The following is a 71860-nucleotide window of genomic DNA, read 5'->3' as shown; positions in this document are numbered from 1 at the left end:
GATCTCCTTAGGAAGGGGAAATAGAATTTAGTGGTGGCCTGTGCTAGGGGAGGGGGAAATACTGAGGGAAATGAATTGAGGGAACACATTTTGGGGGTGAGATGGAGACCTAGTGCAATGGAAACTTCATGGAAATGAGAATAACCCTAGCCAAGACTCCTAATAATAGGTCAGGGAGCCTGAACAGTCATCTTGTGTAACCAGCAAGGCCCCAAGGGGAGGGATTGGACACCACCCAGCCACAAAACCTTTGACCCACAGTTTTTCTTGCCCTGAAGAGTGTCCTAGGACTGGAGTCTAGCAGAATGATCCTCAAAGAGACCCAAGAGACTTCGTCCAGAAACTGATGGGTGCAGATGCAGAGTCCCACAAGCAAACGTAGCCAGAGCAGGGGAGTCCTGCAGAGGGAGAAGGGGAGGAAGTCTGGAGGAAACAGAGGGGTCCAGGGACACCAGGAGCGATGGCACACAAAGCTCACAGAATCAGCTGACGAGAACTCACTGGGGCTCGCAGAGATCAGGGAGTCTGTATGAGTCTGACCTGGATCCTCTGCACACTCATTCTTGTTGTTATTGGGGGATTCCTAACAGCAGAAGCAGGGGCTGTCTCTGATTCTCGTCTGCTTGTGGGACCCTCTTTCCTCCTATTAGGTTGCCTTGTCCAGCCTGTGTGGTGGTATGTGCCTGGTCTTATTGTAGCTTGTTATAGTGTGTTGGTTAATGTCTCTGGGAGGTCTGCTGTTTTCTGAGGGGGAGGCAAAGAGGGGGGGGATGGGGAGAGAGCTGGGGGAGGAGAGGGAGGGGAACCGGCAGTGGGGATGTAATATGAGAGAAAAAGGAGGAGGGAAGGGAGGGAGGGAGGAAGGAAGGAAGAACAAGCTAGCTAGGAAAAAAATTATCTCAACAACAACAAATCAAGCCAGGCAGGGGGGAGACACATCGTTAATCCAGCACTTGGGAGGCAGAGGCAGGGGGATCTCTATGAGTTCGAAGCCAATCTGGTCTACAAAGCAAGTTCGAGGATAGCCATGACCACACAGAGAGTCTCTCTCTCCCTCCCTCTCTCTCTGTATGTTTTCTCATTTTTGTTCAGTTTTGTTTCACACACACACACACACACACACACACACACACACACACACACACCATCTATCAATAGATGTGTAAGTGTCAGGGCAAAGTACACGGACACTAGAGCAGCAGTAGGAAGAGGAGGGACAGCGTGGGCGCTGTGAAGAGGAAGGGCACATCCTGTGTGACGAGGAGCGTGGGAAGCAAGGCTAACACAGGAGGTAGGGGCTGCCTGGAGAGAAGAAGAAAGGATCGGTGAAAGACCTGGACGCTATTCTCTTAGCCATGTAGTTTTTGCAGACATTCTTGCCTTTGGGAGGGAGTATCGTGGGAAGTACCCAAGGCACGAGGCAGGCAGTCAAGGCCTTAGCCGCCCACCTCAGCTGGCTCTCTGCCCACGATTCTCCTCTTGCTGTCCCCTTTCACAAGCTTGAATATTGATTAGTAGCCAGAGGTTTGGAGCTTTTCCAGAACAGATTATTTTGGTCTCGGGCTATATTTAAATACTATTTTTCTGTCTGCCACCTACAGACATTGCTTGCCTGGATATGGAAAGTGGCAGCCCTCCAAGGGGGTCCTGCGGGGTTTGTCCAGCAGGGGGCAGCAGCCAACACACTTCCAAGATGGAGTAGGTTGGGGTGCCAGGGGTAATCGCCAGGGAAAGCTTGCAGGAGGGAAGCACACGAAGTGGAGAAAACTGACTGTTCCCCAGTTCACTTGCCAGTCAACCCCACACCCTGTGGTGAGGTCTGCCACCATGTTTTCTGGAAAGCTGGGGAATCTTCTGGAGGAGGATTGGCTGGATCCTCTTGAGGACCCAGCTTTTTGTTCTTGAGTTTTTACCTAATGCATGCGTTATCATCTGCTTCAGCCCGAAAGTTCTAATTTCTCTCTCACTGCTCCTCGTCCCTTCTATGTGCTTCTTTTCCTCTTGCTATAAGATGACCTGGCAAGAGCAACTTAAGGAGAGGGGTTCACAGTACGGATTTCAAACCTCAGGAGCTTGGGGTGGTGATCACATTCTTCTCAGTCAGGCGGGGGGGGGGGGGGGACAAGGAAGGCACACGTGCTGGTGATTGCCTTACTGGGGAATCCAGTGGGCAGGATTTCCCCCTTCCATGAACTCAATCAAGATATTTCCTCCAGAGTCACGCTCAGAGACCCATTTCCCAAGAGAATTCTGGGTTCTGTTAAGGTGACATGACTAACCACGACATCTTTGGTTTCGACTTCCCCCCCATTTTTCTGTCACTGTCAGGACTGTGGGTCAATCCATGGAACTCAGGGACACAGCAGGAAGTAGAAGGCTGCTAGCCCTGACCCATCACATTGACCTCCAAGGTTACAACCATCCAGAAGGCAAGGGCCCCTCCGTTTACTCATGTCTGTGTTCCTCTCTCATTTGCTGACTCTTCTCATGACAGGAGGGCATGGGGCTCTGCCTGCCATCGGGCATGCAGCTTGGCACACACAAAAGGGAAGGAGCCAGGAACAGGACATGCATGATTTGGGTAACGAAGAGCTCTGGGAAGACTTCCAGACAATCTGGTCCTAGGCCCTTCTGTTTTCTCCAGAACCCACAGGCACAACACACTAAATAACCTCATCACAGCAATGTCACAGTAGAGGCAGTGTGGAGAATACTATCTCTCAACCGGCTGCCTGACTTTACCTGCAGGATTTCAGGCAAGTCACTGGTCCTTTCTGAACCTCCACTCTCTGGTCTATGAACGGCTAGTAATAACACCACACATGATTAATGTACTAAAGTAAGATGATGATGGGAAATGTGTCACTATAATGGCGTGATTTAAAACATTTTCTAAAGGTTCATGTAGTGTGTGTGTGTTCATGAATGCATGTACATGTGTGTATTGAAAGGGAATAGTATCAGATCAGGACACCCCAAGACCAAGTTCTCAGTACAAAGGAGATTTATTTATCCCAGAGGGACAGAGAGCAGAGAATAAGGGACAAAGACAGGAGACAGAGAGAGGATGAGGGAGAAGAGAAGGGAATAACGGGGAGGGGGGGGGGATTTGTCCTGTGGGGGGACAGCAATGGTAAGGACTGCCTCTGGATAGGAGACAGTTGTGGCCCATCAGGAAATGGCATTTTATAAAGGTACAAGGGGAACCCCCGTGTTAGTGTGAGCTGTTTAATTTTAACTGGGCATGTTAACTAGAGCAGCCAAAGGGGGCTTTTGATAGCTGACAGAGGCAGTCAGCTTCAGGAGGAGGAAGTAGCCAAATAAGGGAATAGACCTTGTGGCTAGCTTTAGAGATGTAATCTAACAGTGTTTTAGTAAGGCAGAGTAAATGGGGGAGAAGGGCAAGGCCTGCCTCAGCCATGTTCGCCATGCTCGGGCTGGCTAGAGTCCCTTCAGGTATGTGAGGCACAAAAGTCATCTCTAGGGTGTTGGCCCCTAGGGAGCAGCGTTACAGGTATTTGTGGGACAGTCTCTAGGCCTGTTACATGGGTGCTGAGATCTAAACTCCCATCCTTACAATTTCCGAGCAAGTGCTCTTATCACTGAGCCATCTCTATGAACTTAAAATAGTCCTTTACCCCAGTGCTCTTTAAGAGCCCACTGGCTCTTGTTTCACAGGTCCATTGAACCAAGTGAAATCATGGTAGGAAAAATTGGATCCTTGCTACAAGGGGATCTACGAAAGGCAAGACAGGACAGACAGGGTAGGGTTATTCCAAGGGATCTGGCTCCTAGCTCTTTTCTTTTTTTAGGAGGCCAAAAGCAGACTAATAAGACAATCTACTTTTAAAATTGGATCTGGATGGGACCAAAAGAGACATTGATTTTAGACCATTTCCAATGGCTCTCTGTGGCTACATCTAAACTACCCATGGCAGCTAAGACAGATATGGGATATAGTCTACTTGCTTGCAGTTTCCAGGAAGATTCTACATCATCTCTGGCACAGCAGGATGGAGCATGCTTTACAGTGGGTTTTTCTTTATTTGATGTTTAGCTTTCTGGGGTGCAATTGAAGGCTGGGGGTGTTTTGAGGGTAAGAAAACAGCTATTCATCTTTATATCCTGTCCAGCACAAAGTGGCCCTAGGGTCCCTTTTGTTGACCCGACTGCATTGTGCTTTCCTCTCTAGAACTCGGAAATATGCTGGCCATGGTTTTTTGTCTGATTCACAGGCAGCATTCACAGAGTTCAAAACAACCCCTTGCTTTAATTAGGCTTGTCATTGCTCTCCTGTTAAGTCTCCCTGCTGCCTGTGTGGACAGGGATAGGGCAGGAAGTTGACATGGAGCACCTGTTTCTGCTTCAGGGCCATCGCTGTTCCCTGGGGTGCTTGGTGGGGCCTTCCCCTCCCCCTCCTTATCAAGTGAAATCAGACACTGAAGGAAATCCGAAGGAAGCAGGCTAGGGGCTGGGGCCCATCAGGGAAACTCAGAAGCACAGAATGAACTCCAGGCCCAGCTGGGTCAGCAGTCACCTCCCTTTGACTCCACCGTCCCAGCCTGGGGGCGGGGATCTGGGTCTGGCAAAGTGGTCTTCAAGGCTCCTCCTTGCTCCAGATCACTCCCTGACCACACTTTTTGCTGCAGTTGAGATTTCCAGAGGTGGGATTTTGCTGCTTCCCCAGATCAACATTTGGCTTTGTGTTGGCCCACAGTCTGCCTCCATCGGTCCAGGTGGACCCCCTGCCCCCTGGGACAGCCCTGGAGACTCTTGTTTCTAGATCACCCCTGGGAGCATCCCCTGGAAGGCAGGAGTTTCCCAGAAACTTACAAACCCAAAAGGGAGTCAGGAAGCAGATCTAAGCAGGAAGGAAGAGAGAACAAAGCAGGGATGGACATTCCTCCTTGGGGTCTGAGTGCTAATTTAAACTTGGCATTTAGCACAACTGTAACTTCCCTGATGCTTTCTCCTATGTGTTGACCTAGAAGCCACCATGTAGCCCAGATGGGCTAGAACTCCCCAATCAGATCCTCCTGCCTCAGCCTCCAGAGTGCTGAGAATAACAGGTGTGCGCCATCACACCCCCCGTTCATTTTCTTGCTTTTTGTTGAAACTTTAAGTCAGTTTAAAGGCATGGTGATAAACCAATCCACTCTTAAATATTTCAGTATAAGCGTGTAAAGCATAAGGTTGTCATATCATCTCAAACAAAAGAATATAAGTAAACAAGATTAACTATACTTTTCTAACACAAACGGTACTTAATCTATATTCAGACATTCCAAAAATCTTCTCTGCTACTATTTTGTCCCAAGCCAGGGAGTGACAGGGATCAAAATATCAGGCCCCCCTACAGACGGGGGGGGGGGGGGAAGCTGTGTCATACAAGGAGTGATACAAGCTTTATTAAGTTTCCATTTAGGTATGGGCTACATGAACACAAGGCTTATGGTTCCTGGAATTGAGTTTCCTCTAGTTTTGAACATTACCACGTCTACCTCCAGACCTCTGTCGGCTCCTTAGACAATGCCTGAGGACCATGCAACACCCCTCCATCCCTCCATCCCTCCATCCCTCCATCCCTCCACCCCTCCACCCCTCCATCCCTCCATCCCCCTACACTCTGAACAGTAATTTACTTGACCTAAAGAGTGGCCCCACAGCAGTGTGCTGCAGTCCTTTTTCCCATCTTGGGTTGGCTTCTCCTCTGGGGGACTCAGTTCTCAGAACATTCATTCACTTTGACAGAGAAAATGGAAGCAAAGCACACATCTTGTGGGGTTCTGCTTTCTGTCGACGCCATCAGGACAGCGCCAACCACAAGCAGCCTGTCCCTTTCTTGCCTTACAAAGCCCCTCACAGGCCTCCTTCCTGTGTGGCTTTCACTTTCCCAGAGGACTAGTTCAGTCCTTCCTCTGTGGTTGCTCTCCCTTGTCCAGCTTGGCCTCACTTTCTCCACAGTCGGAGAAATGGCTGAGCCAGGAGGCCTCTTCAAACCCCTCCCTTTGGAAACTGAACTCAAATCTCACAGGTCAAGGGGATGTTCTTTAGCTGTTCCAGGGACTGGGGTGTAGCTCAGTGGTGAACTACTTGCTTAGATTGTGCAAGGCCCTGGGGTTTGGTCCCTAGTGGTCTGACACCCCACCCCCCACCCCCAGCAAACTTTATGAAAATCTTCAGCTTTTCTCCCAACATGGTATTTCCTCAAGCTGTAGTATATTCTTCTAATTTTAAAAAATGATTCATTTATTTATTTCATGTGTGTGCCCAAGTTGCACATGGAACCCTTGCATGCAGAGACATTAACTGAATTTACAGATGGTTGTGAGCCGCCATGTGGGTGCTAGGAACTGAATCCAGGTTCTCTACAAGAACAGAAAGTGCTCTGAACTGTGAAGCCGTTCTCTGTCCCCTAATTTAATTTTCTCTGTTTCCTGAGACAGGATCTCGTATGGCAGTTTGGGCACACCATGGAGCCAACGATAGATTGAACCTTCTTGCCTCCTTTGTCAAAGCTCTAGCAAATGCATCTAACTGTCACACATTCGACAGCACGCAGCTTTCTCCCAAACAGTCTCTTCCACTGTGCCACCCAACTCCTCCTTCTGGCCAAATCTAGGTGCAGAGTACACTTCCCATTTGTCACTTCCTTTGGCTCTCTGGAAGATGAACTTGTCAATCAGCATTAGTAACAGCTGAGACCTCCTGAGCCCTTCGTGTGTGAGAGGCACCTTTCCCACAGGATATGTAGGCAGGCAGAAGCAGAGCCTTGCTCCAGTTCATCCGTGACAGGTAGTGGAGCCTGGCATCACAGCCAAGCTCAGACTCCAGAGCCCAAACACAGGCTCCTATGCCGACTACCTACCAGAGTCCGGGTAGACTGGGGAGTGGGGTGGGGTGGGGTGGGGGCCAGCAGACCCCGGGGTCCAGCAGAGTGCCATCCATGGAGGCAAGAAGAAAATCTGGTGCAACACCACTCAGAAGCTGGTGGGGGTTCAAACTCGTAGAGTCTGAACCCCGCAGTTTACTTTCGGCATAGCACAATTTGGGAAAAGGTTTCCTGGTGTAATGAACTCAGTCTCATGTGTGCAACAAAGCTGAAGGCGTGATTAGATTGAAACTCTTTTCAAAGTACATGTGGCATCTTCCATGCAGATGGGTTCAGATGACTGAGAAGCAACGTTCAAAGGTGTAGGGAGGAAGAGTCTGGGACTGACATGAAAATCTGCGTGAGTCAGGTGTAGCCTGGCCCTACAGATAGCACAGGTCACCAGGCTCCTAACTACATCCGTTCCCAGCCTTCTGGGAGGGAAAACAGGTATACATCTCTCCCTTGAAGAGACAGCCCTGTGTGTTTAACATTCCTGGTTTCTCTAGTGCTTCTCTGTGAGCACAAGGCCCTGGTGGCCTCTACGGTGAACCTGCAGCAGTTTGAGGACATCAAGGTCTGCCCTGAGCACCTCCCTGCCAAGGCTACTCTCGCCATGGGGAGGTAGTGGGTTTGTAGCATATCCCTAACTCTGGTTCTGGGATCTCTATTACTCCTTCCCGAATGTCTATAATACCTCCTTTCTGGAATCCCTCCTTCCACTCTTGGCTTTCTTTTTTTCTCTTCCTTCTCCTCTTCCTCCTCATCTTTTGTCAAGCTTCATTTTGACTCAACGTTTATTGTCTTTGACAAAATTTCAAAGTTCTTTTGTTTAGAAACTGCTTATAATTAACTTTCCAACAACAACTCAAAAATATATTCTCTGTATAAACACCCAGCAACCTGCCTCCCCCCATCTGCCAGCCAGTTTCTCTACTAGAAAGGGAGGTTGGGGGCAGCCTTGAGGGGCACGCAGATGCTCTACTGTGGCGGTGGGCAGACTACCTGCAGTGCTCCAGCTTTGGGCACAGAGAACCGTGGCCCAGCTCACTGCATGGTCTTCCCTCTGCTGCCCAAGTGCTGGCACCACAGGCTTGTACCACATTGCTCAGCACCTTGTGACCCAGGCTCCACTCTGTTCCTCACATGAATTCCTCCATCACTCTCCAGGAGTCCTCAACCTGACAGTTCTCACTGAGGCCCCAGAGTTCGAGGCCTCTATATGGGGACTATATCAGTGGTATATTCAAAACAAACAGTCTGAGCTGTGCTTCCTCTTCTGAAAGGTTGTGTATTTTTTTTTTCTCCACAAATGTAGGTGTTTGTGCAATGCCACACCACCAGGGTTCTTTTTTTTTTTTTTTTTTACTTTGGTGTTTGGTTTGTTTCTTTGTGTAGCCCTGGCTGTCCTGAAATTCACCCTGTAGACCAGGCTGGCCTGGAACTCAGAGATCCTCCTGCCTCTGCCTCCTGAGTGCTGGGATTAAAGATGTGCACTTGTGACTTTATTTTTAAATTGTGTGCGTGCGTGCATGCGTGTGTGTGCTTCTGCTTCTGTAGCAACTCAGAGTACTCTGAATTTCAGGTCAAGTAACCAAAACCCCAATGGTCATGATGCAAACAGCTAATGGTCACTGAATTACAAGGGCTGACAGAGGCAACATTTCATTTTTTTGATGAGTCTGGAATTATGTTCTCCTACCAAATTCCTTATAAATGTAGATTGAAGCACAGGGAGGCTGACAGGGACAGAGCCAGGCAGTTCTGAGGGTAGCCATCCAGTCTATACAAACCTGTCAGTTCCCCCAACAAACTTTCTATTATTTTCAAATAGTCCATGTGATTGATGCATTTAGGTAGAAAATACTATTTCACTAAAATAGCCTGAACTTTACTGTTATTAAATTGAATCTGCAAGCTATCATGAAGTCAATACTGTTTTCTTAATAATTCCAATGATCACTTCAGAGTTACATGATACAGAATTGTAATTTCAGAATGGTTTCAATAGTAATTGTAACCCAAACTACAAATCAAATGTGCCTGTCTATGGTCATAATCAATTATTTATTCTTAGTTTTGAGTCTGCTCTGTGACTATTTCCCTTACAATAGCATTTATTGTCTACTGATATTTCTGCTTACATTTTGGGCATGCGCCTAATATGTCATTTCTTCCTATATTATTATTATTATTATTCAGGCTGAGATAACACTGAACTTCTAGGTGTGCCCATACGTACTTGCCCTATCCTATTCCCTAGGGAAACATCTAAGCACATCAGATGTGACTCTCTTGGAGGGGAATTCTCTCATCCTCTCAAGAGATTTGGTTTCCTCTGGAGCGAGCTGACAGTCATTTTCAATGTTTGCTATATTGGACCACAGCATTGGTTTCCCTGGGGGTCCCAGGGCACCCACAGAGTTGCAGGCAATGCAATTTTGCTCCTGGGAGACTGGTAGCTATCACTACTTCCTGGTTACTTCAGGAGGGAGTTTATTTTAGCTTCTAGATCCCTGTGCTACCTCCTTCCCATCTCTCTTCTGAGCCATCTTTCTGGCTTCAAGCAGTTTGTAGTTAGTTGTTCCACATGAGTCAGGGTTCCTGATTCCAAGCAGTGGAAGATGATTGGCTACAACAGCAGGAGCGGAATTTACTGGAAGGACCCGTGGGTAGGCACCAGTATGAAGGCTGGAAATCCAGATGAGGAAGCAGGCAGCATCAGGCAGAGGAGGTCAGATGTGAGCACACCCTAGTCATCACACCCACGCAGCAGCTGGCTGGAAGCCTTTGTTACTGTGGCTGCTGAACTTTGCCTCTGGCTCTGCTGTCACTTAGGGAGACGTCAGAGGTCTCTGCAGCATCCTTACACTGAGTTCCAGACCAGTAGGCTTTGCATGGCTCACAGTCAGGAACAGAGCCTGGATTATACAACCAGAGAATTAGTCTGTTTCTTGAGACTATATAATGAAATGTTTACCTGAATAATAAGAGTCTGGGTGTTGCCAGACTATTATAGACCCCAACTCTGGGAACATAACCCTCTCTTCTCAAAGGGAAGAAGGGAGTAGCTTTAGAGGGACCCTAATAAAATTGGGATAATAGTCAAGTCCTGGGAAAGCTAGCTGTATCATTTGTTGTCCAGTCTGTGTGTGATGGGAAAGTGCAGGGCTTATCTGAAATCAGGGCTGGAGTAGTGCCAAGGCTGGACCATCTTCGATAACCTCTTTGAGGTTGTCCTAAGCAGTTTGTAGTCCAGAACTGATCTTTGGGTGGTGTTTCTTGGCCTTACCACAATCCAGGTGGATTTGTCATTGCAGGGCCCCATCATTTCTTGGAGACCTCAAAGGTCACTGCTAGGAATGGTCACATTTTTATGGCAACAAACTTCAACATTTCCAATGCCAAATCAGAAGATATCTGAGAGGTTAAAGGACCAACCACAATCTCTTAAATATATCGGGGACAAACTTAGTTCCTAGTTACCTGCTTCAGACTCAAACCTGAAAACACATACAGGATGATAGATGAAGCTTATTTCTAGAAATAATACTCTATTTGACCACTAATGTCATGACAGAAAATTTATATATATAATAATTTTATATATTTTATTTTTATTTATTTATTTATTTATTTTTAGGTTTTCAAGAAAGGGTTTCTCTGTGGCTTTGAAGGTTGTTCTGGAACTAGCTCTTGTAGACCAGGCTGGCCTCGAACTCACAAAGATTTGCCTGCCTCTGCCTCCAGAGTGCTGGGATTAAAGGTGTGCACTACTATCGCCCGGCAATTAAATTTTTTTAAACTGTAAAAAATAGATTCTCTTGAGAACTGGCAAGTATCAATTTAACTGTTAACTTTTCATTAAGATTTTTTAAAAAATCTTTAGACATGGGTTAGAAACATTGTTCAGAAGTTAAGAGCACTGGCTGCTCTTCCAAAGAACCTGGGTTCAATTCCCAACACCCACATGGTTGCTCACAAATATCTGTTTTTCCAGGTCCAGGGGACCCAACACTTTTACACAGACATGCATGCAGGCAAAACATGAATGTAAGGATCCAGGCATTATGCTGGCTTGCCCTATCACCTGGCAGAACACACTCAGGCAGTACCCTGGTCAGTCCAGGGTTCCATGATTGCTTAGTCTGCATACAGGTGCAAGGATGGTTTAAAAGAAAGACCCCGCCCACTTATGCTCTCTTTCCTGCTCCCTTTCCCGCGGTTCCCCTGGGCAGACAGGACTCTGTCTCCCGTCTCTTTTGTCCTCTCTGTCTCTGTGTCTCTATGTCTCTTTACCTCTTTTCTCTTTCCTCCCCCCTCTTCCCTTTCTAATAAGCTCTATCTGCCTGGCATGTTTGTCCTTCTGCCTCAGTCTCCCTTGCCTGCCATGGAATCCACCAAGGTCCCCCACACAAGGTTCACCTCGAGCTTTATCATAACAATGATTTCACATGAAATAAAAATAAATTATTTTTGAAAAAAAATTTTTTAACATGTCTTATAATCAAGACAGGAGCATGTGGAATTTGGTTCTTGCTTTGTGATTATTACTTTTGGTTACTTTTGGTGTTTTTTTTTTATGTTTTAATGTATTGTAGTTCACATATGACAGAAGTCATGAATTTAAGGTGCCTGAGGCAGTGTTCTTCTCAGTGGATTCACAACATGGTAACACCATCACTACTTGAGAACATCTCCATCATCCCCCAAAGAAAGCCCTGTGCTCAGCAGCAGCTACTCCTGTTTTCACCACACTAAATCTAGGTGACCACAGAGCTTTCTGTTTCTGTTCGCCTATTCTGGGTTTTTCATACACAAAACAGAACCAGAGAACGTGCAGCCTTTTGTCACTGCCCCTCTCACTAGAGATAGTCTTTCCGGTATGCATCAGCGTGCCATTTTCTACGTGCATGGTGTATGTGTTTGTGGATGTGGATCTGTATGCACAGAGGTCAGGAGATGATGCTTAGTGTCTTCCTCAGCGACTTTCCACTTCATGTTTTGAGATGGCCAAATGACCTCTCACTGAATCTGAATCTCACTAATTCAGCCAGGCTAGCCAGTGAGCCAGGCACCTTCTGTTTCCAACTCCCTGCCATTGGAATCACAGCTGTGCTTCCCAGTGCCCTGCCTTCACCTGGGTGCCAGCGACATGACCAGAGGTCTCATGCCTGCACAGCAAGCACTCTTACCCACTGAGCCACAATGCCAACCCTCACTCTATCCTTTTAATGATAAGCTGTCGCCCCATCAAATGAATATACCATTGGCCCTGTGTGTATAAGGAGTCTACATCATTCATAGATTCAACTACTCATGGATAGAAAGTATATTTTTATGATTTTTACAAACATTTAGTTATGAGGCCAGGGAGATGTCTCACTGGGTCAAATATTTACTGCACAATCCTGATGACCTGAGTTTGGTCCCTGGGACCCATGAAAAGTTGGAAGGAAAGAGCAGACTTCACATAGACCTCTGACTTCTATACCCACACTATGGCATACATACTGCCCCTATCATACACACATACACATGCATGTGTACACACGCACACACACAATAAACAAAAGCACAGACACACAGTCCCCACCAAAAAACTAAAAATTTTAGATAGTATACAAAGTAATGGGTGCCACTGTGGCAGTGTGTGTGTGTGTGTGTGTGTGTGTGTGTGTGTGTGTGTGTGTATGTATTGTATTTTGTTCTTATTCACCCCAGCCCCTTCTTGCTAGTCCTTGTCCTCCTCCCCAACAGTCCCTTCTGCTTTCATGTCACATGTTTTCTATCCCCCCTTTGTTCCCTGCCCCCTTTAGACCTCATCCTTCCCCTCACAGTCCCTTTTATATGATTTCAGGCCACACACAACACACACACACACACACACACACCTATAGTTCACATATGAGTGACTATGTGTTATTTGTCTTTTTGAGTCTGAATTATTTTGCCTAACATAATGATCTCCCACTCTATCTGTTTCTTGTAAATGTTATACTTTCTTTCTTTATTGCTCAGTAGACTTCCATTGCGTGTATATCACTTAAAAACTCTACTCATCTATTGATGAGTCTCGAGTTGATTCCATATCTTGGCTATTGTTAATAGGCAGCAGGATGCACGGATAGGCAAGTATCTCTTGGGTGGACTTAGATTCCTTTGAGAGTATACCCAGAAGTGGTGTATCTGGGTAGCGGTAAGGCTGGTGGTTCTATTTTTAGTTTTTTGAGGAACCTCCACACTGATTTCCATAGTGGCTGTGCCAGTTTACATCCCAACCAGCCGTGGGTAAAGGTTCCTCTTTCCCCATGTCCTCACTAGCATGAGTACTTGCCTACAATCCTGGCACTTGGGAGGTGCGGCCGGAGGACTAGAAGTTCAAGGTCATGCTCAGCTGCACCGAAAGTGTGAGCTAGCTTGGGCTATAGTGTCTAAAGCAAAACAAAATAAGGAAGAAACCATGCCTGACAAAGGATAATGATACATATGTACGAAAATGCCTTTATGAAACCCATCGTGGTATATACTAATCTAAAAATAAATTTAAGAATAAATTAAACGTCTATTATGTAAGGTTAGATTTTTTTTCCTGCCATGTCCATAACAACCATCTACACACCATTTTACACAACCGTCACAGCATTTTAGGTATAGAGGACATATTAGGGAAATGATTAGGGATGTACATGGGAGGAGCTGGTGAGTCAGTGTAGTGGGTAAAGTGCTTGCTGCCAAGTCTGACAACCTGAGTTTGATCCCCAGGGCCCAAGTAGTAGGCAATAACTGATTTTGCAAGTAGTCTTCCAACCTACAAACATGCACAAACACATGTGTGCACACATAAATAATAAATGTACAAGTGATGATGTTCATAGGTTATCCGTAAAATTTTTAAATTGCATTTGTTTATTGTATATTTGATGCACAGAGATCAAAGGTCAACTTGTGGGAGTTGGTTCTTCCCCTCTACCATGCTGGCCACTACGGAACCATTTTACACAAGGAGCTAGAGCTTGCAAGGCTGCTGACGCCTACGCCTTAGAGTCAGCCCTCCGACTGTGCCATGTTTCATCTACTGATCAGCGATGGCCATTTGTTCCCATTTTCATGAATGTTGCAATGAGCGTGCATATATTTTGATCACCCAAGAACAGAACAGGCAAGCACTGGTAAGTCTCAGGCAGTTTCCCAAAGCTTCTGCACCGTCACACATTCCCACCAGCAGCGTGTCAGGGACCCGATCTCTCCATGTCTTATAGATACTGTGAATTTCCCACTTTATCCCCCTCAGAGGTTAGTTATCAAGGCAAGTCTCAATTTGTATTTCCCTGGTGAATGTGAACATCACTTTCGTGCTTATTGGCCTTTGGCAGATCTCTGAAAAAAATGTGTCTTCGGATCCTTTGCCTGTGTTTAGATCGCTCTTCCTTCCTCCCTCCCACCCGTTGCCTTGTGAATACTGAAATGAGGGTCTGGTGCACATGGTAGGCAATTACTCCATCACTGATCTACACCTCCAACCTAGGAATTCCTTACATAAGTGATGTTGCTATATCTAAAGGAACTGTCTTTTGAGGAACATCTCTTAAGCTCCTGATGATGCAGAGGCCTGACTTTGGGACACAGTGCTATCAAGAACAAGAAAGCAAGTTGATAAGTTGCAGAGACTGCTTATTGGTTAAGAGTGTGTACTGCTCTTCCAGAAGACCTGAGCTGGTTCCCAGCACCTATGTCCACAGCTCACAACCACCTGTAAACTGGGGCCCTTTCGGTTTCTGGAGGCATCTGCACTCGAATGTGCATGACCCCTTCCTATACACAATTAAAAACAATAAAGTCTTTCAAAAGTAGAGAGAAGACTACATCATCACATCTCTGTGTGTTCTTTTCCTTGGCTCCTGACCCGTGTCCTCACAATTCTAAATAGACATTACTACTCTAGAGCTGTGGAACCATAAAATTACTTCATTGCTACTTCATAGCTGTAATTTTGCTACTGTTATGAATTGTAATGTAAATATCTGATGTGCAAGATATCCGATATGCTACCCCTGTGAGTCATGCCACTCCCCAAAGGGGTTGTGACCCATAGGTTGAGAACCACTGCTCTAGAGACGATGTGGGTGGGGGGGAACACTCGGCTTCTCCCAAGCACAAGGGATCTTATTTTGAGAGTTCTCTGGTAGAATTTGGGCAACTGTAGTTGTCAGAAATCTGAAGTTCTGGGAGAATTCAGAGCTTTTATGCAAGTAGAGAGGCAAGTGTTGGGGAGGCATGTGTGCAATCCTCAAGAAAGCAATGGGGAGGACTGATAGAAAAGACTCAGACTGGGAGAGCAACAGGGGAGCTTGGGAAGGAGGAGAGGGGTGGGGCTGGAGTGAGGGTGCTTGTAAATACTGTGTGAAGCTTGGAAAGGAAAAGCGGTTGAGGGTCTGAATTTAGCGTTTGAGCTCAGAGCTAAGCTGGTAAATGCTTCTGGGGTTCATCTTCCTCTGGTTTGTTGGTGTGAGAAAAAAAAAGGTTCCTCGTTTCCGCCTCAGCGGCCCCTCTTCTCTACCGACCCCACCCTGCTCCCTGCTTGTGGCTAAACTGCCCAACTGCCAATTAAAACCCACATTTCCCAGCATGCCTTGCACCACTCAGAAGTCTCAGTTCCTTCCATTCAGCCTGCACTTCAGCTGAAAGGGGCTTTAGTCAATCGCTTTTGTTCACCGCCGGCTAATGCTCTTTTTCAGGCCTTCTGCCTCCACCTGCCCCTGTTGAGGGAGAATATGCTAGCATTCCACAGTAAGCCACATTTGAGCAGGAAGAGCCTGCTCACTGCACTGCCCCGGGCCCACATCGCTGGGAGGCAGCACCAGCTTTCCTTCCTCGGGGAGCTGGGCAGGGGCTCCCTTGTGGGGTCCTGTTCTGGTGTGTATACCTTCTGGTGATAGGTGGGTGTGATGTGAACGTGACCTGGGGGCCTCTGTGACAGTTGCACCTCGCCCCACTGCCAGGGCTCTTCTGGGCTGCCAAGAACTTCCTCTTAGCTGAGCATTTCCTCACAACTCCGGAAGCTACAGCTGACCTTCCACCCCCACCCCTACCTCCCTGTTCTAGGAATTCATCTCCCTTTTAGTTCCTTGGGCTAGTGGGTATTCTCTTCACCAGGTCACACCATGTCTGAATTCTAAAAGGCTCTGTAGTTATGTAGCAGGGATTTGGACCTGCACTAAAGTGCCACACAAAGGACAAGATAGTAATGTACATTCATGTGAAAGCCGGGCCATAGTGGTGCATGCCTTCAATTCCAGCACGCGGGAGGCAAAGCAGGCAGATCTCTGTGAATTCGAGACCAGCCTGATTAGTCTACAGAGCTAGTGCCTGGACAGGCTCCAAAGCTACACAGAGAAACCCTGTCTCAAAACACCAAAAAAAAAAAAAAAAAAAACTTCCCCTCCCAAAAAAGAAGGCTGTCCATGGAACTGTGTATGTGAAAAGACAATGCTACAAGTTATACATTGTATGCAAATTTACAAGTATGGAGAATGATATTTATATATAATTTATTTATATAAATGCACATGCATAGGGAAAGCTTGAAAGGTAATATAATGGTAGCAATAACTTAACAGGACTTTTCTTATTTTTTTGCCTTTCTTTAGTAGTCATAAAAAAAATCTGTATGTACTTTGGGTTTTGAGACAGAGTTTCTCTGTGTAGTCTTGTCTATAAAGCAGACTGGCCTCAAACTCAAGAGATCTACTTGCTTGTGTCTCCCAAATTCTGGGATTAAAGGCGTGAACCTACCACTGCCCACCCAGCTCAGAAAATAATTTTAAAAATTGTACCTTTTTTTTTTTTCTGGGCAGTGGTGGCATGCCTCTTTAATCCCAGCACTTGAGAGGCAAAGGCAGGCAGATCTCTGCGAGATGAGGCCAGCCTGGTCTACAGAGCAAGTGCCAGGACAGCCTCCAAAGCTACATAGAAAAAAAAATTACTTTTTATGTGTATGAATGTTCTGCCTGCATGAATATATTTATGTGCACCACATGTGTGCCTGATGCCCATGAAAGTCAGAAGAAGCTGCCAGATCCCCTGAAACTATAGTTACAGCCCGTTATGAGCTACCATGTGGATGCTGGGAACAAACTAAGGGAGTAAGTGCTCATAGTCCCCAAATAATTTTTATAAAAAACACAGCCAATATTACAAAAAAAAAAATGTCTAGTTGATGTGGCTGGAGAGATTGCTCAGTAGTTGAGAACACTGGCTGCTCTTGCAGAGGCCCTGAGTTTGGTTCCCAGCACCCACATGGGTGGCTCACAACCATCTGTAACCACCAACTCCGAGTGATCTAACACCTTTGGCCTTCACAGGCACTTGCATTCATGTGTTCCTGGCCACATGCAGACACCGGCATCTACACATAATTTAAAATTAATGTTTGAAAAACTCAAAACCTGATTGGTGCTTGTACTTTCTACTATGTGGCTATGGGTAAGTCACTCAACCAACCAGCCTGAGCCCAGGTTTTCTCCTCCACTGTAAACTGGGATTGCTGTACCTATAAGCAGAGTCGCCAGAGATAACATATAATGTGTGTACCTGGATGGAAAGAGCTGTGGTGTTGGGCTCCAGTCTGCTTTCTTCTCTGCCAGGTCTGGGTTGCCTACTGTCTCCATAGAAAGTAGTGCAGACTGAGAGTCCCCACAGGACACTTGTCTCTCTCCACCCCCATTTATCTAGTGTGAGTGGGTGTGGGGGTCACACAGTTGACAGGCAGGATAACTTGCGGAGCTGGTTCTCCACCACATGGATTCTGGGGATTGAATCAGGTTGTCAGGCGTGATGTTGAGTACCACTATCAGCTGAGCTGTCTCCAGCCTGCTCCTGTGTTTTTACAGGTGCGACTTTCAGGTTTCTTCCCTCTGCTCTGACTATGTCACCATAATCAGATGGCTTTTCACTTTGTCAAAACCAAACTATAAACGAGGTCCTATTTCTGCTCATCTTACACTGATCTCCTTTGTCAGGGAGACAGGGACAGTACAGTACAATTTATATATATTTATTCCCGTTTTTAAAGATTTATTTTAGTATTTGTGTGTGCATCTGAGTATTTGTGCGTGTATATGCTGCAGAGGCTGCAGAGGCCAGAAAAGGGCACCAGATCTCCTGGAGCTGGAGTTACAGGCAGTTTGAGTTACCTGATGTGCTGCTGGGAGCCAAATTCAGGTCCTCTGAAAGAGTGCTTGCCTTTCTCTGTTTTCACCCTAACACCCCAATTTACTAATTGAACAACACAAGCAACTGGGCTCCTGACCTCCCCCCACTCCACTGAAACCTCTGTGTGTAATCTTTTACTCACTCACTTGTAGCCAGAGGTTCTTTGTCCTGGCAGGGTCCCACCACCCCTGAGACTCCCAAATCAACACACAAGACTCACAATAATTATAAAACTGTTGCCCGGTGGCTTGGGCTTCTTATTGACTCGTTCTGTTTCAATTATTAATCCATTTCTATTAATCTATGTATTTCCATGTGGTCTTGGCTTACTTAAGAATGCCTTGCATGTTCTCTCTTCCTGGACTCTACATGACAACTCCATCTGTCTACGTTTTCCAGAATTCTCATCTCCTAGCCCTGCCTATATTCCCTGCTTGGCCAATCAGCCAATCAGTGTTTTTATTCATTAACTAATAAGAGGAACATATGTACAGAAGGAAAACCTCCATCACTCACTTATTCTTGTCCACAGAAATTCTTTAGCACCTGGCATGTGCCACACTCTGTCTTGGGTTATAGCAGTGAGTTTACAGGTGCTGCTTTCCTTAGGAGTACATAATCTAGTTGGTGATTGGGAGAAATTAATTAGTAAGTTTATATATAATAAAGTATTGTGCAGTGACATAAGTAAATATAACATGAAGAAAAAGCAAAGTTGGGGAAAAGAAAGTGACAGAGGGTTGGTATTTAGGTGGTGTGATTAGAGAAGCCCTCTTTGGGGAGATGTCACCTAACAGGAATGTAAGTCATGAACTGTTTGCAAATATGGTACACAGGTGTAGAAGACTTTTCTGTCCTGCCAGCCAGTTCCCAAATAGCCACACAGAGACTTACTAATTATAAATGCTTGGCAGATAGCTTAGGCTTGTTGCTAACTAGCTCTTACATTTTAAATTAACCCATTTCTATGCCTTTACTTGTTGCCATGTGGCTTATGGCTTGTTACCTCATTTTGTACATGTCCCCACGACTCTGCCCATCTTCTTCCCAGCGTTCTCCTAGTCTGGCTTTCCTGCCCAATCTCTTCCTGCCCAGCTATAGGCCAGTCAACTCTCTATCAACCAACGAGAATAATACATTTACAGTGTACAAAGATTGTTCCACAGCACACAGGGGCCTAAGAACATTCTAGACCTAGGAAGGAAAAAGGTGAAAGCTCCAAGGCAAAATTCTTTAAAATTAATTTTATTTTAGCTGAGCAGTGGTGACACACGCCTTTAGTCCCAGCTCTCAGGAGGCAGAGGCAGGTGGATCTCTTTGAGTTCGAGGCCAGTTTGGTCTACAGAGCAAATTCCAGGACAGCCAGGGTTACATGCAGGCAAAACACTCATGCACATAAAATAAACAAACCTAAAAATATTTTAAAAAGGAAAAGTACTCTTCAGTTACCAATGAATGACTTCCCCAAGTCCTCAGCCTCTTCAAACACTGTGAAGGAAATGGCAGCCACCTTTGTTTGGTTAAGAAACACACTTGCACAGCCCCTACAAGGCCCTTATGCTAAGGAAACATATAAACCGGACTAAACCATGACCCCAGCATTTCAGACCTCAGGACCCCCAGGGATGTGTAGACTCACAGCAGATGACTATAATTCCCCTTCAGCATTGAACAGACACATGGAGAGGCTTCTTTCCCACAGTTGCTCCTTTTGGCCTAGGCCTTATTTAAAGTTTTCTTCATCTTGTCAATATGACCCACACAAAGCCCAGCACCCAGTTCCTGTCCACCGAAGTGAGGTTATCTGTGAGGCCCCACCTTCCTCCCCCTTATCCACCAAGACCTGGCATTGACAGTTGACTTCCAAGCACATCTCATTATCTTGGCACAGTATTCAATCTTCGGTTATTTTTTATACTGGCAGCATTTCTCAAACAGGAAGAGGTGGTGCTCCCATAGAGGAAAGTCACTGCAGTTGGTGGCTGAGGAGGACCAGGACCAAGAGGGGATGATGACCTCGAGTTTGAGACCAGCTTCATCCTCCAGACAGCTAGAGTAGGATGACACACTGGGAAGGACCCAGTGGCAACTGGTACCCTCACCCTCCCCAAAGCTCAGGGGCCTTTCTGATAACCCCAAGCCTTCCCAGGGTTGGCATCATGAAGTACCAGGGTGGATGCTGACCTCATCTCTTTCTGGTTTGGATTTTTGGTTCTTAAAACTTTATTCCAGATGAGGGAAATGAAACTACTGAAGAGTCTTCTGTAGCAACTAGTTGACGTGGGGTAAGAGGACAATTCCCAGTTAAGGCCACAAAGGAAATCCCCTCCCTGTCATGTGAGGATGCTGGGAGAAATAGAGCATGCACCAGCTCACTGCTTGGCCCAGATGCCAAGACAAAAGGCCAGGATAAGCACTGTCTGTGGTGAGGGGACGAGAACCCCAGGCAGATGGAAAATGCCAGAGGTGAAGCAAATGGTCCTGAAGTGACCTTCTAGGCCAAGTTCTTGCCACTCCATGGCTGGCTCACATGCACTGTCTCCTCTTTCCCAAGTACCACTCTGCAGGAGGAGGAAGCTGGCCCCCTTTCCTCCACCTGCTCCTACCCAGATGTATGAACTTTCAGTCTTCTCTATAGGCCTCTCTTGACCCTGGACCTGAAGAGTATCTGGTTGCCATCGTACAAAGCAAGTTCCTTTCATCTCTTTAAGAGACTGAGTGGTTCACAAGTGACAAGTTATTAGGAAGCTTAATTTAAGAAACAGAAATAGAACCATGGGTGGCAGCACTCACCTTTAATCCCAGCATTTGACAGACAGAGGCAGGTGGATCTCTTCGAGTTTCAGGCCACCCTGGTCTACAGAGTGAGTTCCAGGACACCCAGGGCTACACAGAGAAACCTTGCCTCAAAAAAAGGGGGGGGAGAGAAAGAAAAGATACTTGTTTTAGTTATTTTTCTATTGCTGTGAGAAAATACCATGGCCAAACAAATTATAAAAGACAGTGTTTAATTGGATTTACGGTTTCAAAGGATTAGTTAGAGTCCATGATGGCAGAGTAAAACCATAGTGGCAGAAACATCTCAAGAGCTCATACCTTGAACCACAAGTAGGCAGAGAGAGATAACTCAAATGGCTTGAGTCTTTTGATGCCTCAAAGCTTGCCCCTAGTAACATACTTCCTCCAGTAAAGCTGTACCTTCACAAACAGCTGCCAACTGGAGACCAAATATTGTACAAGACTCTACTCAGGGAGATGCAACACACACATCTACTCACCCTAGGAAGGGTGCCCACGACAGATCAAAGTATGGATACCATCAAAGCCCAACTTGTTTAACCATGAGTTATACTTGGTTATGCCATAGTTGCTGTTCTATTGCTGCTAAAGAGATACTATGACCAAGGTAACTCTTACAAAAGAAAGCATTTAATTGGAAGATTACTTATAATCTCAGAGGAAGGTAGTCCATTATCATCACGACAGGAAGCATGGCAAGTTGGAGAAGTATCTGAGAGCTACATCCTGATCCCAAGGTAGGCAGGCAGGCAGACTGGGCCTGGCATAGGCTGGTGTAGGCTTTTGAAACATAAAGCTCACCCAGAGTGACACACTTCTTCCAGTAAGGCCACACCTACTCCAACAAAGCCACAACTCCTAGCCCTTTTAATCCTTCTCAGATAGTTCCACATCCTACTTATAAAGCATTCAAATACATGAATCTATAGAGATCATTTCTATCCAAACCACTACAAGCTACATACAGGAATACAAGTAAGGGGTCACTTACAGGAGCAGAAACGACTCAAAGACAGCTGCATCACCAAAGCCCACACCAAGCATGGGTGACAGCTCACAAAGCTGGGAACCTGGAGCGCACTGCACAACCTGCAGGCGGCTCCACAGGTGGGACAGTGTCCTTTCCAAGTGACTCAGTTGGTCTAAACCTCTTCCAGGCAGCTCAGCTGACTTCTCTTTCTTCCAGGCAGTGGGTCTTATCTGAGAGTCTTCTTAGCTTTTACTGTTATCTCTTTCAACAAGGTGCCCAGTGAATCTGGTGGGTTTCAGGGACTTCCTGAAGCTGTTCTGAATTGTTTTCCTTCTGGCTTAAGGAGCTTCCCTGCAGGATGGAGTGTTTTCAGAGGAAACTGCAGTACAACACCAAGTATTCAAAACGTAAGAGCACATGGGAATCACACTCATCTAAGCCACCCTAAAACAACTCTTAGAAGTCAGTAACTGGAGAGTCACACACAAGATAGGTGGATGGATTTATTGCCCCTCTCTCTTCTTTTCTTTCCCCCTTTCTTCTTTATGCACACTAGGCAGTACAGTTTTTGGAACAGCACGTGGTTGCTACCCTCAAAAGTTTACAGTATAATTGGGGAAACAAGACATAATTCCCAAAAGATAAATCACTGCATAAGCCTGTCATGAGGCCAGGGGGAACTGTACATGTCTTGAGGATGGGAAAGGCAGGGAGGTCATTCCAGCCAAGGAGGTCTCTCACCCAGGAATGCAGAGCACGTGTGACAGTATGATCTGGCAGAAGATACAAACCTCATGCCTGTGAAGGATTATCTAGGTCAGATGGAGAAGGGAAGATCCGCCTGAACTGTGACTGCCACCATTCGGTGTCCTGGGGTCCTCCACTGGGTTAGATGGAGAAATGGAGCTGATCATTAAAGTTCACCTTCCTCTTGCTTCCCAACTGCAGATGCAAAGTGACCTGCTATCTTAGGCTCATACCACCATAACTTCTGCACTACGATAGAGCCTGAACTGTGAACCAACATAGACCTTTCGTGCCTTAAATCACTTGGGTCAGATATCATCATGGCAACAAGACAAGACACTAATAATCTGACACAAAACCTACATTGTTCAACAGGAGCCAAAACAAACCCCATAGGCCAAGAAAGAGGCATACAGCTATGCTTTGAGGGTTATGCCTGGCCAGTGATGGCGGGACCACTCTGGGTTGGGTTGGAGACCACTTTGATCTGGGTGTTGGAAGGGAACATGGAGCATTCATCTAAGTAGGAAAATCCTGGCTGAACAGTCAGGCTTTCAGCCCTGCTGGTGTGAGAAACATCCTTTTTTCAGCTTTGACTTAGTGTTCCCTGGAAGTCTTTGGGTACTTCTGCTGTTACTATAGGAGAACAGTCTTTGCATTTTCCAGCCAATTGCCTTGTCTCTCCACAACCTTTAAGACTGCCAGTTTTTAAGTTTCCTTGAAAGAAATCTTGCAGAGAATGCCAGTGCATAAATCATATACAAGTGGATGATCTGGGGGTGGTGAAACTCTAGCACTTAGTAAGGGAAGGCAGGAGATCAGGCAAAGGCCTGCTGTGACTATGTAGTGACTTCCAGGCCAACCTAGACTAAAATGAGACCCTGTTTTAAGAGAAAGAAAAGTAGCTAGGTGGTGGTGGTATATACATTTAATCCCAGCAGGTGGATCTCTGTGTGTTCAGGGCTAGCCTGATCTACAGAGAAAGTTCCAGGACAGCCAGGGCTACACAGAAGAATCCTTGTCTCAAAAAAAAAAAAAAAAAAAAAAAAAAAGAGAGAGAGAGAGATATGAGAATTTAGAACTCTTAAACCAGCTGAACCTGAATTTAGACAGTGGCCCAGAGAAAGGGTACAATGGCCAGCCATAAAGACCCCAAGGAAGGAAGGAACTGATCCCACTTATTTTAGGGTCATGCCCCATGAAATATGGATGAGAGTTAACTTGGAGATGAACAAGGTTGGGTTTTGTGTTGGCCATCTACTGCTGGGCATAGGGCCTGCCCTAACCTGTAGTTTGTATACCCAGTGAGACTCCCTTGGAGAAACTAATTTTTCCTTTGTGAGTGGTTGGGGATGTGAGCTCATGTCTGCTTCTCCATCTCAGCCCTGAGACCAGGTCTGGTTTGGATCTGTGCAAGGCCTATGCATGCTTCCATCATTGGCAGAGAACTTCCTACACAGCAAATCAAGCAACCTACCCATACTCAATAGAGCCAACAAGTTCATAGTACTGGCAGTCTACAGTACAAGTTCCATTAAAAACAAGTCAAACTTGTCCTTTCTTTGTCTTCCTCTGTCCTTGCTTATTTGTTTGTGGCAGGGTCTCACAAACCCCAGGGCAGCCCCAAACTTGCTATTTAGGACAGGACAATCTTACAGTCTGATCCTCTTGTCTCAGCCTCTCCAGGGTTGGGATTACAGGTGTGTGCCACCATTCCCAACTTTCTTTTCCATTTATTTATTTCTTAATTTTAAAAAGTAATTTATTTAACTTTATTTTATGTGCATTGGTGTGAAAGCGTCAGATACCTTAGAAATCAAGTTACAGACAGTTGTGAGCTGCCATGTGGGTGCTGAGAATTGAACCTGAATCCTCTGGATAAGCAGCCAGGGCTCTTAAACCGCAGAGCCTTCTCTCCAGCTCCCCACCCCTCCTTTTTTAAAAAGCATGGTGCCCATAAAAAAAAAAAAAAAAAAAAAAAAGAATAAAGAAAAGATTGTTAAAGACTAGCTGAGTAGATAATGATGAAGATAATGGTTGGACAACCCCTCTAAAATGGAGGACTCGTCCCCCTTTTCAATTAAACAAACTTGTGTTGCCCTTCACCAAATTGTGCCCTAACTTGATCCTTTGGACAGAAGCGTGAAAAAGCCTTCCTGGGATAACTGACCACAAGCCAGGATTCCCAGCTCCCGTGCTCACTCACGGAGGAGGAAGCTTAGCTATCCTAATATCTTCGCAGGCTGCACCTGCTGATCCTCAAGGGGCCTTGTGCCCACGTCCTTGTCCCATCCCCCGCGCCCCCCGCGGTCGCAGTTCCTTCTAAGACGCTTGGTGAGAGCTGAATCGCTGAGCGGCGAGCTCTCCATGTGACTTCAGTTTCCGTCGGTTCCTTCCGCAAGTGCTAAAATAATCTGATGCCCCAGAGCGAGTAGGCAGCGCGGCAGGGGCGACTGCTGTCCAGGAGGCCGGGGCCCTGGAAACGATGCGCCCCGCGGAGCCGCCTGGGCCTGCGGGAGCGGTGAGTATTTCGTGCGTGCGTGGGCTCACCGCCCGGCATCGCCAGGCTTCTCGAGGCGGACGAGCTGGGAAAGAATTGGGTGGTGGGAGGTCAGCCCCCACCCCCACCCCCGCGCGCACGCTCCTTGTGAAGTTGGGTTTGCGGTTTGTAGATACCCCGCCTCCGGGATGGATTTGGGGGCTACACCTCTGGTGTAGGTGGAAGTCCTTCCCTCGGGAACGTTTAGAGCTGAGACAGAAGGACTTTAGAACCAGCTCTGGTTCGGTTCCTGCCTCTGTAGGGCGAATGTGAACAGGTCAGTGAACGTTCTGAGCCTCCGTTTTCTCATCTCATCCTTGCCTGGCCTGGCTGACCAGACATAGAGAGACGACAACGCTGGGAACACTCACCATGTGGGTGTTTGCATTGTCTCTCTTGCCCCTCGACATAAACTGAGACCCACCATTACACAGGCAAAGACGTGGAGGCTCATTTATAGTCACAAGGACTTATCAGGAGCTCCCTAGGGCCAGCTGTGTGTGTGTTCAGCCCCGGTAAAATCTATTAGGACATTACTCTGATCCACAGCTATAGGAGTCAGAGGGAGGGTAGAGCCAGGCTCTTCAGACTCCCTTCCAGTACTCTGCTGTAGTCCCCTTGGCCTCTCCGGGCACAAACACACCCATATACCCACAAACAGCCAGGAAGAAGCTTTACTCTCAGAGCGGTCGCTGGCTCCACGTTGCTCTACCGAGATGAACACGTGCCCCATTGTGACTAGGGTTGGAACAGACTAAGGAAGGCAGGTTTTCCAGAGTCCCATTTTGCTAGTGATGAAGGCACTGACTATTTCCATGGCTGCAGGGGTTTGGGATCTTTCTAGTCTGGTCGGACACCCCCATAGGCTATATTTGTGAGCCTCAGAGTTCCTAGAAGAGGTTATAGATTCATGGGCTCAGGAAAATAAAAACCTCAACACCTGTCTTTAGGTTAAAAACAAAACCATACAGCCTCACAGAGAAGGTGCCTTCATTTGATGGGTCCCTCGGGGGAGTTCTGTGGACACACACTCAATCTGGCTGTCCTAGAAGTCACTACCCTATAGTTCTTAAGCCACTATCCGATCCCCACAGGAGCATCCTAAGGAGAGAAGGCTCCCAGTGTCTTTGTCCTGTGGGAGGGCTATAGGAGAAACACAGGCCCTGACTTGTCTGTCCCTGGTCTTCCAGGCTTAAAAAAAAAAAAAAAAAAAGACCCGTGCAGACCACAAGCTGCTTTCTGTCTATGGTACACATCCCACCATGGAGTGGAGACCAGACTCTTCTGTGGAGAGCTGATGGCTTGGGTCATGCTACATCCATGTGATGATCACATATGTCAGAACAGAGCGGGCTTGCAACCACACTGACAGGCATTGATCACCTTTCCCAGAACCTGCCTGTCTGTAACAGTTACAAGTGTCACTGACTTCTGCCCACGTGTCATTTCAATGACACATTTATTAATATACGTATATGTCTCTGCCCCTGGTGGGAATGCATTATTTACTCCCTTCCCTCCAAACCATTCTTTTCCGCCTCATTGCTGAGCAAAGGTCATGTGTGCAGCCTGAAAGGTTAGCTGGTGGTTTCTGGAAGCTTGGAGAGGCAAAGAAGACTGACACTTCCATCTCATAATGTTTTAAGGATCTAGAACATAGAACTGTTTATTTATTTATTTATTTATTTTTGGCGGCCTGAAGGATCAAACCCAGGTATTTGCACATGCTAGGTAAAGACTCTGCCAATGAGGTACATACCCAGACAGCCCTAGATAGGATTATTTAAACTGCAGATGATAAAACCCAACTGAAAACAGCTTCATCACGGAAAGAGGATTTGTTATGTCATATAACAGACAGTTTCTTTAGGCATGACTGGATTCAGGTCTCAAAAATGTCACCCAGAGTCCATCTGTCTTCATCTGGCTTTGGTTTCCTCTTACTGGCCAGGTCCTGGAGACAAAAACAAAGGCTACCGTCAGCTTCCAAGTTAACCCCCAGCAGTGTGGCATGGAAGCAGAAGAAAAAGTCCTTCCTCTTAGCGGCACCTCTGGCCCTGGACTGATACTATGTGTCTAATATAAGCCAATCACTCTGGTTAGGGACTCAGAAGGTTGTAACAGGAGCAGCCTTCTTCATAGTCCCCACAGTGAGGAGTTGGGATTAGACTAAAAGAAAGAAACAAAACCCAAAGAAACAAAAAACTGGACTTGTTAAGAAGGCTTGGGTTGGAAGAGCAGTGAAGGGTACTCGATACTACTGAATTACATGCCTAAAAATGGTTATAGCAATACATTCTGTGTATGTGGAGGAAGGGAGAGAAGGAGGGAGGGAGGAAGGAAGGGAGAGATGGGGGAGGGAGGGAGTGGGGAGGGTTGGAGGGAAAGAGAGAGAAAGAGGGAGGGAGAGAGAGAGTTTCCTCCTAAAGCAACCCATCACTTGTTACCAGAAGCAGCAGGAGGAATGAATGTGGGCAGACAGAGAGAATTTTCCAGGACAGAGTCAGGGACTTAGACCAAACAGTGTCTTTGGTGTGAGACTTCATTCAGCCTCAGAAAGGGTACAAAGAAGGAAGTAAGAAGTTTACCCTGATTGTCACCAGTGAGGTGGGCATGAAGGCTGGGACCAGTGTTGGGCTTGGCGTGGCCACAATGTTCTGAGAGGCCCTGGGGACTCCCCTCTCTCAGCCCCAGCCCCCACATTTACCACAAGCAGGCACTGTACTTGGGCACTGCCTGCTTCCACCTCTAAGAAAGATAACAATGAGGGAGGGGACTTCTCCTCAGGAGTCAGTGTTTGGGGCTCTGACTGTCACACTGCCTCTTCTCAGTGAGTCCTGGATACCTGAGGTAACCCCGGCTTCTCTTGGCTTCCCTTGTCTCCCTTGGGCGAGAGGACTGAGGGCTGTCCCTCAGATTGCCTGGCCTGAGGCCTCCTTTTTCAACTTGAGACCAGGGACTACCCTAGTGACTTTCTCTTGCTCTGACTATCAGTCATTTCTTCTAGTACTTAAATCTAAGCATCTATTTTAGCTAATTATCTTGGCTTATTCCTTTCTAATTCCCAAGGCTTCAAGGCTCTCCAGTCATTTAACTCATTTCCTCACCCACCCAAGGACCACCCTGCTTCCACAAGGATGCTAATCAGAATATCAAAAACAGCATGGCATTGGTCTCTGACCAATCAGAATAGACACTGTAGTTTGAAATAGGATCCTAAGGGCCAGGTGTCACCTCTTTGGCTACTGAACTATTGTGGCACCCTAAGAGTTCTAAGGGAGTGGCTGGCCACTTATCTGGGATAGAGGCTCTGGGCTACTCATCAACAAGCATGTGTCCACCTGTGCACCCAGCTGGACATTTAAATGACAAACAAAACCTTCTGCCTGGACCGAACTCAGCTCTACAGGACAGGAGTCACTGAGTTGATGCTGACGTTTTTGAACTGTAGATTCCTTATCTGAAAAATGGAAAAATAGGCAATGTCTTAAGCAGGTATCAGTATGTTTGTCATGTTCAAATAGGGCATCGATATTCGCAGCAGCCAAAAGGTGTCCATCAACTGATGAAAGAATAAATGAAACGAGGTAGAGGCAGCATTCTTCTTTCAAAGGGAAATCCCGATGCCATAACAAGGATGGGCCTTGAAAGGACAGCATTTGTGATGTGAATGAACAAGACACAAAAGACAACTACAACAAGAGTCTCTTTAGAATAGGCAATCCCTAGAGGAAAATCTGTGCATATAGCTGTTCCAGAGAGGGAAGCATGGGGAGTGATTTCAGATGACAAGGGCTTGAGGGTGGCCTGATGGGAAGGTTATGGCGATGGATGGTGGGATGGTTACCTAGCAATATGAATGTACTTAATGCCACTGAATTATGTTCAAAAGAGTTAAAGTGGTGAATTATATACATGTGCTGCCACAATAAGAAAAATTGGAAATCACCTCCAGTGCACAGAACTGTTGTTGATGTGAAATAGTGAACCAGGGGCTGTAGGAGCCTTTGCAAGTTCAGGCATTGATGTTACTGACTGACACAATTCTCTTGGCTTTATGCAATAATTTTTTTAAAGCTGTTATTTAGGAAGTTAAATTTTTTTTTAAAGATAGAATCTCATTATGTAACCCAGGCTGGTCTTCAATTCTCCATCCTCCTGCCTCAGTATTCTGAGTATACTGGGATTACAGACATGTAGCAGCATGCCTAATTTAGAAAAGAAATTAATGCCGGGCGCTGGTGGCACACACCTTTAATCCCAGCATTTGGGAGACAGAGGCAGATGGATCTCTGTGAGTTTGAGGCCAGCCTGGTCTATAGAGAGAAGCCCTGTCTCAGAAAAAGAAGAAAGGAAAGGAGGGAGGAATGAATTAAAAAAAAAAAAATCATACTATCCTCATTCCTTTGTACATCCTAAATAAATTCTTCCTCTGCTCCTCCTTCTCTTTTTTCTTCAGTTTATTTCAAAACAGTTTCTCTGTATAGCTCTGACTGTTCTCAAACTCTGTAGACCAGGTTGGTCTGGAACTTAGAAATCTGCCTGCATCTTCCAAGTGCTGGGATTAAAAGAGTATGCCATCACCACCTGGCATTAGTAGGAGGGTTTTTATTTTCTTTTTTGGTTAATTTTTGAGACAGGACCTCACAGTATAGCCCACACTGGCCTGGAATTTATGTAGTCCCTGTGTTCTCAAACTCATGACAATCCTTATGCCTTAGCCTTGTGTGTTGGTCTTATGGGTTTTTAATTTTTTGTATTTATTTTTGTAATGTGCCTGAGCAGAGGCCAGAAGATGTCATTGGATCCCCTGAAACTGGAGTTAACAATAGTTGTGAGCTGCCATGTGTGGGTGATGAGAATGGAAATCAGGTCTTCTGGAGAAGCAGCCAAGGCCCTGAACTGCTGAGCCATCACTCCAGCCCCCTTACAGCAATGTGTAAAGAGTTAAATAGTTTTATAAGCACTCCAAAGTATTTTGCGAGAGAAGTACCAGTGACCATAGTTTGTGTTTGTTTATTTGCTTGGTATGGATTGCTGAAGCTGGGTTCTTGTGCTTACTAGGTCTGGGCTCTTCCACTGATCTGCCTCCCACCCTTTCCAAGTTTTGTTTTGAGAACAGGTCATGAGATTGCATAGGCTGGCCTCGAGTTCACCATCTTCCTGCCTCAACCTCCTGATTGTTGGGATTACAGGCATGTGCCACCACGCCCATCTATTTGCTACATTCTTTTTCTAAATAGTTATTAAATTTTACCTGTATTACATGTGTGTGAGTGCGTATATGTGCATCACATGCATGCAGGAACCAATGATGTCAGAAGAGGGCATCAGATCTTGTGGAACTGTAGTTACAGGCAGTCGTGAGCCACTGTGTAGGTGCTGGGAACAGAACCCAATCCTTTGTGAGACCAACACGTGCTCTTAAGCAGTGAGGCATCTCTCTATTTGTGCTGGGTTGTTTTGTTTTGTTTTAAGATTTACTTTTACTGCTTTTTAATTGTGTGTGCATGTGCATGCAGGTGCTCATGGAGGCCAGAGCCATTTAATCCTCTGGAGCTGCAGTGTGAGCCACTAGATATGGGCACTAGAAGACAAATTTTGATTCTCTGCAAGAGCAGATACACTTAATGGCTGAGCCATCATCTCCAGCTCTTTTCAATCTATGTGTAAACATAATAAAAAAAATTAAGATGAAGTCCAGGATAAGTAAAAACATGATAAAAAATAAGTACAGTAAAAGGTTATGAGCAGAATGACCACAGGCTTTTTTCAATTTGGTTGTGTGCTCAAGTTTTTCTTCATGTAAATGTTGGAGGAAAGTCAAGTTATTAATAATTGATAACGACACAAATTGCTTCTCATAAAATAATAAGAAACAAAAATTGCAATATCCTATCATAGCATGTGGGTTATCAGATTACTTTTAAACTGGACTATTAGGCTATGGGCAGGAGGAACGTACACGAAAGATAAACAGGGATTTGGTAAAGGAGATCGCAGAAGCAGTCTTTCCTGCAGAGGAAACAGCTTGTGAAATATATGATTCAGTCGAGGACTGCCTGCATCCCAGGGTGGTTGGGGTTTGTGGTATTGAGGTTGAGCTGACACAGAACTCACAGGCTTGAGTTTGAACTGAAGCTCTTGTTCACCAGGCATTTGGCCACACCCCTGTGTACCTTAGGTCCCACAGGGATGCCAGCATTTCTACTGATCTGGACACCCTTTAGGGGTCCTTGTCAATTGTTGCTCCTTTGTGCCTTGTCAAAGAAACTATGTTGGAGAGTCGGTTTGTTCATTCCCACTCCGGGATAAAATTAGCCCTGGGTAATCTCTGTGGTCTCTGTGCATAGTGCCCTATGGACTCAGGGTTGTCACCTTCCCCAGGAAGCCCAAAATTCACAGGCATCCCCCACGAATGAGAGGAGATGGGATATAGCTCCTTCATCTTTTTTTTTCCCACACTGACTCCATTTGCACAACCTCTGCTTCCCATTGGTTCAGATGATACCTGGCTTCACCAAGGCATGTGTTTGGCCCCTGAGAGGGAGGAGAGGGCACTGCTGAAAGCTGTAGAAGTACTTGTGGTAGTCCCTGATTCCACACACTTAAATGGAAGCTCTGGCATTTCCTTGTGAAGATACAGCTTTTGCATGCACGTTTCTTCATTTCTGTCTTGACCCAACCTTTTGATGTATTATTGTTACCAGTGGCCACTACTGGAGAGGAGCCAGATATGGGTCTAGGCCTTACCCTAGTCCAAGTCCTCCTCCTTTATACAGCCCTTTCCTGCTTCCTCTTGAAGCATGGTGGCTGGCCCTTACTCTTGCAAAAGTCACTGGTGGGGGGAAAAAACCTGTGAGGGGAACTGAGAAACTAATGCAGTACAGGTTGGGCGTGTGAAGAGATTATTTTCTCACACACAGATTATTTCTCACATGCAGAAGGGATACTGGGAACCCACTGCCAGCCACAGCAAGACACACAAGAGCCAGTTGTTGTCTTTCAGTGGGAACACATTTGCCATCTTGAAGATCTGTGGCTAGATGCATTTATGTGGCCATAAACTGGATAAAGTAAGCTGACCTCTGTCGGTTTGGATGGGCTGGCCCTGACCACATGGGGAGTTGATTTATTTATCTGTGGCCCTGGGGAAATGAAGTCTGAGGCTTTAGTAAGCTCTCTGTGAAGGGGAGTGCTGCTGCTGCAGCCCTTAAGCCTCTACTCAAGGAGAGGCTAGAGTAGAGGCTGGCTAGAACTGGTGCATTTTCTCAGGAGACATCTTGACACCCATATTTGACAAATGTTTGGGGGCTATTCCATGGCCTTCCCCAGGCCGGCTGCCCACATCACTCCATTCCTTTGTTAAGATTTCCAGCTATAAACTGTGATGAGTGGTCCATTGGGAAACTGTGCTGGCTAGTTTTTGGTCAACTTCACATAAACTAGAGTCATGTAGGAAGAGGGAACCTCACTTGAGAAAATACTTCTGTCACAATGCCTGTAGGCAAGTCTGGGGGACATTTTTTGATTGATGGCTGATGTGGGAGGGCCCAGCTCTCTGTAGATAGTGATACCCTTGGGCATATGGTCCTGGATGCCATAAGAAGACAACTTGAGCAACCCATGTAGAGCAAGCCAGTAAGCGGTACTCCTCCATGGTTTCTGCTTGAGCTCCTGCCTCCAGGTTCTTGATGAGTCCCTGCAGTGACTTCCCTCAGCTGTAAGCTGAGATAAACCCTTTCCTCCCTGAGTTGCTTTTGGCTATGGGGTTTATCACAGAAATGCTGAGTTTCTTAGAAACCTAGCCAGGACAGAAAGGCTACTTTTTCTCAAAAGGGTGGCCAACTACAAAATCTGAATTAAAATTCATTTGCTAGAGGGGTCATATGCAACAAACCTTTACTTCTTCATGCAGAGTCTCAGTGCTACATTCCAGGGGCACCCTTACTCTCTTGTCCAATCTGTGTCCCAGAGTAACATAGCAGCCCCGGTAGGATAGTCACCTGCTTTTGGAGATGTTATCCTACCCTAGCTTGTGAGGTGCTGTCAGGATGCTACTTTTTGAACATTCTTTTAAAATTTAATTTAGCAACACCCACAACACTGCTAGTCTTATTTTACTGGAGAAGAAATTTTTGGAATTGGGATTATTGAATTACAAAAATGCATACATTGAAGGCCTTTGATCCATTGCGTAAAGTTGTCTTTCAGGGGGAAGAAAAGTGTGTTTCTATCTCATTCTTTGTTTTTTTTAATTTTTGAAAATTTTCAAGTTATAGAAAAGTTAAGAAAGTATAATAAAATTTAAAAAGTACAGTGTTAAATTGATCAGTAGGCTAACCAGTTTAGGTAGTATTTTGCTTTTACTCTAAGCCGTTGAATGTAGGATTCGTGTGTGTGTGTGTGTGTGTGTGTGTGTGTGTGAACAGCATATATAATTGATGCTTGATAATGCTATCTATGTTCATTTGATTTTTGAGGGGTTGATGCTCAGTCTCTATAGCCCCAGGATGCCTGGAACTCATGGCAGTCCTCCTGTCTCAGCCTTATGGGATAATGGATCACTGCTTTGGGTGAGACTCTGACCCTTAAAGAATCCACGTCAGTTGCTTTGGAGGCTGAACAGCCTGGATCCATGGGGTTTTCCGTCATGACTGGATTCGGGCCATGCACTCTATCCCAGGGGCTGAGAGAATGGAGTTCTGTGCTTCTAATGTACCAAGTCTGGAGCTCAGAGCTCACCCCGGCAGCCTCTAGGTCTGAACTTTGCTGAAGGTTGGAACCCCATTAATCTTGTGCCAAGAATCAAACGGAGCAAACCAGCTTGCCTGGAGCTTTCCATGGTACTTCCTGGTACCCGGGGCTGTTTGAAGCAGATACAGTGGGGATGCTAACGCTCTTCATTCTGTGGTCTGTGACCAGCTGCCCTCCCCTTTCTTCCAAGATCCCAGGTGGCAGTTGCCCTTTACTTTCACACAAAGACAGACTTCCTTCTCTCAGAGTCCTCTCTCAGGCATGTAGTCATGTCTTCTGTGTATTCATGGGTGTTACCTTCACACTTGACGCTGCACACCTGCTTCTGATGATCTCTGTCCCCCCAATCCATAAATACTTGTCGCTAATACAAAATATCTCTGATGACTACCTGCTCTCTTTCCAGGAAGCCTCTTTCTTTAAGGCTTGTTGAGTTTCTCTAATTATTTGAGAACGTTCTTTTCTTTCTTTCTTTCTTTTTTTTAGAAAGTTCTTAATTATGTGGTAATGAATGCATGACACTTGCTAATAGCTCCTTCAGCAAGACATCCTAGCCCTTTGCCTGGCAGCTGCTGGTATGGTAGTCACAGCTGGAGGGGTGGAGAGGTGAAGAAGGCATCCTGTGTACAGGAGATGGATGGCTCCTGGGATTTTCCAACGAGATATGATAACAGCACTGTTTATCTTGAGCCCTGTGGTGCAGCATCCCTGAGGAGCTTTCTGCAGATTTGTAGTCTAGAACAGTGTTTCCAACCTGAAGGTTACTGTTTTGGAAGCCTGTTACTGTTTCTCAATTGTTTCATGCCTGTTTTCTTTCAGTACTGGGGCTTGCACCCAGGACCTTACACACACTTCTCTGGTGTGCTCTATTACTGAGCTATATCCTTGCCCAAGAACACCAGCCCTTTTTGTTTTTCATTTTGAGAGTCTTAGAAAGTTGACCAGACTGGCCTCAAAGTTGTGATCCTTCTGCCTCAGCAGGAACCATCCATCCCTCTGGTTCTGTATTTTCATCGAACACTCTTCAAAGCCATTTTCATTTGCATCATTAGATCAGAAAGGAAACAGAGGTCACCTGGACTATTTCAAATGGGAAATGCAGTGCAGGAGACTGACAGATAATGACAGAAGAGGCTAAGAGCTAAACAAATAATAACCTCTTGCCATGGAGGAATTTGTGCCCTGGGCAGAAGCGATGGTAGTCCCAGAGTCTGGGGTCAGCAGGAAAATCTCAAGGGGAGCAGAAAAGGGAGAGATATTTGGATTCTCTACTCTCCTACCTTCTAACTTCCCAGCAGTGATCCCGATAGACAAACATGCTGTGGGCCAGCTGCCACCAGGGCCTGTGCAGCCTTAAGAGCCTGCTGTCGTGAGCAGAGCAAGATAGGATGAGGTCATCCCTTTGAGGATGGATAGCTCTTACCAGTGTAGTCATCTGTCCCTGGATCACCCTATTTTCTTTAAAACAAAAACAAATCACAACATGATTTATTGTCAATTTTATGTATGTGCGGGTATGAGCACATATACATGTGTGTGTCGGGGCTGCCCTTTGAGGCCAAGAGTGTTGGATCACCTGAAGCTGGAGCTGCAGGAGGTTGTGAACCACATGGGTACTGGGAATCAAACTCAGGTCCTCTGCCAAAGCAGTAAACACATTTAACCACTGAACCATCTCCCCAGCCCCTTGTCTTACTCTTGATTGTTAATATAGGCTTTTTATTCCAGCCTCTCCAAGTGATTATTTAATAGGTATAGCAATGCAGTCATCACTTGGGCCATGCCACGCACTCTTTGTCTTTTTGTTTGTTGTTTGTTTTTTGTTTTTTTCTGTACTATCCTAGAGATGATACATCAGAACAACAGCCACTCAGGCTGCTCAGTGCTATTTGGAATTCATAAATAATAATTAGGTTATTAGCAGCTTTCACAGTTAATGAAGCACTTCCACTTAAAAGTCTATGAGGGGTTATTATTGCTCCTGTTTTATGGGATAGTTATCCAAGACTTGAAGACCTTCTGTACAAAGTGTGGAGAGTAGAGGCAGAATGTCAACTCTGGACTGTCCAGGTTCCAGACTCTATACTCTTTCCATGACATTCTTTTACGTTATGCCAGATGCTGCCCTTGTGGGCATGGCAATATTTTCTTTTCTTTTTTTCTGGGTTAGTTGGCTGAGTTGAGGAGGAGAGAATACCTTTAAATTTTGCAAACATTTTGGTGTCTCACAAATTAAAATTACACTAGGTGCAGTGACCCAGGCTTACCTAGCATGCCAGTCTGAAGTGTCGTGAGCCCTGGAGAGCTGCGCTCCTGCCCTTCACACATCATAATTTAGTTTGTCAGTATTAAGCGTACAGCTGCGTGTAGCAGCCCACACATAACAGGAAGTGGAGGAAAAAGACTTACAGTGATGACAATTCCCATTTCCCCATCTCTCCTCCATGAGCTGCAGGACGTTCAGTGAGATGAGAACGTGTGTGAGTGAACAATTTTTTAGCATCGTTGGCATTTATAAATCTGGCAACCTTATCTCTGGGTGGGCAGGGATCCCAGAGTTTCAGGGGTGCTTGTGTGTGTGGGAGGGTGCTGGAGGACACTGGGGACAGGAGGCCAGATGGCTCTGCATATGCCTATCTGTGCCCTGTGCCAGCCACGAGGTAATAATTCCTGCATAGGTACAAGAATGGGAAGAGGTCCCTGAAAGGGATTCCCAGAGGCTAACAGGCTGATCCCAGGGTGTTTCTTTTGGTGTTGAGAACCAGCCTGGCCCCCAATGAGAGCTGAGGCCAATTTGTGTGGTTTCACTTGGTTTTCCTGATGGTCTGTTTTCACCAGTGAACATTCGAATCTGACCAGGATGTTAAATTAACCTTTAATATACTAGAGGGAACACGAAGAGGAGGGAGGCAGAGGTGGCCTTCGTGTGTCGGCAGAGAAGTGTAAGTGGCATGAGAGGTGAGGAGGTTCGTGTTGCTTGGAGCTGCTGATCCAGGCCGAGACCGAAGAGCTGCTCTCTGGTCCTTCTTAGGGTATCCAGGCAAGGGCGAAGCAGATGGAACACTGGACCAGGCACCTGCTTCTGATGAGAGCAGGGATGCCACTGGGCTGTCCAATCTCACACTTGAAATTCATGTCTTCAGGGGGAAAACTTCCCAGTGACCCACCCTGGAGCTCAGAAAGGGGGCCTGGGCTGCTTCAGTCTATCTGGAACCCTGGATAGACCAGTATCACCCCTGGACCTTTGTTTCCCAGCAATTTGAGACTTCCTTTGATAGGTGTATCATGTCAAGGCTTCCATGGCTGCTGCTCTTTCTGCACTGGCCAGACAAGAGGCACTTCATTTTCTCAAGTTTTCTTTCCTTATCCAGGTGAAAATATGAACATCCTTTTATGGTTGGGCCATATTCAAATGAGTTAAACAATGTGACAGACATTTCTGGGAGTCATATTTCTTTTTCTCTTTCTTTCTTTCTTCCTTTCTTTCTTGTTTGTTGTTTTTTGAGACAGGGTTTTTCTGTGTAGCCATGGCTGTCCTGGAACTTGCTATGTAGACCAGGCTGGCCTCAAACTCAGAGATCTGCCTGCCTCTGCCTCCTGAGTGCTGGGGTTGAAGGCGTGTGCCACCACTTCTGCTTGGCCTGAAAGACTTCTTTCAGGAAGATAATATGTCTAAGTTCAGAGCTATAGTCAGTGTTTCTATCCCAGTTTATTCTTCCTTTGACCATTCATTCATTTATTCATTCACTTACTCACTCACTCATTCTTCATGGCATATACCTCAAGCTCATGTGTGCATCAGGCAGAGATGAGCTTCAGAGAGGGAAACTGCAGAATGGCAAAGCACAGGAAACTCTCAGGGACCTCAGGCCTGGTACTCAATCAAGTCTTTTGCATCTCCTGTCCAGCCCCTTTGGGGTTTCAGAGGTCAGCCACCTGCCCATTGAATGGCATAGGCAAAACAAAAATGAGTTCTTGCCAGTGGTGTCAGCGAAAGGTTGAATGTGTTGGCTGAACTGAGAAGCTTGAGTAATTTGTGGTTTTCCACACCCTTGTAGTTGTGGGCCTTCAAGAGAAGACACATTCTGGAGCTAGTCGGCTCCTTCCGCCCCCATGCTGAGCATCCCTCTTGGCTAATCTGTCCTACTCAATTTGTTCTGGTCTCCTGTCCACAGTGCTGCACCTGAGATGGAGTTCCTGCCCCTTTGGCTCTGCCTGGGCTTTCACTTCCTGGTTGTGGAGTGGAGGGACGGAAGTGGGACGGCCATTGCAGCTTCCCAAGGATGCACGGTGGTGAGTTTCTCCATGGATTCTGACCTCTCGTTTGTCCCAGTCCTCATGAGGCTTGCTTTGTCTGCTTGGAAAGCTGATGACTTGTCAGTCAAAGAGAGCAGGGAGTGAATGAGTCTGACTCAGTGTGTACCGGATTAGCAGTGCGCATGCCCAGTACAGTGTGCGTGCTGCTCATTAGCAGGATTTTTTTTCAAGATGGCACTTGGGCAGTCCCCACCCCACCTTTGCATGTATACTGATGACAGGAGGCCTTAGAAACAGGCATACATCAGCCACCAAGAGCAGGAATACCTAGCTAACGAGCTCTGCTAACCACTGAGAGAGACGCACCAACACTGGAGAAGTCCTGCCTACAAGTACGTGTGTGAACCAACACAAAGGCTTCAGTGGCCTTGCAGAGAGCATGCTACCCAAAGTGTTCTGCAGAGCAATGCTCACACCAAGCTTAAGCTTCTAAAAGTCCAGAGGTAGCAGGGGGTTGGGTGGGGTGGGGTGTCTTGAGCCTTCACAGTTGTCTTTTGAAGACTTCCTATGTGCACATGAAGATAGTTTTAGGCCATCTGTTCTGGAGCTCAGTTCCAGTAATTTGCCTGTAACTGAGGATCTCAAATGTCTGCTTGAGAAACAAGCCTAATAAGTGTTCCTCAAGCCCAAGAGCTAGAAAGACAAATTGGAAGCCAGGGTTAATACTTGCATTCAAGATTTTTTTCAGTGTATTTCGTGCTAGGGGAAACACTTTAAAGAACACTCTTTTCCCCAGCACCAATAATAATAAAAATGATAATAACAGTAATCATTTCTACCAGTGGTATCATGGGCTGTGTCAGTGACTGAATGAATTTATAACAAGTACTCACAATGATGCCTGATGTGTAGTGAATGCCATGTGTTTTACCAATTATCATTACTATATTATTATCAGTGTCACCACCATTCCCTTAAAAGGCAACAGGTGACTTAACTTCACAGTAGCTATTTGGGGGTCATCAGGCATAGGAAGACAAGGGACTATGGAGCTAAAGAGATAGCTTAGCGGTTAAGAACACTGGCTGCTCTTCCAGTGGTCCTGAGTTCAATTCTCAGCAACTGCATGGTGGTTCACAACCATCCATAATGAGATCTGGTGTCCTCTTCTGGCCTGTAGGCTCACATGCAGACAGAACCCTGTATATAATAAACAAGTAAATCTTGGGGGGGGAGAAGGGGCTAAAGTATGAGTTCTCCAGCACTTTTCCGGGCTCAGTCTGGACTCTGCCTCGTGGATAGTGGTAGAGACTTGACCATCAAGGAGATTAAAGAAAGGATTTCTTCTGGCTGAGGAGTCTGAAAGTTCAGGCACTACTCTGTATGCTCTCCATTAAGATAGCTGTCCAACCTCACCATAAAATGGGTGTGGTAAAGTGTTCTGTGCTCTCTGTAATGGTCCTCTGCAACACTTTGATGGGTCTGTGGGAATTACAAAGGTCTGAACCCCCTCTGCCGGCAGCAACTGTGGAAGAACAGGATCCATCACAGGCTGAGAAAAGCCACTAAGCACAGCGGTCTCCAGAGAGGCCTCAGGAAAATACAGATAACATTGGTCTCCATGAAGAGATTCAATTTGTAAAAATGTCAATTCTCCACACATTAATGCAACCCCAACATGAATGCAGTAGGCTTTGGGAGGGGGAGTGGAAATAGGAAGGAACCTGCATACTCATTCTAATGCTTATGCTGAAATTAAAAAAACAAACAAATGAAAAAAAAAAAAAAACCAAGTGCTCAACAATGAGCTGCTTAATTAGCGCACAGCGGTAATTACAGCTGACACACCAACACTTATTAGCCATAATAAATGTGATTTACATAAGCAATCACACTCGATCCTTGGGGAAAAAAATAACCTATGAGCAAATTAAAAAGTATAATGGTTAGTGACTTTTATCTGAGAGAGAGGCTGAAATTATCTGAGTTTCTCTCTTTTTCCTTTTGATGTGAGGTTTCTCTGTATAGCCCTGGCTGTCCTAGAATTCATTCTGTAGACCAGGCTGGCCTCAAACTCTCAGAGATCCACCTGCCTCTGCTTCCTGGGTACTGTCAGCACGCCCAATTACTTTTCACTTTTTTATATTTCAGTATAGCATCAATATTTCAGTTATTATGTTTTATTTTAGTAACCAGTTAAAGAATTTGAGACTGTAAGAGATTAGCTCCTTTTTGTAAATATTTGAGAATTTTAATTTAAGAGAATTCTAAGCCATCCACAGACTTTTAAAGTATTTTTTAAATATTTTTTCTTATTTTACATATTGATCCCAGTTCCCTCTTCCTCCCATCCTCCCATGTCCCCTTCCCAAGTTAGCTCCTTGCTCAAGGTCAAATTAACATACTGCAGAGGTGCTCATGCCTTTAATCCCAGCATTCGGGAGGCAGAGGCATGAGGATCTCTGTGAGTTCAAGGCCAGCCTGGTTGGTCTACAGAGCAAGTTCCAGGGCAGGCTGCAAAGCAATACAGAGAAACCCTGCCTGGAAACACACACACACACACACACACACACTCACTCACTCACTCACTCTCTGCAGAGAATTTCAGACTTGAGTGCTGGCTCCAAACCTGGGTATCTGCCTTTTCTTGGGATATTTCTCCTCATTTCACTTTGTCCTTGGAGATTGGGTCATTTGGTTCTCATTTGTACATAAGATGGCCTTGACTTACTAACCAGCCTATAGAAAGAAGGAATGGCATTGCTCTTGTTAATAATTTTTTCCCTGAACACTTTAACACTTCCTGGCCAGTTAATTGCTTTTGCAAACTACATTTCTGTGCCTAAAGTTTATTTGGTTTTGGACCTAGGTGGATGGAATCACTGACTGCCGGGGGCAGAACCTTGCTTCGGTACCCAGAAGCCTCCCATCACATTCCTGGATGCTCATTCTGGATGCCAACCCCCTCAGGGTCCTGTGGAATCATTCCCTCCAGGCCTACCGACAGCTGGAGAACCTCAGCCTCCGCAGCTGTCACCTAGACCGCATTGGCCACTACGCCTTCCAAGGGCAAGGCCACTTACGCAGCCTGGGCCTAGCAGACAACCGCCTCTCTGAGAACTACAAGGAGACAGCAGCAGCTCTCCAGACCCTGCTGGAACTTCGGAGCCTGGACTTGTCTGGAAACTTACTGACTGAAGACATGGCAGCCCTCATGCTTCAGAACTTGTCCTCACTGGAGACTGTGTCCTTGGCAAGGAATACCCTCATGAGGCTTGATGATTCTGTCTTTGAGGGCCTGGAGCACCTCAGGGAGCTGGATTTGCAGAGAAACTATATATTTGAGATTGAGGGTGGTGCTTTTGATGGCTTGACTGAGCTGCGGCGTCTCAACCTTGCCTACAACAACCTCCCCTGCATTGTGGACTTCAGCCTCACACAGTTGCGGTTCCTCAATGTCAGTTATAACATCTTGGAGTGGTTCCTGGCTTCCAGGGAGGAGGTGGCCTTTGAACTGGAGATGCTGGACCTGTCTCACAACCAGCTGCTCTTTTTCCCTCTCCTGCCCCAATGCAGCAAGCTGCACACCCTCCTGCTAAGGGACAATAACATGGGTTTCTACAGGGACCTGTATAACACCTCCTCACCACAGGAGATGGTAGCGCAGTTCCTTCTTGTGGATGGCAATGTGACTAACATCACCACCGTCAACCTGTGGGAAGAGTTTGCTTCCAGCGACCTGTCAGCTCTTCGCTTCCTTGATATGAGCCAAAACCAATTCTGGCACCTGCCAGATGGTTTCCTAAAGAAAACACCATCCCTTTCCCACCTGAACCTCAACCAAAATTGCCTGAAGATGCTCCACATTCGGGAGCATGAGCCCCCAGGAGCACTCACTGAGCTGGACGTGAGCCACAACCAGCTGACAGAGCTGCGCCTGGCTCCAGGTCTCACTGACTGCCTCAAGAACCTCCAGGTGTTCAACCTGAGCTCCAACCAGCTCCTGGGAGTCCCCACTGGCCTTTTCGACAATGCCAGCAACATCACTACAATTGACATGAGCCACAATCAGATCTCACTCTGTCCCCAGATGGTCCCCTCAGACTGGGCGGGGCCCTCCAGTTGTGTGGATTTTAGAAACATGGCCTCCTTGAGGAGCCTTTCTCTGCAGGGCTGTGGGCTGAAGGCATTACAAGACCGCCCATTCCAGGGGACCTCACTTACTCATTTAGACCTGTCTAGCAACTGGGGCATTCTGAATGGGAGCATTAGACCTCTCTGGCCTGTTGCCCCTACGTTACAGGTCCTGGCTCTCAGGAATGTGGGCCTCAGTTCTGGCACTGCAGAGATGGACTTCTCTAGGTTTGGGAATCTGAGGGAGCTGGATCTTTCAGGAAATTCTTTGACTAGCTTCCCCAGGTTCAGTGGCAGCTTGGCCCTGCAGACTCTTGACCTCCGCAGAAACTTCCTCACGGCCCTTCCTCAGAGGGCTGTGTCTGAGCAGCCACTGAGAAGTCTGCAGGCCATCTACCTCAGCCAGAACCCTTATGACTGCTGTGGGGTGGAGGGATGGGGGGCCCTGCAGCACTTCAAGACTGTTGTGGACTTGGCCATGGTCACGTGCAACCTCTCGTCTAAGATCATTCGTGTGGTGGAGCTGCCCGAAGGCACGCCTCGAGACTGTAAGTGGGGACAGGTGGACACTGGCCTGTTCTACCTCGTCCTCATTCTGCCCAGCTGCCTCACCCTGCTGGTGGCCTGCACCGTCATCTTCCTCACTTTTAAGAAGCCTTTGCTTCAGGTCATCAAGAGCCGGTGTCACTGGTCCTCCATATACTGACCTCTGTCCCAAGGTTAGAATTTGATCTGTGCCCATGAGGATGCTTTTCTGGCAAGCATCTTCACATCTGCAGATGCCAGTGTGACACCGTGAAGGTTAAATTAAAATTTAAAAAGCTTCCATCCATCCATCCTTAGTCCCACTGAATTCTTCTCTCACCCTTGAGATTTATCCTCATCATCCTGGTAAAATATTTATTAAGTGACATTCTGTTAGGATAAAGGGCACAGCTCATAAATATATATATTTTTTAAATTAAATGTTTCTTGTCCTTTGATGGTTTCCTTTGGATTATTTTTTTTAATGATCTTTCTTTGGTGCCAACCATGGAGACAAAGGGTGATAGTCTGATGCTACTTGACAATAAATACATCTCCCACTGCATGTCCCAGGAGGGAGAGAGCCAGCATCCTACAGATTCACCCAGGACAAGAATCCCAAGATACTGCTGGAGGATGTGGCAGCAGATATGAATGCCCCACTCTGGGCACTGAAATGATAAAGGGTCAGTGGCAGGCACTTCCCAAGCCCTGGGTTCACATCTGGAGTCTCTGGCAGGCAGACATGATGCGCCCATTGCTCTGAAGGACAAGCGAAGAGAATGGTGACTCAGCCTGTGGTCACGCTGTCTGTGCCAGAAGCTGCGCTTGTTTTGAGGGATGGCAGAAAGGAAGCATGAGGAAGTGTGCTACCCGGGGACTCTCCCCGTCCACATCAATCACATAGTAGTGTTCAGCTCCCGGTTCCTGAAGTCCTTTCTCCCTGCTTTCTTCCAAGGAAAGCAGAGTATGCCTGTGCTCTTCCCTGTGGCATTCCCCATCCTTTGGGCAGGTACAAGTTTACACAGTTGCTGTTGCTGCTCATCTCCACTTTCTAAGCCATAAAAGAATTATACGAAGTGGCAAGGGCAACTGAGGGGACAGAAACTGATTTCTGTTACTGTAGAGATTAATGCCAGTGGAACTATTGCAAATCAAAGAGAAGATCCATGGTGTTTACTTGGCAAAGCAGTAGTTTCCCTTGAATGCTGAAGCTTTAGGTCTGCAGAACCTGCCCCTTCATATACCCCAGCAGATCACCGTTGGGGCGGGCCAACTCTTAAGCCTGGTCTGGGCCTGGGTAGTTGCAGGTTGATCAGCCAGCCAGCTCCCGGACATCCTCACTCCTCACTGCTAGGGTGAGCTCTCCCACACTGGGGTCCCCCTCCCCCACTCCCCACCAGTTCACCCCTTGCAGCAATGAGCAAGCCAGTTCTCAGGCAGGTAATTTTTTTTTTAAGGAATAATTTTAATTTTAATCATGTGTGTGTGTGTGTGTGCGTGTGTGTGTGTTTGCATGTGAGTACAGGTGCCAGTAAAGATAGAGATGTTAGAACCCTGGAGCTAAAGTTGCAGGTGATTGTGATGTGGGCTCTGGGAACTGAACTCCAGTCTCCCGCCAAGAGTAGTGTATGCTCTTAACTGCTGAGCCATCTCGCCAGCCCTGTCCTCCACCCCCAGGTAGAATTGTCTCTAGTCTTTTTTTTTTTTTTTTTTGAGACAGAGTTTCACCATGTATTCTTGGTTGTCCTAGAACTAGCTCTGTAGACCAGACTGGCCTAGAACTCACAGAGATCCACCTACCTCTGCCTCCCAAGTGTTGGGATCAAAGGCGTGTGCCACTAACACCCATCCCTGTTTCTAGTCTTGATCTGTGATTTTCTCCTTTGCCTTGATTTTCCCACACTACCTCCACCACCCACCTCTTTCCTAAGAGTACACTGTTGCATCCTCTCAGGACACTGGAGAATGGAGAAGCACAGGGCCTGCTATCAGAGCTCTCTGGTGGGACCCATATGGCTGTTTGCCTGAGATCTTCTATATAGCCACACTGTGGGCTGGACATTGCCACATACTGGAATACTCAGACAAGAGAACATTGAGAATCAAAGAAGATGGGGGAGGCTTGTTTGTTGGCATAAGTCACAGTCACTCAGATTTTGACAATGGAGGCAAAAAGCAGAAGCTTGAGGTCGTCCTAGAAATGCAAAGTGAGTTATTAGAGATCAGCCAGGTTTTAACGGTCCCCAGTTTCCAGGAATTCTTTGACCCTTAGTTTGATTCGGTCTGGTCACCATTTAGCCATTCATGGTCCACTTTTGTTTATTTATTGTCATATAATTTCCTCTGCCACAACAGACATGTGTGTAGTCCATACTACCTTGGAGGCTGATTTGGCTAAATAGAACCCTCAGAAGACTTGAGGGGAGATGGGGGGAGGGGGGCAGAAACTTGTTTCTCTGACTTCTTGTGGATTTGTCTTGAGCTGGTTGCACCTATCAGTCAGAGGCCAAGTCTCTCAAGGTGGGGTGTTAAACTCAAATCTCTGCCTGGGAGCTGGGTCTCAAGGGATCTACTGGTCCCTGCCCTATGGTTTTAGGGATGGTTAGCAGCTCTATGACACTGGACCCATGTCAATGCCTTGTCCTTCATGGGGTGCTTTTCCCTGACTTTGTAAGTGCCTCAGGACTTTGTTCTTGCTTGAATATGCTATCCTTTGGGGACCTTGGGTGGTAAAGTTCCTTATTTGGTAACACTAGTTTGGGAAACCATAGCATTTGCATCAAAAAGCCACAGGATGCTGAGAACTCAGCCAGAGCTAGGAAGGCCAGCCCTGAAGAAGGTATCCCTCTGACTCATCATGGGTGGACTTGAGGAAGGAGTGGGCTATAAATAGCTGGCATATCACAATTGATTTAGACTTCACCCAAATTACCATGGAAGATATTTCTAGCCCAAAGAGAGTGGGTGTTGTGATAGTTAAGGGAAGCTAAGTGGACAGTGAAGCAAGGGAAAATGTGTTATTAAAAAATGCTCCCTGCCGGCCGGTGCTGGTACACACCTTCAATCCTGGCACTCAGGAGGCAGAGGCAGGTGGATCTCTGTGAATTCGAGGCCAATCTGGTCTACAAGGTGAGTTCCAAGATAGCCAGGGCTATTACAAGAGAAACCCTGTTTCAAAAAACAGAGAGAACACCCTATTCTCTTAGCTGGGAAACCAGCATAGGACCGACCCTGAATGTGGGTGTTAGTTAGGAGGACTGCAGAGTCTATGGGGTCTCTACTAATGGCTCAGTGTGTATCCTTAGTATACGAATGGACTTTGGGAGCCCAGCCCACATGGACACTCCCTCAGCCTAGACACAATGGGAGGGCCTAGGCCCTGCCCCAAATGATATGACAGACTTTGAAGACTCTCCGTGGAAGGCCTCACCCTCCCTGGGGAGCAGAAAGGGGATGGGCTGGGGTTTGGTGGAGGTGATAGGGAAGGATGGGAGGGTGAGGGAAACTGGGATTGACATGCAAAACAACTTTGTTTCAAATTTAGAGAAAAAAGAAGGAGAAGGGGGCTTTAGATAATTTCACTTAATCTGAGAGCAGTTAAGATTTGGAATTAAGGTCAAGATATTATCAGTGGAAGTGGCCTCAGCACCTTGCCTGTCTTTATCAAGTATATCAAACTGTCAGCCCTGGGTGACTAGTGGTCCCTGGGAAATTCATGTTTACTGACTAAACGGCAGATTCCAAGACTCATATGGGCCAGAGGTTAAGAGGCTCAGAATAGTAGTTGTCACCAGTGAACAAACATGGGGACAGCCTGGAGGTGGTTTACAGCCTTCTTTATCTTTATGTTTGAGATGGCGGTCCCAGACAACCCAGGTTGGCCTCAAACTCACCTCTAATCTCCCCTCCTCCTGTAGCATAAGTGCTGGGATCACAGCACATTGACAGCATACTCAGCAGGGGCTTCCTCCATTTAAAAAAAAACATTTATTTATTTAATGTGTGTGCGTATGTTTGACACACACATACACATGCATGCCAGGAAACTTGTAGAGGTGGTCTTCTCCTGTCCTGGGTTGCAGGGATTGAACACAGATTTTCAAGTTTGCTGGTAAGCATGTAACACATAAGCTGAACCATCGTCCTAGTCTCCTCAACTGTAATGTTGTGAATGTTGGAATTATAAACACCAAATTAGTTTTCAATGGGGTTAAAGTTGGCGAGAGTGTTGTTATGGCCCAAACTGTGATGCACACCCATGGATCTCTGAGGCTCTTGGGGGTGGGGAGGGCACAGAGGGGGCAGGTGGGCACAGAGGGCCATGCTTTCTAGAGGGTGTATGCGTTTCTCTTTCCGGCTCATGTTTTCAATGTGGCGAGCACATCCCTTGGACGGAAGCCCTGGAGAGGAAGCCCAGCACTTCCTGTTCTTACCAATGCTACAAAAATGCAAACTAGAAGTGAAGAAAAATGGGAGAAAGGGAGGAAATGGGAAGCTCTAGCTGGGTCAGGAGGCCAGGTTCCAGAAGAACACAGCCAGCTTTTGTCTGGGAGATGTAGAGGAAGAGGCACCCCCCCCCCATGCCAGATGCTTGGTTCAATCAGGACCCAGAAAATAATCTCTGCATATAAACAGAGCACCTTGCAAAACATCTGAATGGACAGGACAGTTGAAGACCTTAAAAGGAATGAAGAGATACATACAGGGTAAGATTGAAAGAAAAAAAAAAACAAAAAAACACATAGCCTGAACGATGCCCTTAACTTTTCTATTCCAACTCTGATGTACAACAGGGCTGGAAAGAATCATTTTAGTATCAGATTCTGCTTCTCATCATTGGGAGGAACATCTTTGTTCCCACAAGCTATTTCATAGGATTTAGCAGAAACAGCCTAGTCTCTGGACAGAAGTCCACAGGTACTGGTGACTGGTGATGGGATATTTATATGTTTATTTTTATCACAAAACCAAGCCAAGGGGCTGAAGACATGGCTCAGTGGCTAAGAGCACTGGCTGCTCTTCCAGAGGTCCAAGGTTCAATTTAATTCCCAGCAGCCACCTGACACCATCACAGACAGAACACCAGTGAACATAAAATTTTAAAAAACAAAAACAAAAATATAGACAAAAAACTAGTCAATTCACTCCTCTCTCTCTCTCCCTCTCTCTCCCTCTCCCCCACAGCACTTCTTAGCCTGTCCCCTTTCAGAAGAGCCTGTCTGTGCCTAGCTTTCTCTGAGATTTTATTCAAAAACCACCTTTCTCCCCTCCAAGATGTTGGTGGCCACACCCTTGTACCTGCCCTCCTTTAACACCGTGGGGGAGACCTTTACACCTGGGTCACTGCTCCTAACATTTTGAGAGTGAGCAAGAAGCTTCACAGTTGCTTTCCTGGTAACCCTGCATTCTTGAACTAGTTCTCGAGTGTTCCTCTGGTGCCTGTCCCAGCGGGTAGAACATCCTTTCTCTGAAGAGAGACTGCAGAAAATGAAAATCCCACTTTGATCTCAGTGTTTGATTAGTAAAGAAAAAACGCCCTCTAGATTTCTAACTTTTCAGAAGTGGCATGCTTTCCCTTCCCGTCCCTCACGCAGACACCTGGCAGTTTTTGGTTTTCTTCCTCTCTTTTAAATTAAGGTTTTACCAATTTTTTACTTACTGGGTGACTGATGATTGATTGTGTATGTGTGTGCCCTGTAGGCATGGGTACCCGAAGAGGCAGAGCAAACCCTTGATCCCCTGGAGCTGGAGTTACAGGCAGTTGTGAGCCTCCTGACTCACGACTGAGAAGACACCTCTAGCCTCCAGCAGGAAGTGCTCTTGACCTGTGGCATCTAAAGATGCTTTCCACCTCCTTCCTTCCTTCCTTCCTTCCTTCCTTTCTTTTTTTCTTTCTTTTTAAACCTGAAGTGCCAACTGTATTTTCATTGATTTTTGGATCAACTTTAATGGAAGCTTGTTAATATCTGTAATATCCACTAGGACCTCCTGTGTAACAAACTCACATGATGGCTACAGAGGAAACTGCTTGCTCTGTCAGCTGAGTTTCAGCTATAGTGGTGGCAACATTGTGACATAAATTGAACTAAGTTCTCTTTGTGTTTCCCTGTTGAAAATTGACAAAGAAGAGGATGAAAAGGAAAACGTAATTGTCCTTTGTTGCCAAGGTGATTATGATTGTATTAAAGCATCAATCAAGGGCTGGGAAGATGGTTCAGCCAGTTGTGCTTGCTGCACAAACATTAGAACTGTCTTACAAAAGCTAACCACTGCAGTATACATCTGTAACCTCAGTGCTGGAGAGAGAAGACCCCTGTGGCCAGGGGAGCTGAATCTGTGATCGCCAGGTCCAGGGAAAGACTCTGTCTCAAACAAATAATTGGAAGAAGAGATTGAAGAGCTCTAAACAGAAAAACTCCAAACAAACGATACTAGAACAATGACCAGAATAAATATGACACAAATATTCACAACAAAAGGGGTGCCCATGGGGTTAGAGCACTGGCTGCCCTTGCACAGGACCTGTGTTCAGTTCCCAGCACCCACAACCATTTGTACCTCCAGTCCCAGGGGATCCGACATCCTCTTCTATTTTTCTCAGGGTCTACATGTGGTATACAGACATACATGTAGGCAGAATATGCATATATTTAAAAATAAACACATTTTTAAAAAGAATTTAAGACAACTGGTGTTTTTAGTGAAGGGTAGTTGCAGAATACCCTTCAACCATTCAGCTTTAGGTTTTATGGTGTCCCAAATCCCCCTTTCCCTGACCTTACTTAGCATCCAGGTACTAAAAAAAATCATTGTTCATACTTTTAAAGCCTATTTAGACTGAAGGACAAATATTTTAGCAACTTGAATTTTTATTATTTTATTTTATGTGCATTGGTGTGAAGGTGTCAGATCTCCTGGAACTGGAATTCCAGATAGTTGTGACTGCCACATGGGTGCTGGGAATAACACCCAGGTCCTCTGGAAGAGCAGCCAGTTCTCTTAGCTGCTGAGCGATCTCTCCAGCAACTTGGTTTTTTGTTTTGTTTTGTTTTGTTTGTTTGTTTTTAGAAATGTTCCTAAGTAGCCCAAGTTGGCCTCTTCTACTTCATATGCAGCTGTGAATAGCCTTGAATTCCTGTCCCGCCATCCATCTCCCAAGTGTTGACTTTACAGCCATGCACCTCCACACTCTGTTTATGTGCTGTACAGATTGAGCCCAGGGCTTCGTGTTTGGTGGGTTAGCACGCTACCAAATGAGCTACATCCCATCCTTTTCCCCCCTCTTCTGATGGCTAACTTCAGCACTCTCTTTTCGGTCTTTTAAAATCTTGTGAATTGCTTAGCAGTGGTGGCGCACACCTCTAATCCCAGCACTCAGGACTCAGAGGCAGACAGATCTCCAAATTCAAGGCCAGCCTGGTCTACAGAGCAAGTCCAGAGCCACAAAGAGAAACTTTGTCTCATCAAAAACAAAACAAAACAAATTTTGTAAATAAGTAGAATCTGTTTCTCAAGCTTGTTGATGAAGCTGGAACCTGTGTCTGGGATTGGACCTCATTAGTTCCTCACTGAACATACCGTCTCCCTTTCCTGGCTTATTTAATCTGCTTGTCCTTGCTTCAGTTGTGCACATGCCTGCCACTAAGGACGCCTTGTGACCCACTACCACAGGGTCACTTAGGCACACAGTGGGCAGTGCATTGTCACCTGCCCCAGCGTTACTGCAGAGGACATCTCTCACATCAGCTGCCTAGGTCACATTTCAGGGACCCAGGATCACTTCTGTTGAGGCACTGCTCTTCTCTTAGGCCTGCAGATGTCTGATGGGTGACAGGAGTGGGATGGAAGGCTAGATACCTATCTCCGTCTTCACACTGTCTGTTGCCTTTGCTGCCTTACCCTTCGGGTCAGATTCTCCTTGTTCTGTAGACTGTTCCTGGAGCTGTTGTGTGTTATTACAACCCCATCCTTATGCTCTCTCAAAGGCTTCAGCAGTCCAGGCACCTAAAGTTCTTCGTTATAAGGCCAGACGGGCTGGAGAGATGGCTCAGCAGTTAAGAGTACTGGCTATTCTTCCAGAGCACCCACATGGCAGCTCATACCTGTCTGAGACTCCAGTTCCAGGGGACCCAGTGTCCTCTTCTGCATGCTAGTGAGAGCTAGGTATGCACATGGCACGTAGACATACATGCAGGCAAAACAATCACACACATAAAATGAAAAGAAAAACAAGAAAAAGGCCCAAACAGAACATCCTGGCCAGAATGTTTATGCAGGAAGATGGTGCCAGCTGCATGGGAAAACCAGCAGCAGTGGAACAATGGGACTACCTGTAAACTACAAGCCAGGATGTTTGCACACAAAATGTAAAACGTCTTTTCAAATGTCCACAGCCAGTGGAAAATTTCCAGCTCTTAAATTAAATCATTCCAGCAAATTAATAAAAGGTTCTTTTCAGAAAGTAGCCCAATGTGTCTTAGCAGTGGTACTGTTTGGCTCTGGACTGTGAGCTAAAGTCCCAGCTAGACCTGCCTGTATGTCTGTGGTACTTGGCTTGATGTCCTCAGTACTATTTCTACACCCAAAGATCCTATCTCTGGAACATTTACTCTCCCTTTTCTTGTACATTGATTGTGCTCTTGTGAGTTCATGGCAAAATGATATTGCATTTAGGTGGGCTTGGTGTTTAATGTGGGTATTCAGGCTACCTTTGTGTGTGTGTGTGTGTGTGTGTGTGTGTGTGTGTGTGTGTGTACATGTGTATGTTTGAAGGTCAGGAGTGGGTAACTTCCTCAACTACTCTACCCCTTAGTATTTAATAAGTCATTTTATTATTAGTATTATTTGTGTGTGGATGATGTGTTCATGAATGCAGGCATGCTTATGCCTGGTACATGTGTGGAAGTCAGAGGACAGCTTTCAGGAGTCAGCTTCCTCCTCCTTCCTCTGTAGGTTCTAGGGTCCACTCAGGTCATCATGCTGGCATAGCAAGTGCTGACACCCGGTAAGTCATCTTGTCAGCCCTTCACCACCGTTTTTTTTTTTTTTTTTTAAGACAAGGTCTCACACTGGATATGGGCATCCTAGCTGCACTTCCCCAGCAAAAGGAGTGCAAGAATACACTACCATGCCTGTCTTTGATGCAGATGGTAGAGATTCAAACTCAGGCTCCCATGTGGACAGGACAAGCACATTAACTGCTGATTTTTGTTGTTGAGACAGGATCTGTCCTAGTTAGGGTTTCTATTTTGCAATAAAACACCATGACCAAAGGCAGCTTGGGGAGGAAAGGGTTTATTTCAGCTTACACTTCCATATCAATCTATTACTTTGGGAAGTCAGGACAGGGACCCAAACAGGGCAGGAACCTGAGGGCAGGAGCTGATAAAGAGGCTATAGAGGAGTGCTGCTCACTGGCTGCTCTGCATGGCCTGCTGAGCCTATCTTCTTACAGCACCCAGGACCACCAGGCCCCACCCACAGTGAGCTGGGCTCTGCCACTTCTATCAATGAAGAAAATGCATCCCAGTTTTGCTCATAGACAAACCTGTTAGGGGCACTTTCTCAATTGAGGTTCCCTCTCCTCAAATGACTCTAGCTTGTATTGAGTTGACAAATAACTAACTAGAGCAGCATTTCACACTTTAGCTCAAGCTAGTCTGGAATTATATAGCCCGGGCAGGCAACGATCTTTCTGTCTCAGCTTGCTGAGGCGCTTGGAATACTGCTGCTATAGGCTACCACACCTGACAAGTCTTACTGTCTATACTCACCCTTTTTAGTTCTTGTATATAAAGTGAGCTTCCAGGTGGGAACACCAATATCAGTCTTCTTGTTTCTTATGCTTGAGAGTTTTACCTAACTCAATGTGAAACTGGGTCCTGCTCAAAAGTTCAGTACCTTCTTGAGGATGGATGGGTCTCAGCTCTCCCCTTCAATGGGAGTTCCAGGACTCAGGGCCCATCTGTGATCAGGGTGGAACCTCCCTCTCAAGTGCTCCCCAGATGGGCTGGGATTCCCCTCTCCTAGCCCAGTGGAGAGGACAGGGCTGGAGAAAGATTTGAAATTACTGAACATGACAAAGGGTACTCCCCAGAGAACTGCCCACGGATTTCTTGATATCTGTCAAGGGGTGTTTTAGAAAAATAGCTTCGTCAGCCCACCTGCACATCCTCAGATCAGTGAACTGTGTGTAGCTCAGGGTCTTCCATGATTTCAGTGTCATGAACAGTAGACATATCAATCTTTAGGAACATGCATTTATTATTTGGGCTTATTTTACATCCGGGCATACAGAAATACTGCACTCTTGTTTGTATGCCCGTCAGTGTTTGCCAAGGAGGAAATAGCTGCTCATCCACTCGGAAACATTGCTAGAGCTTGGTGCTAGGTACTGCTTAGCTCTGGAGATACATACAGAGTTGGGTTTGGGGACTTTGGGATTTTTCCTCATTGTTACTTACAGATGCCCTCTCCTTGTTTGCATCTCTAGTCCCTCTATTGTGTTTGAGTCTCCCCAGCATCTGTGAGAGCTAAGAACTATTACTGGCTGAGATACTCCGTACTTTGTGGGCAATAGCAAGCAGTAATACCAACCCTTTTCTTTATTTGGTGAGGTCCCAAGAGAGGAACTAGTTTCTATCCCCGTGTGATCTCTGCAATTGCTTCGTAATGTAACACAGTTGTCTCTCTTTATTTTTGGTTCCAAAGCTGGGTGACACGGAATATCAAATTGTCACAGATTTAGTCATCCCACAGGTACATTAGTCCAAGCTCTCGTCTCTGAATCATAAAGAAATTAAACAACATCAGTTTAGCACTGGCACCACTCTCTACTTTTAGACATAGTCTTCATTACCCTTTGCTTTCCTCTGTGTCCATTCATAGTATATAAGTAAGTTCTTAAATGTGAGTGGGGAGAGTCTTCCTTACAAAATTCCGGTAATACACATGAATGCCCCTTGGCCCGAGATGCCTTTTGGCCCGGGATGCCATGTTTGACTCCCTCCCCTTCCCCTCCTCCACCCTGCTTCCTAATTTTCTGAGTGTGGGCTGGAGTTTATGACTCATTTCCAAAGAACAGACTATGAAAAGAGAAAAGCAGGTGCTGGAGGAACGGCCCCGTGGTTAGGAGTGCTTCCTGCCCTTCCAGAGGGCCTGACTCAGATTCCTAGCACCCACGCCTGGGGGTTCACAACAGTTTATAATTCCAGCTCCAAGAGATCTTGGGCCCTCTGCTGAGCCCCCCCCCCCCAACTCCTCACAAATCATAAAATAAATCTTTGGAGCTTTTTGTTTTGTTTTCTGGAGTCAAGGTTTCTCTGTGTTGCCTTAGCTGTCCTGGAGCGTGCTCTGTAGACCAGGCTGGCCTTGAGTACCCAGCAAGAGATTTATTTTAGCTGGGTGGTGACGAAGGCCTTTAATCCCAGCACTCAGGAGGCAGAGGCAGGTGGATCTCTAAATTTGAGGCCAGCCTGGTCTACTGAGCAAGCTCCAAGACTACACAGAGAAACTCTGTAACAAAAACCAAACCAAACCAAACCAAACAAACAAAAAACTCAAAAGTAAAACAAAAAAAAAAAAAAAAAAAAAAAAAAAAAAGAAGATGAAAATTAGAATAGTACTACACTGTGAAAAGATAATAAGACAGGCTTTTTCTGTATAGCTTTAGCTGTCCTGGAACTCACTCTGTGCCATTACAGCCAGGCTTAAGCCTTAAATTTTAAGAGATAGTGGCACGCGCCTTCAATCCCAGCACTCAGGAGGCTCAGGGAAGAGCTCTATGGGTCTGAGGCCAGCCTGGTCTACTGGTGTGAGATGGGGAAAGAGACTGATTCTTGCTGTGGTTCTTCGGTTGGCTCAAAAATCTGGGCTCAAGAAATCCTCCTGTCTCAGCCTAAATTGAACAATATAGAAAGAAATTAGTAAGTCCTTTGGAAAACACAAGTAAATAGAGGACAAATCTGAACAGAGCTATAAACTGAATCTGTAATTAAAATTTCCCTTAAGGAAATTCCATTTCCAGATGGCTTTGCCAACTACCAAGATGTTTAAGGAAGAAACATATTCTTGAAGAGCATTTAAATATCGGGGAAAGGAACAGCTTGCAGATGTGATTTTGAAGATGAAAAGTGGAGGCCTGTGTTTGAAAGGGCTAGGATGCAGTGGTAAAAAGGATGGAAGAGGAAGGGAAGGGGGAGGGGACAAGGAAAAGGGGAGGCCCCGTATTAGGATGTTATTAATTTTAACTGGGCATGCTTATTAGGAGAACCAAAGGGGGTTTTTGATAGCTGGACCTTGGTGGCCGCCTCAGGAGGAGGAAGTGACCAAATAAGGAAACAGACCTTGGTGGCTACTTTAGGAATGTAATCTAAAGGGTTCTTTTGTTTGTTTGTTTGTTTTGAAAGGCAGAGGGAATGGGAGAGAAGGGCAAGGCCTATTGGAGCCACATGTTTGAGTGGGCTAGTGTCCCTTCAGCCATGATTAGGAATCCCAGCTTTATCCAAGGATCAGTGTATCATTCCAAAATCAGCAAATGCAAATTTACCATCAGCAGACTAAGACAGAATAACTGCAACTACCTCAGTGTGTCAAAGGCATCAGACAGAATATAACACTTGTTTATTTAATACCTAGGAAACCAATAGTAAAACCTTCTCTAAGTCATATGCATCTGTTAAAAGCCTATACGTGCCAAAATTCATGCATTAATACTGAAACACCATTTCTTTGCCCTGATATCAGAAGCATGACAGTAAGGCTGTGGTGTATGTACTGGGGGCTGTAGGGACGACTACAAATAAAGCAAGGAGAAAGGGCACAAAACCTGGAGATAAATGGAGCTAGCAAAGCCTGGAAGCCCTGACTCAGGTGGCTGAAGAAGGAAGAACAGTTTGAGCCTGTTTTTCTTTCTTTCTTTCCTTCTCTCTCTCTCTCTCTCTCTCTCTCTCTCTCTCTCTCTCTCTCTCTCTCTCTCCCCCTCGTTTCTGTGTTTTGTCTTCATGTGTAGCTGTGTATCGTAAGCATGCTATGCCAAAAGAGGGAATCCCACCCATCCCCTGGGACTGGTACTGTTAGGAGTCCATCAGGAATCCAACTTGGATCCTCTGGGAGAGACGCTTCAGTTCTAACCAGTGAGCCATCTCTCCAGCACCCAAGACCTTCGATGTTTGATTGGGTACAATTGATTGGCAGGCTCCAGGCCAATGACAGACCTGTTGCAGAGAAAGTGAACAGCGTTCCTGAGGTTGTCCAGTGGCCTCTACATGCAAACCTTTGCATACTCACCTAGACACACAACCTAGATGACTACTCAGAACAAAGCACAGGACTCTGGGCTATAGAGCAAAATCCAAGTGAAGACACTATTTTAAAAGTGGAAAGACAAACCTTGACCTGGGAGAAGTGATTCATAATGTGTGTACCCTAAGAAGGACTCATGATCTGTACATATAAATAACTTATATAATCAATAAAAGGACAGCGAAAGGGGCTGGTGACATGGCTCACTGGTTAAGAGCACTTGTTGCTTTTGCAGAAGACCTGAGTTCGACTCCCAGCACCCACATGGTGGCTCATAACCACCCACAACTCCTGTTCTAGGGCATCTACTACCCTCTTCTGACCTCTGAGGGCACCGGACACGATTGTGGTATACATACATTCAGGCAAGGCACTAATACACATCAAATAAAAAATAAATAAGTCTAAAAAAAAAGTGAAGTTCCCTAACAGGGCAGTGGAAGTACACAGCTTTAATCCCAGCACTCAAATGGCAGAGGCAGTTGGATCTGAGGCCAGGCTGGTCTACAAAGAGAGTTCCAGGACAGCCAGAGCTACACAGAGAAATCCTGTTTCAGGAAAAAAAAAAAAAAAAAAAAAAAAAAAAAAAAAAAGAAAGAAAGCTTCAGAAAAGCAAAGCAGCCAGCCAATAGCTCTTACTTGTACCTCAGACTAAAAGGGGCCATCCTGTGTCCACCAGCTCTCCAGCAAGCCTCAGACCGCTGCCTCTCCTCAACATGACTAAGTCTCAGAATGCAGCCTGAGACACTGGGCTCCTATCTTTATATACCTCTCTAGGCCTGGGATTAAAGGTGTGAGCTCTAATTCTCTTTCAGACTGATTCACTCTTGTGTAGGCCAGGGTGGCCTTGCACTCAGAAAGATCCATCTGCCTCTGTCTCATGAGTCCTGGGATTAGAAGTGTGAACCACTATTGCCCAGCTTCTATAGCTACCTAGTGTGGCTGACTTTGCATCCTGAACCCTTAGGCGAGCTTTATTAAATCACAAATAATATATGACCACATTTATCTGTATGAGTGTCTGCCATTTGATGTCAAGTATCCTGGTAGGCTTTCATTGCTTTGAAGAGACATGACCAGGAAAACATTTCTTGGTACTGGCTTACAGTTCAGAGCTTTGGTCCATTATCGTCATGGCAGGAAAGCATGGCAGTGTACAGCATTATGGAGAGGGAGCTGAGAGCTCTGTGTCTCCATCTGTAGGCAGCAGGAGACTGTGTGCCACACTGGGGGTAGCTTGAACATACAGACCTCAAAGCCCTTCTCCACAGTGATACACTTTCTTCAACAAGGCCACACCTCCTAATGTTTCCACTCCCTATAGGCCAAGCATTCAAGCGTATGAGTCTATGGAGGCCATTCCTCTTCATATCACCACAGGTCTCTTGGAGTTACAGGTGATTGTGAGCTTCCCCATGTGGTGCTGGCTGCCAAATTTCCATCCTCTGGAAGAATTGCAAGTTCATTTATGGAACATCTCTCTAACTCCAATATCCAGCTGAGCATGGAGGCTCCTGCTTATATAAATCCAGCACTCAGGAAGATTGCTGCAGGTTTGAGACCAGCCCGTGTTGCAAGACCTTTTCTTAGAAACAGAGCATTCCAAATAACCTGGAAAAGATGCAGAGATGCAGTTTCAAATTCAACCTCCAATAATTTACTCACAAGAAAGGGCTTGTTTTTTGGGGGGGGGTTTGGGTTTTTTTTTTATTTTCAAAAAAGGGTTACTCTGTGTAACAGCCCTCACTGTCCCTAGCTGTCCTGGAACTAGCTCTGTAGACCAGGCCTGTCTCTGCCTCCCAAACACTGGGATTAAAGGTGTGTGCCACCATGGACCAGGTAGGGCTTGTCTTAAAAACACTGATGATAATCAATTGTTTAAAGATAGGGAACCATTGCTATCTGACAGGAAGGCAAACTGATGTAATCTGGGGAAGTTTTACCATAATATCTACTAAATCAAATATAGAATATATATGTATGTTTTCTATAATCCAGCAATTCCATTCCTATTAGACAAGAGAAAACAAGCTTGACAAAGGCATTTATATGAACATTTGACATTAACCATATAACCCTAAAGTGGCAACAGTCTAAAAATCTGTTCACAGGGGGGCTAGATGACCAAATTGTAACACAGCCATCAATGGAATGCCCCACAGCAATTCAAAATAGTAAGCTATGACTGTATGCCAGTAAATATCCGACTCTTATTGTCCTGTGTTGAGCAAAGAAATCGGGCTGCCCCAGAGTATGCACTGCAAGGTCTAGTGATGTTTCAAATGGAAACAGTATGGGCAGAGCGGCGTTGCATTTGGGGCACTGGCCTTTGACTGGGGGGGAGGTGATACCGGTACCTGTCACATGCAGATGTCCTATGTACAATCTGCCTTAGGAAAATCTGCCACAGGGCTTGCTTATTATTGAACACACACACATAAACAAAAGTAAATGGGGGGGGGGGAATCAGGGAAGAATTACAGTAACATTGTATGATTGATTTTTTTTTAATTGATTTAAATTTTTTTTTTTTTTTTTTTTTTTTAGTTTTTCAAAACAGGGTTTCTCTGTTTAATAGCCCCAACTGTTTTGGAACTCGCTTTGCTGACCTGAACTCACAGTTATCAGCCTGGTTCTGCCTCCTCCAGAGTGTTGGGGTTAAATTAAAGACCTGTGCCATTACTGCCTAGCTGGTCTGATGTTTTCTTTAACACATTCTTGCTTGTAGTAAGAGGTGGTTGCAGAAATCAGTTATAACTTCCAGTGAGCTCCTGAGACCCTAAGCCACTGACTAAGCTGCCTCTGCCATTCACCAAAGGCCAGGTTCACTTCACCCACTCCTAAGTGTCTCTGTGTTTACAGAAAGCCCATCCCGGGTCAAGTCACCAGAACTCTCCTACCCCCTGGTGGCAATGTTTAGAACTGTATGGACAGGGCTGGAGACCAAGAAATGAAAACAAGGAATGAATGGTTAATTTTCTTGCGTCCCTGGTGCTTCCTGTACTGTGGCCATCAGTGTCCACTACACCGTGCAGGAAGTTTCAGAAGCTGCCCACCCACTCACAGGAATTGAAGTTCTGCAGCTTTCTTTTTGATTTTTAATTCTCCTTTAGTGAACTTGGACCTGTTCCTGTCTTCCTGTCATTAGGGGTTATATTCAGAGTCCAAGCCTTGGGAGAGATTAAAAAAAAAAAAAAATCTAAACAACAGCAATTTAAGTGAGTAGACCTACAGGGTACAGGCAGGTGAAAAAAAAACAGGAAAAAAAGTTAAGATCGGACAAAGCAGTAAACTGATAAATTGGGCTTAATTAAGGGGAAAAATAAAGGGCAAAGCTGTGCCAAACATAGCAGGTGCTGGGCTGGAGTGGTTAGTTAGGCTTTGAGCTGAACTCAAGAGAAGAGGGCAGTTTTCTTTGAAAAGTTCAGTATTTGTGTGGAGTTTGTAGTGGGAGAGGATAGCAAACAATGGAGGGAAAGAAATGTTAAAAAGAAAGGAAGAAAAAAGCAAGAGAGGGAGAGAGAGAGAGAGAGAAGAGTCTAGAGATGAGATTTGGGTAAACCAAGTCTTTGCATTTAAATGCTGAACCCCAGCTCTGGCTCTGTCCCTCTGCAGCTGGCTTCCATGCTGGGGCTTGTCAGGTGGTGGCAGTGGTTTAGAATCTGCTTGCTGTTTGGCAACTTACTTTTCTCACTTAGTCAAGGAGCCTGAAGCTCTTTCCCGGTCACTGCTCTGGCATTCCCTACTTTTGCTAATATCTCTGGTGCATACGTGATGGTTAGTCTTGAGACCGGATTTCTCTGTGTAGCCCTGGCTGTCCTGGAACCCGCTCTGTAGACCAGGCTGGCCCTTGAGATCTGCCTGCCTCTGCCTCTGCCTCCTGAGTGCTGGGGTGAAGGGCGTATGCCACCACCCTCCCGCAGAGTGATGGGTCTTAACCATCGGTTTGACCCAGTCTACAATGATCTTGGAAGAGAGTCTCAAGGAGGGGTTGTCCAGATTAGGTTGGCCCTCGGTTGCATCTGTGAGGGATTTTCTTAATTGAGGTGGAAGATTCCTATCAACTGCGGGCAGTTTCTTTGGCTGGGCGATAGACCTTAAAAAGACCTGAGCTGAGAAGTGGGCATGCATGTGTTCTCCGCTCCTGGATATCATGTGACCAGCTCTTCCAAGGCCCTGCTACTGGGACCACCCAGCCGTCAGGACTGCATCCCAGGAGTGCGAACTAGGCTAACTCCCCCTTCCCCCTCAATTGCTTCTGTAATGACACTTGATCGCAGGACCCGAAAAGAAGCTCATACAGTTTGTCACAGTTGAGTTCACAGATGTCTTCCTGTGTTTCCAGTGGCCCCCTGCCATTCGGGTTCACTTCTCACGAGTTTTTAGCGGGTGGGCAGACTTGCTTCTCTATTTCACCATTGTAGCTCATTTCCTATTGAGCAAAGCTTCCTCCTCAGGTCAGTTCTTACCACACCCTGCAGGGGTGAGCCCTTTTCCACAGAAAGAAGAAGGATCTGCCCTGGGCCTGAGGAAACACACCCGTTCCCCTGGTGCCTGCACACTGCCTCGACCAGGGGCTCCCAGAGAGCTCAGTAATCTGCTGGGACAAAAGTCGGTATTACTTGGGCTCTAGTGCAAGTTGACTGTACTTACAGGTTCTGGTTCTGGTAGCAGACAGGCCCCTCCCGTGGAATAATTTACTGCCTCAGTGCTGTGCCTGTACATGCTCCTGCATTCCGGGTCACCAACAACATGATTCCTGTGTCAGCAGCAATGCACTTTCCTTTTCCTCCTGAATAGATGAATTTCCCTTTGAGAATGAACTTGAACCTAGTCCACTTTTTAAAGTGTCCTAGTAGTTTGAGCCTGCGTCAGTCCTTCTCCTGCACAGTGCCTGTGTGAGGATGAACCCGTGAGCCACATGTCCAGAGGGTTGTGGCTGTGGGAAGGTTTGCAAGGGAGGTTAAGTACACCAGGATCTAATAGAATTATTATGTGTGTCAGAGAGCCATAGTGGGAGAGGGCGGAGTGCCAGGAACAAAGGAGAATTGTGGATTTCCAGAACTGAAGAACAAAAACCTAGCACAGTGGTTCTCAAAGTGTCTGGGGAACTACTAGAACGCTGGTTCTCAGTCCTACCCCAGCCCAGCCTGTGGAATCAGAATCCCTGAGCCAGTGGGTTGTGAAAGGCGAGTCTGCCCACCCCGAGGAGAGGACGGAAAACCACTAGACTGATTGAGTTACAGGCTGGAGGTCATGTCTTGATGTATCCATGTATCCATATATCCATACATGTATCCATGTATCCATACTCCATGTATCGAGTTTTGTACTCAAAAGTCCCAGAAGAGGTAAAGCAAGTTGAAAACAGCTACTACAATCACATTTTCTGCACAAGCAGGAGCTAGTGAGATGGCTCCGTGGTAAGGGACCCGCCACCAAGCTGAAGGAGTTTGACCCATGAAATTCCCGTGGTGGAAGGAGAACTGGCCCCTGGGAGTTGTCATTCCAACCTCCACGGGCACACCCGATACATGCTAAGCTCCATCCCCACAATTAGTAAGTATTAGTTCAAACTAAAACTGGTACCCAGGCAAGAACTAAGGAGTATTCTCTTCAGTGAGGTTTTCTTTTGGGGGCCACCAGTCTCAGGGATGACCAAGCACACAGCTGTCTCTGTCTATGCAGACCCTGGAGCCACAGCCTACAGTGACACTCGAGGCAGTGCCAAACTGCTGGCCGTTTCCACATGGGGCGACGGGTTTTCAGCCTTGTGCATGAAGTCAGAGAGAAAGAAGTCTAAACTACAAGGATAACGTTGGATTTAAGCATAAAGCATAGTGAGCATACTTTTCTGTAAAACGTGACTTGGTCATGCAGTAGCCCATCTGTATGAAACTGTAATTTGCAAATGGTGCTCACACTTCTCCCTCCTTGACCTTTCGGGCGCAGGCAGGGGGTGATGACAGTGGGAGGCTGACCTCAAGCCATCCATCCCACTCTATCCACACAGTGCTTATGGCCATCTGATATTTTTATTGATGTTTCTCCTTATGGAAATGCGAGCCGTTTGTCCTCTGTGTTCAGTTACTGGGGACAGCACTTGGCATCTTGTCAGTGCTTGAAATGAATATGATGAGTAGAGAATGACCCTAACATACCCAGATATCCCAGCACCATGAAAAGATTAGAAGGCGACTGGAGGCCTAGCAAGGCTTACCACAGGTGTTCACCAAGCACATTGCTTAAGTTATAGGACATATTGCTTACATCCTTCTGCTGCCTAGTGAAAGGTGCCTTTTGATAAGTTAAAAAAACAAATACTGCCCTCTGATGGTAGGTTTTTTCTTCTTCCACTTTTTGTTTTAGCAGCAATAAACATCCTGCTTTTCTTCTGATGAAAATGTGTGTGTGTGTGGGGGGGGCCCTGGAGAGATGGTTCAATGGTTAAGAGCACCAGCTATTCTTCCTTAGAAGCCTGGTTCAGTTCTCAGCATCCACATAGCAGGTCACACCTGTCTGTAACTCCAAGATCTGACGCCCTCACACAGACTTACCTGCAGACAAAACACCAATGCAAATGAAATAAAAGTAAACTATCAAAAAAAAAAAAAAAGAAAGTGTGCTGGGTGCCATACCTTTAATCCCTGCACTCTGGAAGTAGAGGCGGGTGGATCTTTGTGAGCTTGAGGCCAGCCTGGTCTACAGAGCTAGTTCCAGGACAGCCAGGGCTTCACTGAGAAACCCTGTTTTGGGGTGGGTGGGAGGAGTGGGCTGGGGGTGGTGTACTGGGTGTTATGGTGTCCAGCCTCCAGCACTTTGGAAGCTAACACTTGAGGACAACCTGAGGTAGAGTGAGATGCTGTCTCAAAAAAGGGTAGTGGGGCTGGAGGTTTGGCTCAGTGATTAAGAGACCCTTCTTACAAAGGACCTGGGTTCAATTCCATGCACCCACATGGTAGCTCACAACCATCTGTAATATCAGTCCCTCTTTAGATCTTCAAGGGTACAAGACATGTGGTACACATGCATACACATAGGCAAAACGCTTGTGCACATTAAATAATAAAATAAGGGGCTGGTGAGATGGCTCAGTGGTTAAGAGCAGATGACCTGGTTCAATTCCCAGCACCCACATAACAGCACACAACTATCTGTGACTACAGTTTCAGGGAATCCATCACCCTCACATAGACACGAATAGAGACAAAACACCAATGCACATAAAATAAAATCTTAAAAAATAAAATAAAATTTGCCAGGCAGTGGTGGCACACACCTTTAATTCCAGCACTCAGGGGGCAGAGGCCAGCCTGATCTACAGAGCAAATTCCAGGTCATCCAGGGCTACACAGAGAAACCCTGACTTGGAAAACCCAATAAGTAAATAATTTTAAAATTGCAATTAGAAAGGGTTGTGTGAGATGGCTTAGTGGGTAAAGGAACCTCACTCAAGCTTCATGACCTGAGCTCAGGCTCCAAGACACAGAGTGGCAGGACAGAGCTGACTGTATTAGCTGTCCTCTGATCTCTACACAAGAAAGAAACTCAAGCCAGATACCGTGATGCAAGCCTATAATCTCAGTATCTGGGAAATTGGGGTAAGAGGACCAGGAGTTCAAACAGCAGTTTGAGGCCAGCCTGGGTTGCATGAGACTGTGTCACAAAAGAACAAGGATAGCACTCAGATTGACTGCAGTAATGCATGCCTGTAATCCCACACGGAAGGACTGTTTAAGCCCAGTAGTTCCAGACCAGCCTGGACCACAGAGACCCATTGTGTGTGTGTGTGTGTGTGTGTGGGTGGGTGGGTGGGTGGGTGGGTGAGATGAATTAGTGAGAAAAGGCTTGTATGTGCCACCAAGTCTCATGACTTGGATCAAACCAGAGTTTGATCCAAGACTCACATGGTGACAGGAGAGATTCCTGAAAAGTGTCTTCTGACTTCTATACAAGAATGTTTGAGCTCACACATACACATGCATGTGCACACATACAAACATACAAATGCAACAAAAAAATAAAGAACTCATATAAATATAAGATGAATATTTACTATGATGTATTAGCTTGGGTCAGGAGGTCATGGTGCACACCTTAATCCCAGCAAGCACTGGGGAGGCAGAGGCAGGGTTATCTCTGTGAATTCGAGGCTAGCTTGGTCTACAGAGCACTCAAGTTCCAGGACAGTCAGGGCTGTTAGGAACTAGCAGCCAGCTGACCAGCTGCCCCCACCCCTGCCCCAACGATGGGCGGGACGCTCATGGCCATGGCCATGGCCATGTCATCCCTACATCAGCTTTACCTGGCAGCCAGAGGACTCAGTTACGAATGCGCAAGCCTCTTTTAAAGCAAGCGCGCCAAGTGCTTCTCTCTCTCTGCCTCTCTCTGCTTTGCTCTCTCTTTGCTCTCTCTCTCTGTTCTCTCTCTCCTGCTTTCGGTTGGCCACCGGCTACCCCCTCTTTCTCTCCCCTCTCTCAATAAACTCCACGTGGGCGTTGAGTCTCGTGTTTGTGTTTCTTAGGCATTAGTTGCATCAAAAGAACAACAAGGGCAATTCCATAGAGAAACCCTGTCTCAAAAAACAGTATTAACTAATTAATGCAGAGGATAAGAGGCAGGTCTGGTTTAAATACTTCATTTAATATTCCTACATGTGCATGTACGTGTTCGGATCAGACACACTCTGTTCCTTCCCCTCCCCTCCTTTCCCTCCACCATTCTTCTCCAACTGTATGTGGTCTTTCCCTTTCCCTGTTTTGATACAGATAATTCTGGAGACTGGAGAATTTATAGGCATTCATAGGAAGATGTTAAAATGATTTTTAGGTTAGATAAAGCAGTTAATGGCTATAAGAAAATAAACCAAATTCTCTGTGGTTATCTTCTTTATTGGACAGGAATCTTCAAGTTAACATATAAATGCACAATACCTAGGCTCTAATAAAAACATAAATAGCAAAGTTAAGCATTCATTTCATAGAAGAGTGGGGTTGAGGCTTAGGTCAGTGCTAGAGTGCTGGGTTCAGTCTTCATTTCCAGAAAAAAAAAAAAAAAACAATGAAGCTTCTAAGCAATGCTCTACAACAACAACAAAACTATAGCAGGGGGCTGGAGAGATGGCTCAAAGGTTAAGAGCACTGGCTGCTCTTCCAGAATTCCTGAGTTCAATTCCCAGCAACCACATGGTGGCTCACAATCATCTATAATGAGATCTGATGCCTCCTTCTGGCCTGCAGGCATACACACATGCAGGCAGAACACAGTATACATAATAGGTAAATTTAAAAAAAAAAAAGCCCCCCCAAAAAAATCACAGACCAATTCTCATGAACATACACGTAGAAATTTTCAATAAAATACCTCAAAACTCCTTAAGAAAAATCACCTACCATAACCAAGTTGGCTTCATCCCAGGCATGCAAGATTGGTTTAGTATATACGGATCAATAAATGTAATATGATACATAAATGGATAGAAATCACATGACCAGTTCAGTACAGAAATGGCCTTTGATGAAGTTCAGCATTCCTTCATGTTAAACTCTAAAGAGACTAGCAGTGAAGGAAAATACCACACCACCACAAAGAAACACATCACTGTTGCCATTTGCAATACAGAGTGTGCTTACTGTCTGCCTTTGCCTTTACACCCACTGAAGTAAATACTGGTTATTTGCTCAAATGAAAAAAAAGTAAAGGTACATATGACAAGCCTATAGTCAACATAATCCTATGGGGGAAATTTTTATTTTTTATGTTATTTATTTTAAAATATTATGTATACATTGTTTTGTTTGTATATCTGCCTGCATGCCAGAAGAGGGCACCAGATCTCATTACAGATGGTTGTGAGCCACCTAGTGGTTGCTGGGAATTGAACTCAGGACCTCTGGAAGAGCAGCCAGTGCTCATAACCTCTGAGCCATCTCTCCAGCCCAGAGGCAAGTTTTTAAAGCATTTCTTCTAAATCAGGATGAGAAAAGGGCACTTATAGTTGTCCCGCCTCCACTCCTTGGCTCTTTTGGGGCCCAACAGCCAGCTCCCAAATAAGTCACACAGAGACATATTCTTACTTATGAATGCTTGGCCTTGGCTTGGTTTATTTCTCTCCAGATTTTCTTAAATTATCCCGTCTATCTTTTGCCTCTGGGCCTTTACTTTTCTCCGCTTCTGTATACCTTTCTTTACTTCTCACTCCATGGCTTGCTGTGTAGCTGGGTGACTGGCCCTTGATGTCCTCTCCTTTTCCTTTTCTTGTTCCCCAGTCTTCTCCTCCCAGAGTTCTCCTCCTATTTATTATTTCTGCCTGTTAGCCCTGCCTATCTTTTCTTCTGCCTTGCTATTATCGGTTTAGCTCTTTGTTTTTTTTTTTTTTAGAACAATGGGGTGTTTTAGGCAGGCAAAGTAACACAGTATCACAGAGATAACAAATAGAACATAAACATCTTTGCATCATTAAACAAATATTCCACAGGATAAACAAATGTAACACATCTGAAAATATTCTACAACAAGCACTTCTCTGCTTGAAATTTTAGCTAACACAGTGAAACAAATAAAAAGGGAACAAATAGAAAAGTGTGCTGGTTAGGATTTTGGTCAACTTGACCCAAGCTAGGATGACCTGAGAATAGGAAACCTCAAACTGAGAAAATGCCTTAGATTGCCCTGTAAGCAAATCAGTGGAGCTTTTTCTTGATTAATGATTGATGCAGAAGGGCCCATCCCAGTGTGGGTGGTACCATCCCTGGACAGGTGTCCTGGGTTGTATAAGAAATGAAGCTAGTGGTGGTTCACCCATTTAATCCCAGCATACGCAGAGGCAGGCAGATCTCTGAGTTCAAGGTCAGTCTAGTCCATAGCATGAGTTCCAGGACAGCCAGGGCTACACAAGGAAGGGGAGTGGGGGGGAAATGTATAGCTCGATAAAATAAAACTTAAATTCCAAAAAATCTAACAAATTCCAAATGGGTCAAAGACTTAATGTAAGACCCCAAACTCTGACACTGCTGGAGGAAAACACATTAGATATAGGTCTAGGCAAGAACTTGTGGAAAGGACTCCAAGAGCATAGGGAATAATCCTAAACTTTGAAAATGTTCTGTGTATAAAAGGAAACAATCAGCAACAAAGAGATAACCTACACAATGGGAGGAACTGGCTGGAGATGCAGCTCAATGGTTAAGAACACACACTGCTCCTGCAGAGGGCCAGAGTTGTTTCCAGCACCTACAGTGGATGGCTCATTGTAATGCGTGGCTACACTGTAACCCCATCTCTAGGGAACTTGATGCCCTCTTCTGGAATCCTCCAGCACCTGTACACACACACACACACACACACACACACACACACACACACACACACACACCATTTGTAAGAAATTGTGTTGATTGTTTTTGAACCTAGAGTTACTTGGAAGGAGGAAACATCAGTTGGGGAATTGCATCCATTGTACTGCCCTGTGGGCATGTCTGTGGGATATTTACTCCATTGGAGACCTGGGCAGGTGGTCCTGGCTGTGTAAGACAGCAGGCTGAGCAAGCCAGGAGAAATAAGCCAGTAAGAGGTATTTCTGCTCTGACTTCCTTCATGATTGTCTGTAAATTATAAGACGAAATAAGCCTTTTCCTCCCTAAGTTGTTTTGGTTAGTGTTTTATCATAGCAACAGAAATCAAAGTAGAACAAAAAAATTAAAAAAGAATGCGCTAATATTTGCCAACTATACTTTATATGCCCAAATTCCCAAGTATTGTTTATAAATGTTTGTTTTCATTTAAATGGGGTTGGCTATAAATGGTTAATGATCACAACCAATATCTTTTTAAAAGTAAAAAGGGGATTATGATATAGATATGAATACTTTGTTTTGGAATGGATTTTCATTTATTGATACAAATTTAAGGTCAATCTTGTGATGTGTATATTTCTCCTCTTGTTTAGGTATTGTGTAGAAATGTAATGTATAATTCAATTCAGATTATAGATAGTACTTATGATGGTCAGATCTTATAGTTAAGTTAGTTAAGATTTCTAGATATACAGATATACAGATGTATTTGAGATAGATAGGCATTCTTTAAACCCTTCAAAGACCTACAGAATATGGCATTCTAGATATACAGATGTATTTGAGATAGATAGGCATTCTTCAAACCTTTCAAAGACCTACAGAATATGGCATTTAAAATGGTTTAGGGTTTTCCTTGACAGTGAGACATAATTGCTCCTGACAACACAACCTGCATCAGAAAGGAAGATGGACATTAAAGAAACACGTTATAAAGTTTACTTCCAATATGGACAAGATACTGCTCTTGTCTGGACTGTTTGACTTTGTGCTGTATAAACTGGACATGCAGGACCCACAGAAAAGTGACTGCTGATTCAAGATGGATATTGCTACAGAGTTCCTGCTTCATGGAAGAGTCTGCCAGACAGTCTGCAGGACACAGAGAAAAGTGACTGACAAACTGCCAATACAGGAAGACAGTTTAAAGTTTCCTGCTTTGCTGAAGAGTCTGCCAATGGCCTATGGGCTGAAGATGGAAGATTACAAAAGAACTTCAGGTGATTGACAAGGCAAGATGTCTCTGTCAGTTCTATAGTTTATATACTATCCTTCTGTGGTCTTTAAAGGAGTTAAAGACAAATAGTTATGGTTATAGTTTTCCTTAGTTAGGTTTAAAGATAAGTTACATAGATTTTAGACTCACAAAGACAGGATAGATGATGGAATATTTTCTTAAACCTTACTAAATGTTAATGGACTAAATATTGTTAACTGTGATTCTTATCTGATAACTGTTGTGTGATATATTTTGCTATGTTAAGGTTAAACCCTTCTTTTTATTTAGACAGAAAAGAGGAAATGATGGGAGATGTCATTCTGTATGTATATGTTTCTCATACTGGTTAAAGAATAAAGTACTGTTGGCCAATAGGAAAGGAAGATAGGAGGGACTAGGAGACAAGAAGGAAAGAGGAAGGAGTAAGGGGGAGCCAAGATGAAGAGGCTGGGGAGATCAGAGGCAGGCTCCATTCCCCGGTAAGATGAAAGCACATGGAAATATTAGATTAACAGAAATGGGTTAATACTTAAGACAGAGCTAGCCGAAAAGAAACAAGTAACTGGCCAACAGCATCATATCAAATAGAGTCTCTGTGTATTATTTGGGGGCAGGTGCGGCGGCGGGACAAGACAAGCGGCAGGAGGAAAAACCTTACTCCTTACAATTATACATCTAAAAATCTATGACCTATCTTTGAAAAATCTTAGATTTATAAGTAACTCCAAAATTAAGTACGAACTCCACCCCCAAACCATCCAATCAATAAATGGCCAACAACAACAACAACAAAAAAAACCTGAATTAACAGTTCTCAAAAGAGAAAATATTAATAGCTAGTAACTAATTGAGCAGTGTTCACATCCATGTACAACAGAGAGAAGCATACTGAACTGCTTTGTGACCCCAGTCAGAATGGCTATCAGGAAAACAAATAAATGCTATCAAGTTTGTAAAGGAGGAGCCCTATGCACTCGTGATGGGAATGTAAACTAGAATAGCCACTTTGGAAATCTCTATGAAGTCTCAGAAAGAAAATCTAAAAACAGGACTACCAAATGATCCAGCTATAGCCCTCCTGGGGGGAAGACTTGAATGATTCTAAGTCAATAACTACAGACACACACATGTCCATGCTTACAGCTGCTGTATTCACAACAGTTAGGAAATGCCCAAACAGCCCAAACATCCATCAATAGAGAAGTCGGTAAAGGAAATGCATACATACACACAATGCAATTTTATTTAGCCTTAAAGAAATGAAATCATGATATTAACAGGTAATGGAGCATAAAGGAAATCATCATGCTATTTAAAATAAACCAAATTCAGAAAGCCAAACACTGCATTTTCTCTCCTACACAAAAATCTAGGGATTTTCTTCTTGTTGTTTATTGAGACAGGGTTTCTTTGTGTGGCCCTGGCTGTCCTGAAACTTGATCTATAGACCAGGCTGGCCTCAAATTCAGAGGTTCACCTGCTTCTGCCTCCTGAGTACTGAGATTAAGGACATGTACCACCACCACCTGACAAAATCTAGGCTCTTATATTGGTATGGATGTGTGTTGGGGGTGGAGACTAGAAAGGACACTATGAGGAGGAAGGAACTTAAAGTGGAACAAATGGGACATGAAAGCAGAAGGGGATGGCTAGGTAAGAAGGGGATCAGCAAGAAGACAAGAGGACACAGGGGTGTGTGTGGGAACAGAGGATACTGATGCTGTAATAAAGCATACTGCTTTGTCTGCTAATTTACACAAGTCAGCAACACCCCAAACCCTGGCAAACAAAACACCAGATTAAGGGAAAGGAAAAAAAAAAAAAAAAGAAGAAGGAAAAGAAAACTGGTTAACACTCACAGTTACAGCTTTATTCAATGAATAATGGTTTCCTTGTAGAAAACATATGATTTCTATTGATCAGATAATATTTTAGTACGAATAAACACATCTGCACACGGCGGCCTTGTTAAATGGCCTGAGATCACTGTACATCTCAACTGTGCAGGTCTGAACAAGCAGATGTGGTGCTCACTCACTGTGGGTAATTTCCCACTGTATAAACCAGCCTCTCACAGGAAGTGGTTCTGGGTTTCACGGTAACTTTAGTAGACATTTCCTGATTGTGGAGGGACAGAATTGCTTTTGTCTGTCAGGCTGCATGCACTTGTAGCTGTGAGGCATTTTGCAGGTGTTTTTGTCTACCCCACAGTTAAATACACACAGACACATAATGAACACAGGTTAATTTCAATCTTGCCAAACTATAATTATTCATTCTCAAAATTTTCTATGTCTTGTCTCTTCACTACATCCTTACCCCTTTGCTTCATCTAGATTTCTACAAAAATACATGTAGCGTTCCAGGGCCACGCACACTGCTGAGAGAGAGCCTTCCCTGCTATGCCAGCCTTCTCTAGCCTTCATTGAAAATCTGATTCTAATCTCGTTCCTGAGTAATATTATTAAAATATCTTCCTATACTACTTTTGTTGTTGTTTCTCATCGGCCTACACAGCACATGTTTACAGATTTTCTAGGATCAGTCCTAGTTCTTTGTGGAGATATGGGGCAGCAGGTCTCAGAACTCATCAGCTGACTCCGTGTCCCAGCTGCAGGACAGCAGCTGTTCATCCTGAGGGAACTCAACTTCAACGTCATACACAAAACCGGGCTCATCCTTTCTCTTCTGATTTTTCTCAAAAAGTTCATCCATGATGCTCTTCCTTTTGGCGAGCTCCTTGTCATCTAGTTTGTTCAGGTCTTCCTCGGGGTCAATGGTTGTTTCCGTTGAATTTGTTCCATCGTTTCTGCCAAGCTCTGCCCCTGCAAGTAACCTCGTAAAAAAACGAACAGCTTTTCCAGCTGCTTCAGGGACACCTGCTCTAGGTAACTCTTGTGCCGTGGATTATTCTTTAATTGTTCAGCAGCTCTGGTGCAATCTAGGAGGGACAAAGGTGTATACAGCACACATATCACACCCATCACAAATTACTGTAAGGTCAAAAATAGACGTAAATACTGAAATCATTAGCTCCAAGGTAGCTAAATGGCTAAAGGGGTTTATTGAAATCAATTAGTACTCTTTTATTTATTTACTTTTTTCTGAGATGAAAACATATCAACCTGGTAGGGGGAGGGAAGGGGAAGAGAGGAGGGTGGGAAAACTG

General features: G+C 45.5%; 2 protein-coding genes across 2 annotated transcripts in view; one reads left to right on the top strand and one right to left on the bottom strand.

Annotated features, from left to right (window-relative positions):
• Positions 1 to 24926: 24926 nt before the first annotated feature.
• On the top strand, positions 24927 to 43271 carry LOC127226671 (transforming growth factor beta activator LRRC33). Its single transcript, XM_051190758.1, has 3 exons — positions 24927 to 25122; positions 38073 to 38190; positions 41024 to 43271. Exons 2-3 carry the CDS (start codon positions 38086 to 38088, stop codon positions 42992 to 42994), a joined length of 2076 nt encoding a protein of 691 aa, XP_051046715.1. The 5' UTR covers positions 24927 to 25122; positions 38073 to 38085; the 3' UTR covers positions 42995 to 43271.
• A 27268-nt stretch (positions 43272 to 70539) lies between these two features.
• LOC127226665 (centrosomal protein of 19 kDa-like) overlaps positions 70540 to 71860 on the bottom strand; it is a 4089-nt gene continuing 2768 nt past the window's right edge. The window contains 2 exon segments of the mRNA XM_051190746.1: positions 70540 to 71480; positions 71483 to 71632. Coding sequence (XP_051046703.1) covers positions 71272 to 71480; positions 71483 to 71632 — 359 coding nt within the window. The 3' untranslated portion in view covers positions 70540 to 71271.

This window comes from Phodopus roborovskii, unplaced genomic scaffold (assembly GCF_943737965.1).
Source record: "Phodopus roborovskii unplaced genomic scaffold, PHOROB, whole genome shotgun sequence".
Taxonomy (NCBI): Eukaryota; Metazoa; Chordata; class Mammalia; order Rodentia; family Cricetidae; genus Phodopus; species Phodopus roborovskii.
The sequence above is the reverse complement of the archived record's forward strand: the minus strand, read 5'-3'. Positions and strand labels throughout refer to the sequence as shown.

Excerpts from the sequence above, each read along its gene's own strand:
- LOC127226671 (XM_051190758.1), top strand. The coding sequence starts at position 38,086 with ATGGAGTTCCTGCCCCTTTGGCTCTGCCTGGGCTTTCACTTCCTGGTT. Across the intron at positions 38,191-41,023 it reads CTTCCCAAGGATGCACGGTG|GTGGATGGAATCACTGACTG; the intron begins GTGAGTTTCTCC and ends TTTTGGACCTAG.